The sequence below is a fragment of the Podarcis gaigeae genome (genome assembly GCF_964106915.1).
Source record: "Podarcis gaigeae genome assembly, chromosome: 2".
Classification (NCBI taxonomy): domain Eukaryota; kingdom Metazoa; phylum Chordata; class Lepidosauria; order Squamata; family Lacertidae; genus Podarcis; species Podarcis gaigeae.
The window spans coordinates 97,095,269-97,156,213 of NC_139679.1; the positions used below are offsets into that span (position 1 = coordinate 97,095,269).

The window sequence follows — 60,945 nt, forward strand, 5'->3', positions numbered from 1 at the left end:
ATGGCGGGCCCTCACAGGTTCACTTAAGGTCGGGGCAGCCCGGGGCTCACCCCTTTCGTTCCCCCAGCAGCAGCCGTTTGGAGGTCTTGGGCCCCCCCAATATTTTTTATAAGTCGGTATGGGCCCCCGCCGCCCCCCCATATTTTTTATAAGTCGGCGCCCCTGTATTCTTATATTATCAATTGTGCTTAAAATTGCTGAGCTTTGCATAGATTGTGGCTATTATCAATGTTCTGAATAAAGTTAAAGATTAAGATTTTCAGCAAGTATTAAAAGCTGATTGTTTCAGTGAGTTTATGTAGATTTGCACGAATTGTTTATCCAGAGACCCTTATTTCCTTGCTTTGAAATGACCTCCATGAATGGATTGTTTGTTTATGGCAAAATTATACATACTATATATAGCTATTTTTGTAATGAAAATGATGTCAAAATGCTCCCCTTAAATGGGATAGCCCAGCCAACAAGTTTGACAATTCCTGGCTAGAAATGAACAAAAAAGGATTTCATACTCAAGATACGGTAGTTAAATGTTTCACTCAGACACCTTTAAAGTAAATTTGTATGAACAATTAGGTTACTTTAAAAATCAAGTTTACACGTGGAGACACAGGATTCTACCTTCAACTTTGCAAAATCAAAATTTGAAATAATCTTAAAGGGAAAAAAGGCAAGTGTATGACAGAGAAGGAGTAAAAAAGGTTAAGTAGATTGAGCTGTCTGCCTAGAACACAGGTCGGCAACCTGCAGCCCATGGGCCACAAGCGGCCCACAGGGGTCGTTTAAATGGCCCCCGAGCCACCCCGAACCGAGCTGCCCGCTTGGTGAGTCCCTGCACACTGCGCTAAACCAGTGCAGCACGGAGTTGGGACTCACTTCCATGGCACTGGAAATCGTATCTGCACAGACGCAGATGCCGGAAATCGCGTCTGTACAGACGCGATCCGGCCCACAGGACGATCTCCGTGGGAGTGAACTGTCCCAGGCAAGGTAAACCTTCCTGACCCCTGGCCCAGAAAGTTTAAAATGCACATTACTCAGGTCCAGAAAGGTCAGGGATTGACAAATGTGTAGTGAACAGGGATGAGGTATGTGTTTCAAAACTTAGTTGCATTGTATCATCTCAGAAGCATATCCCGTGTGTGAAAATCCTTGGATATGTCATTTTGATACTTTTCACCACAAAGTAGTTTATTTATAGATGGGTTTTGCACAGTAAACTCAAACTGTGTCCACAGTCAAGCTTTGAAAGACATGTTTGGAAATAATACGGTAATTTTATTATTTATATGCCACCCAACTGACTGGGCAGTTCTGAGAAGCTTCCAGAAAAATATAAAAACACGATAGAACATCAAACATTACAAAACTTCCCTATGCAGGGCTGCCTTCAGATAGTTGTTTATCAGTTTGACATGTGATGGGAGTTCCACAGGGCAGGCGCCACTACCGAGAAGGCCCTCTGCCTGGTTCCCTGTAACCTCACTTCTCACAGTGAGGGAACCACCAGAAGGCCCTCGGAGTTGGACCTTAGGGTCTGGGCTTAACAATGGGAGTGGAGATGCTCCTTCTGTTATACTCCAGAAAGTCTCACAGCTTGGGAGGGGATTTGAACTGCCTCTCCTACACCCAAACCCAACAGCATCACCCTGTTGTGTTCCAGTGTGTGTATGTTTCTGGGTACACTGCACACCTGACTCTTCCATTCATTTGTCCTTTGTGTTTCTCTTGCAACCTGCCTATGGCAGCCTGTGCTTTGGTGGATACTTCGTTACTGTGTCTCTTTGGAGACACAATCTGCATGAGTGTGTTTGCACCTGTGTGCAGGGCTGGATTTAGGTTTGATGAGGCCCTAAGCTACTGAAGGTAATGGGCACTGGTGGAGGAAGAGGGAGTCAGGGGGATCACACTGTCCCTGGCACCACGATCCTGGAGGGGTGCCATCACGGCTGCCCACCAGTGCGCTGGGTGCCACGCCCCTGCAGGTAGCGCACCACACCCCTGTGGGCAGCGTGCCACGCCCCCGGGATGTGCGCCAGCCACGCTCCCGCCTGCTCTCTGCCCCCGGTGGTGGAGCATGAAGTTCCACCACTGGTAATGGGGCCCTTTATTTGTCCAGCTGTCCTTTGTCAACAACAAATTGTCACTGTTTTTGTGTTGAATATATGCTATATGATGATTTATGGACCTAATAGGTATCTAAATCCATTTGCACATAACAAAATATGTACATCATAGGAGCCTATACAACACAAAACACTGTTGCTGTATGTAGGTTTTATTTTATTTGTTTTTTATCTTATATTTTGGAAATGTACATCCAGTGGTTTTTTTCCTTTAATTTTTTTTGGGGGGCCCCCAAGGGTGTGGGGCCCTAAGCTATAGCTTGTTTAGCTTATAGTTAAATCTGGCACTGCCTGTGTGCATATATTTCCATGCTAGAACGTACATTTACTTGGGTTTCTTTGGTAGGACTGCATGGGCTCCTGCTTCCAGACGCGTGTTTACTGTGGAATCAGTGCTCTTCTTGCAAGTTTTATTTCCTCAACATCCCCATGATGACCTTGCCTGCTTCCCCACCCCGCCCATTTGTCCTTCGCACGGCAAATATATAAAGCTGACAAACCTATTGCCCACCCCACCCGCCACGTGTGGCAACTGAACGCAACCCAGCCTGAAGCGCCCCCTTTCCTCGTATCTGTGCACTTTTCTGCGCGAGGGAATCGCCGCGCTACTACTTCTTGAGAGCGTGAAGGGAGGAGGTGCGCGCTTGTTTTGTGTTGTGTGTTTATGAGGCTGCTCCTGCGCGTGCCCTCCCCCTCCCCGTCTCTCTCCCCCGACGGCAGCGTTGCTGGGTAGGTGGGTGAGTGACTCATCCTGCCTTTGAATGGCAGCCCTAAGCTTTATAACGGGCTGGAGCGGCCCCGGCTCCACTCCTGCTCCTCACGGTTGCTGCTGCCCTGAGGGGAGCCCTGAGCGAGGCTTAAGCGCGCGGAGAGCTGCACACGCAGCCCCGGGGAGAGAGAACAGAGGGAGCCATGAGGAGCCTGAGCTGCGTCCCGCTCCTCTTCCTGCTGCTCTCCACGGGGGATTCTGCAGTTATCACTGGGGTGAGAGGGGCAGCCTCTGGGACGAGGGATTTTCGCCACCAAATAGACTTGGCAAAGTGGGGTGGAGTGGGGCTGACACCTTGCACGAGAAAGAAAGGAATGGCGAGATACGAGTTAACCCCGACGGTTGGAGCGTGCAAGACAAGTGCGCGCCTGTGCGCCCTTTCTGCCGTCTGAGCCTGGTGGCTATTTTGGCGGGAAATCGGGGATTGGCTGAAAGCAGCACCACCAGCCGAGACGGGGTGGCGGGTAGGCGAGTGCTTTCGAGTGCGAGAGGCAAGAATGGCTTTTAAATGTGCTGTGGGGGGTTTTCTGTGGAGGAAAGGACCGACCAGGCGCGCTGCTCGGTTCTTTTCCTGCGCGAGGGCATGGTGCGCGCCTGTCAACTCCCCGCGTGCCTCAGGGGCTTTTGGGCAGGCGTTCGCCTGAAACGAGTTGCTGAAGTTTATGGGGTGAGGCGGGCCTGATCCTGAGGCTTTGCGTGCGTGCCTGGTGGTATCCGGCTGTTGTGGGGTGGATGGAGCTTGTCCCCTGGAGTATTATGGCTATTCTGGGGAAAGAGGGTTGGGACGGGAGACAAAGGCGCGCTCATGGCAGTCGCCTCAGAGGGATACTGAGGCAACTTGAGTCGCCTCCCGCACTGACTATCTGCTTTAACTGGGTAATTTAAGGCTGGGGTTGTCCCTGGGCGGGAGTGGGGAGCCAGCTGCCCTTGCGCTCAGGGACAACCTGTACTGTAACTCCAAAAGCTTCTCCCAGCTGCGCTCAGTTTGGAAGGTGAGGCAACTGTGGAGAAGCGTGTTTTTTTCTGAGGTGAAACCACCTCCTGGATTCGATACTCCTGTGCTGAGTTCCTCAGAATCTTCCTTCCTCTGTCACATTTAATTTCTCAAGACAGGGGAGATGTTCGCTCAGCTCCGGAGTCCGGGAGAGATTCTCACCTACGTCCACCCCTCTCCCCGTTTCAAAGAGGCGTTTTAAACGATTCGCAACTCCCTGTTGTCTTGCCAAGAAACTTTTTATGTAATCGATTCTGGGGAAGGACGACAACAAGAGCCTGAGCAACACTTTGAAAGGTTCATTTTCTCTTAAAAGCTCCAGCCAGGTATTTCAGCTTACGGAAAGACTTTGACATCAAAGTGACTTTATAATAGCCACATTTTTCTGTGGCTGGAGGGTGGATAGGCTGCAATACTTTTAGCTTTTTAAGATTTCCCCTACTTCTTCCTTTGCTAAGGACTTGGCTATTCCTTACAAAGTGTCGTTATTGACAGAAGTTCTCTAAACGGATTTTTAAAAACTGCTTTATTTAACAATTGTCTTGACTCTCTAACTGCCCTATTTCCGCTCTGCCTTAGATTGGATCCATTGTGCCTTTGATCTTGAACCTGTTTCGTTGAATCTGTTTTCCTCCTGCAGTTTGATTCGCTGTTAAGGTCCAGGTGACAGAAGGAAAGAGAGGAGCAGGAGGGGCAGGGTGGAAGCTAACAAGTTGCAAGACTTATATGTCATATTGGCAGGGCTGATAGATTTCTAGCACCATGAAGGAAATTAGGCTCTATAACTCAATGCTGCACATATTCCTTCATTCAATACAAAATACTGGACTTTAATAGCTGGTCTCTTCAAAGGCGCTTAATGTGGCATTTTTATTCTCCTCTGTAGTTTGGCACTTGGCTGGAACTTATGGCCAGACTCAGTAAAGGAGTACAGGAACAACCTCATGTCCGGTTCTACTAATACTTTCTGTTTTATTTTACCATTGCATGATACTTTCTTTTTACAGGTGTAAATACAATTTCAAAGAAATTAGCTAAATGACCACCTCTATATATTCAGGCGGGGTATGATCCAGCCTATGCTAGCTTGTGGTAGAAGCAGAGAGCAAATCTTGTGTATGACAGCAGCATGTGCACCAATAATTTGACAAGAAACTGAATTGTATCCTTGAGCAGGGTTCCCCTGACTTCTCCATTTGTATTAATGAAGTAATAAAAGGAACAACTGTAATATAAAGTAATATTTGTGTTTGGGAGAAATCTCTTTTCTTCTCCCTGTTAAATATACACTATCTGCTTAATGCCTGAGGGCAGACAATACACATATGCTGATTTCTGAACATATCATGTTCTTAGTGTTTACTCAATCAACCTGCAGCCTACATGCTGCTTAGATACTTCAGTAATTCAGGGGTATATAAATATCTGAAATAAACAAATTCCAAAGAAAGTCCCTCTTTTAAATCTGTTATTTTTCATAATGGAATGGTTTGAAGCTTACCTTCTTGTCCTTCAACTCGAAGCACCTAGGTAGCATAAGCCCTTCACACACTGGGAGTTATCCTGAGAGGAGGTGTGTAGGGACCAGACCTCTGAGAACATCTTAAGATGTGTGAGGAGGCTCCTCAGTGGCCTTGAGACTGAGGGAGGAGAGAAAGTAAACAGAGCAACCTACCCAGGGCATCCTAGGAAAGGAAGAGACACCTGGAGTCAGGGCTATTCTTCTAGAAAAAGAGATGCCAGAACTCACCATGAATGCCAACCTCCTCTTAAAATGGCAATGGCATCCACCTGAGAGGTGCTGGTACCCAACTGAGAGGTGCCAGAAATGAGTTCTGTCAAGTTCTGGCTGAAAAAAGCCCTGCCTTGACTAAGTAGAAAGGGCAAGATGAAAAAGTGACAAGGTCAAGAAAAGGACTTTTCATCTACTGCTTTTAGCCTTTTCAAATTACCCGCCTGGTCTCTATCTGAAAGCAGAGAATTTCTGTGACAGCAATCTGCAGTGAAGAGCTCTGTCTGGTAGTTTATTTTGTGTGGGTTTTTTTTAAAAAAAAAAATAAAGTAAATGTGCAGCAATTCTTGCACACATAGGGACGTATCTAGGATTTAACTCTGCCCTACAAAATGAACTAGTGAACAGAACTGAAATTTCTACAATGTTAAGAATATATATGAAACATTAAAATAGAATGAAACCAGCTAAAATCCAGTTAATATTTCAGTATTTAGCAATTAATATTTTATACAAATCTTAGGAATTGGTTTTGCATTTCTTTCCCTGTTGACATGTAAACTAACATAACCTTGTGCCTCATCTCAGAATTCAAAATAAAATTGTAGTAATTACTTTGAATATTACCATACAACCAGTTTTTTTTTTAAGTTACCATCTATTATGTAAATATGTGCTCTGATATCAATTTTCTTATTAAAATTACATAATATTTATGCAGTAGAGTATAATTATATTCATAATGAAATGTTCTAAAGTGAGCATTTGTTTCAGTGGACAGTAATGTTTCCCTCAGAGCCATTATCTGTTCATAAACACTTTCCTGTGAATCTGCTTATTTATGATGCCATTGCTCAGCAGAATCTTATAGAGCTTCACAGTCCAAGTATTTGAAATGAAACAAAAGCAAAGTTATTTTTGCAGTGCAGTCCTAACCATGTCTTCTCAGAAACATGACCAACTAAATTCAGTGGGATTTGCTGCCAGGTAAATGGGGTTAGAAATTATAGCCTGAATGTATTCCTTGATTTCACTAAGGCGGGTGTGAGGAACCTTTGGTCCTTCAGATGTAGCTGACCTCCAACTTGCACCATTGCTAACCACTGGACATGTTTGCTGTGGATGATCGGAATTGTAGTTCCTCAGCATTTAAAAAGCCAAAGGTTCTCCACATCTGCACTTAGGGCATTTTCACATACCATTCAAAATCCACTTTGGCATTAAACTGATCTTAGCCCAATCTTAGCTGACTCATCACCTTTGTTTTCAAGTGAAGTTTCTACTATGAAGTGTTATTTTTATTTTAAAATGATAAAAAATATATAGACAGTCTATAATCAGCCTGTCAGCATTATACAGATACAGAGGCAGGTGCCTTGTCTCAGCTGTAGTACTTTCATGCTATTCTCATGACCATGGAGTTCATCAGCACTCCAGATACAGAGCTGGAGGCCGCAGATGCATCAGCTAAGGAGCCAAGTTGAGGGTTCCAAGCTTCCTACTCATTTTCAGAAGGCCATGGCACCTGTCAGAAACCCACAGAAGGAACTCCCATAGCTGTAGGACTCAAGTCAGGAGCCTCACAAGTGCCTTCCCTGAAGAACCTGATACCTATCACTGCACTTAACTGATCTTTCAGTACAGGGAGCACACTTGGAGGGAAGCTGTGGGATGTAGAAGAAGCGCTGGCCCTTTTAAGACTCTGAAGTTCATTCTTATGGTGGTTTTAGGTGACACATGGTATCTGTAGGTGGCCAGCAGTATCATGTTCTCCTTTTCGGTATCGTTGTCATGCCCCAACTTCACGCATCTTTGTATACAGAAACCGGCTGCTCATGCATAACTATGTAGGAGGATCTGTCCAGGGAAAGTGACCTTTGAGGGGAACAAGTTGTCTGTAATCAAACAGCACAGGAGTAGTATACTACAACTCACCTGCCACACATTAGCATGGATTTGTCTAACAGGCATTAAATCACCAGTCCTTAAGCAACATTCATTCTACCAGTCTAGGATTCCTGCTGATTTTAACATAATAAAACAGTACAAAGACTTTTTATTTACAAATTAAAAGGAAACTGACTTGATGGGCAAGGAGTTGTGGCCTGTTCTGGTCATAACAGTATGGAAGAGGCAAGGGTGGGAGACGAACACGCGGGAGTCTTAAGAGCTTGAATGAATCCTCGTTTTGTCTGAAGGTTCTCCTGAGTAAATTTTTATATAAAGTGTTAACCAAATATTTGGGGATAGGATGTTCAATATATTTAACATTTGATGCCTGCCAGTCTTTTATAGCTGACATGACATGGTATTTAGTATAACTATGGTCAGCATGGATGCCTCAGATTGTTCCCTGATAAATTGTGGCCTATGTGTGTCACAAATGAATAAATACTCTAGGAATCTTTTTCAAATTGACTTTTACCAGAAATTATAAGTTAGACAATCAATAACAGAAAAGCTTTAGGCTGCAATCCTATTGTCACTTACATGAGAGTGAAATCCATTAAATTCTATGGTACTTCTGAACAGGAATGACTGGAATAGTGTTGCACATGTTTTCATGGAAGTTGTAATTTATTTTCTTGAATTTCTTGTGGTTTTGTGTAATTTTGTTCTTAGCATTCTTAGATTTTTGTAAACCACTATATACTTGCGTGAGCAAGCTTGATTTATAAGAGCTTCAGTTAATATCCAGAGAAACAAGCTCCAATGACTTGTTCCATTTTTAGCTACAGAGTTATGCCTGCTATAAATAAATCATAACATTAAAAGTATTCTAATAGAAAGAAAAAGGGGCTTCTGCTTTTGTTGGACCAGATTAATATTGTTTTTGTGTTTCAGAAGTGATTGCAGGCATTCTGGTGAAGATAAGACAGATCTTACCTCTGCCTGAACATTGAGACATTGTATTGTTAAATATCACAAATATTTGCTCTGCTATTCTGTGGCATAAGAGCTAATATAGAACCTCTTGCAATGCATGTTTCTTTTGGCAACAAAATAATCATTTAAACCATCATCTCATTCTGTCTGGGACCATTGATGGTATAAAATAATTTAGTGGCCTGGATCCAACTAAATAATCCCTACTGGTTTCAATGGGGCCTTTGTGGCTGACTTTAGCTGCTGGATTCAGACCACAGGTTATCTTTACTTGAACTGAGGATGGTGGTTGGAGGAAGGACAGCATGTGACATTTGATATGTAGGTTCCACCTGTTAAGATTAAAAGATTTCCAATTACTAAATTTAAGGATTTTTAATTTAAAGAAACAAACAAACTTGCTTAGAAGCTGAAGCAAGTTATGGTCCGCTAACTTGCTTCAGCTTCTAATGGGCTATATGACCATGTGAATACCAAACCCCACAATTTCCTTGTGTTAGCAAAGCCTCTTGAAAATACAGGCTTTTAGATGTACAATAAGATAATGGGGTAGTAGTCCAGTTTATTTTTAGTATTTTTTCTTATCTAATACTGTGTGTTTGTTTATTATGTTTAAGGCTTGTGACAGAGATCTACAGTGTGGTGGAGGCATGTGTTGTGCTGTTAGCCTCTGGATTCGGAGCCTGCGGATGTGCACACCAATGGGAACCTTGGGAGAAGACTGTCATCCTTTGAGTCATAAAGTTAGTTTTTTTTTTTTTCTGGTACCTTGTGTGATACTGTAACTGACAGGGTAGAAGGAAATATGAATATATTTTGTTGTGAGTCAAACTGCATAAAATATTATCCATTGCAAAAGTGCAAGAACATATACTTTACAGAGGAAGTTTTCTTTTTATGGAAACAGCATCATAAGAACATACGCAAATAAATATATTACTGTCAGTGTTATTCTGTAAGAGGTCTTAAGGTAAAAAAAATAAAGTCCAATGCTTTTCTTTCACATTACAGAATATAAGCATCTTAAAACTATCCTAATACTCTTGTTTCTTATAAGTGATCATTCAAACCCTGCTGATTTCCAGAGCTATTAATCATTTGAGTAGGCAAATTGTTCAGGTAATCAAAGTACCTCGTTGCTTCATTCCAGAGGTTGGAATCCAACATTGTTTTGAGTAGTCTTCTGATCATGTGCTTTTTTCTCATCTCCTCTGCATCTCTCCTCAACCCTCTAGGGCAGATTTTAAGGGTACACAAGGGCGATTTGGGGTGGGGCATCACACATGTGATGTCAGGCTAAGGTTACCAATGTTTTTCAATGAATCCGAGACACTTATTGTTCGCTACATACATGTGAATGCTGAGAAAGCTGTAAATCTGGGGACTATCCCTGGGAAACAGGGACGTATGGTAACCTTACATCAGGAGTCAGAAGGAGCCTGGGGCAGAGCCGAACATGGCAAACGGCAGGAGAAGAAGGAGCCGGCCACTGGAGCCACACTATGCTGGGCTCCATGCTTCGCCTTCATGCTTTTTGAACACCTCAAAAATATTCAGGGAGGCTGAAAGAGATCAGTCCCAGGAGCTGGCACTGCTGTTCAGGTATTTGGGGCCTGTGTTGTGTAGCCTTTTAAACACTAACATGAGCATCTCAAATTGGGCCCAGAAACAAACTGGCAACCAGTGCAGCTGTTTTAAAAGAGGGGTTATGTGAGATCTAAATGGAACTCCAGCCAGTAATCTGGCTGCTGCATTTTGAACCACCTCTTCTTTTGGAAATTATGCATGGTCTGCCCGCCACCACCACCCCTCACCGCCCCCTTTTGAGAATATAGTCTGAGAATATAGTCCAAAATGTTTTGAAAATATTAAGGTTCATAGCTTATGGTTGTACTCTCTTACCATTGCTAGACTTTATGACAATCTGGGGAACCGGGTTCGCTTCCTCGCTCTTCCACATGCAGTTGCTGGGTGACCTTGGGCCAGTCACACTTCTTTGAAGTCTCTCAGCCCCACGCACCTCACAGAGTTTTTGTTGTGGGGGAGGAAGGGAAAGGAGAATGTTAGCCACTTTGAGACTCCTTCGGGTAGTGATAAAGCGGGATATCAAATCCAAATTCTTCTTCTTCTTTAAGTAGCATTGGCAAGACCCAACAGACAGTTTGACAGTCAGTTGCTTGCTAGTACCCTATGTACAAATCATTGGTTTTTCTTCATATCTTCTGGGCAGACAATGGACAGGATAGTCCATAAAGCTGCAAGAAGGCACTGTCATCCTTTTTCTCCCCTAAATACATTCATTCTCATTCCATGCAATGAGGGGTGGAGCCATTACCTTTCTTCCCATTTCTTTCTTGGTCTGCTGTTAAAGAAGAAGCAGGGAAGAATGTCACTGACTGCATATTCTTGAAAATCTTGGTCTTGTTTTGTATTGTTTCTAGCACTGGTTCTCAAAGTATTTACTGTTCAGTAAAATTAGTCCTTGCAATTTAGCCTTGAAGCCAGGGCTGCCATACGTCATATCCAGAATACTGCAGCCGATGTTCCTCAAAAATAGCTCAAAATCATCCAATTTATTTGCAAAAAAGCTCATAGGGGTTACAGAAGACCATTCAAAGTGTCAAAACACTGACATTCCCCATTTGTCTGCTGGTCAGGTACAAAGCAGACATATTCAATTTCTATTTTCCCCTCACTACCACACCACTGAGTTTAAACTTGATCTGCAAGGACAAGCCTAAATTGAAAGGCAATTTTGTCTTCATACTAGATTAGCCTTGAGTGCCCTTTGTTAAATCACACATGGAGAGCTTGTAAAGTGGACCACCAACTGATATAAGCTGATCAGAGATCAGTAAAGGCATACTGCTTAAATCAGAACACAGATTAAATGTTAGTCTTTCAGATAAGATTGAGCTGCAATTCATTTAGCCCTGCTACCACTTCTATAGATTTTTTTTCTTTCCATTAAGGTGAATAAAATATTATTTGTGCAACATTTTATAAAGAAAAAAAATACACAACATGCAGTGGCATAGTGTGGGTTGTCAGCACCCGGGGCAAGGCAAGTAATTTGCGCCCCCTAACCTGTGGATTTTAGCACTTGAGTGCGAGCGCCCCCCCCCCCCGATGTTGCGGCCCCCCCTGCACCCCCCACGCTACGCCACTGACAACATGCTTTGACAATAATACTGTAATGCAAGAACAAAATGCATTGGTCTTTGAGAAGAAAATCTGACACACACAAAAGGTCTTGTTGACCCCAGTGAATTGTGTTACTCTGATGGGACTAGATACATAATTAATCCCAACCAATTATTTGCAGTAACACTATTAAACAGCATTATTGGCAACAGTTTTGTTTTTAGAGGAAAATTTTGCTGTGGGTGTATGATTTGGAGAAATGCATAATTCCTCCAAGCCCATGGTTTTTAGCAAAAAGTAGGTAAAGCATACTTGTAAACCATGTAGTTAACATGGTACCCTTCAAACATTGTTGGACTGCAATTCCCATCAGCCTCTGACATTGTCAGTGATCAGAGATAATGAGAGTTGTAGCCCACAACATTTTGTGGGCACCACATTGACTACTCCTATCCCTGCCACAGATATCAAACAGACTGCAGAGGTTTATAGCAAAGCAAACAGGAACAGGAGAGTAAGGGAGTTCACACACCTGACTAGGCATAGATTTTGGCATTTACGGTTATATGCTCCTCCAAAACTGTACTGCTTCCCAGCTCAGTTGTACAAGAGGAGAAACAATAATAAGGCATGGGAAGGGGTATGCTGCAGTAAATAGCACCATCCTATTCTTTTGACTTGTCACATGCAAAATATTTTGGCTACTGTATATACAGACAAACTGTATATACAGCATATACAGTACAACTGCCTGCTTCCATTCCCTTCCCAGTCTCATCAATATGGAGCAGATTCTGAGTCAGTCTGAAATAATTTTTGAAGCGTTGGCTCAAGTGTCTTCATATGTATTTGTCCTGCTTACATCATAATAAAATTTGATTTTGACTTGTGTTTCTCATTGGCTGAAAGTGTGGCATTGCACTGAGCTGCACATAATCAGCTCCTAAACTTCTGACTGAAAGGAATCCATTTGGTTCCATTTTGTAAAAGCAAGGTACGTACTCTAAAAGATGAACAGATTTATCTGCCCCATTGAGAAAAAAAATCTGAGGTGCTTAACAGAAACATTGGGCAAAAATAAAATGAAACCTGCCTGTGCAGCTGGTAGGTAAGAATTTTTTGGAGGCTCTGTGCAATTTTACAAGTCTCATGCCCTATTACAAGTCCTATGCTGCTCCTGTTGAACCCATTTCCTTTTTTTACAGGCAAATATTGAGTGCTGTTTCCAGGAAAGCACTAGAAATATTTATTCTCCCACAGGTACGACATAGGTATATGTTGTTGGATGATCCTATTGGAAGGCCCAATCTGAAGCAAGGTAGCATATGTGGGATAGCAAATACCAACACTGCAAAACTTTGGATTAGGTCTTTGCCGAAAGTGATACTCCCATTGGTACACCATAATAATCTATACCAGACTTACTGCTCTTTTGAAATGATGGTTGTGCACACAGAGGATCAGTTTCACATTATATAGTTAAGAATAAATACCAAGAGAGGAAAATAGGTCAGTACACCTGTAAGGAAGATGGGATGTGTTTTTGGGGATCCCTTTGAACTAGTTTAATATACTAGTGTGGAAACTTTAATGTTAATGGCAGGCACCTACTGTTGAGTTGTCTTCTTGCCTTCATTTCTTTAACATTAACTATTTGATTTCAGATTCCATTTTGGGGGAAGAGAATTCATCACAGCTGTCCATGCCTACCTAATTTGGCTTGTGTCTGGATTTCTCCTAGCAAATACAAATGTTTACCAGAGTTCAAAAACGAAGATATATTTTTCTAGCGAAAGCATGGGGAAGGATTCTGTGCCGTTACTGTATTCCATGTATTAAGATCCTTACTTGTTATTGTGATGAAGTCATTTGTCACTGGAAATTTTCCAATATATTTTCTTGCATTGTAACCATTATCATTTTTATGATACCATAGTTCATGGCAACCAAGATGTTTTCAGCTGGACAATTTCAGGGAGTTCTTCATATTCTTAACAGCACAAGCTACCGTAATATGTGCTGAAGTAGACCTGTACAACTTGAGACTTGCCAGTTCAAACATAGCACATCAGTCATGTGTGGCAGACTACCTAAGGCTCAATAAACCTCCTATTTGTGTAGCCTACACAAACAGGTAACAAGAAGAAACTGGCAGGCCCCAATGCATCATTGCTGTGTTGCATTTGGCTTAGATCACAAACTGTGCAGACTTATACTGAAGGAATAGTACAGAATAGCTCCTCTCTCCTAAAACCTGGCCTGCTTAAGGATGATCAGGTTAGCCATCTAGAAAACGGATGCCCATAATTACCAAATCAGTTTACATAAATTTGCTCAAGGTTTTTCTGAATCTACTAAGATTGAATTAAAGTATTTTGCGCTGCAATATAGGGCTAAGAACTAGACGTTATACTATGATAATCCAGGTACACATTTGTTGTAATAATTATACTATTTTAGATTAGAAATAACATTATTTTAAACACTTCCACTGTGTTCTTTACATTATTTAAAAATGACAACCAGCACCAAAGCATTTAAGTAGTAAAAATACTGTTTAAAATTAATACACTCTGAGTATGAGAAGAGAAATAATTCTTTTCGTTTATTTGGCATAAACTAGCAGCTTGTCAGATATTTGAAGTGTACTTTATATATTTTTAAAAAATCGGAAAAGTCTATTTAATTAAAGTACATGACTTGTTATGTAAATATAACAATATCACTATGTATTAATTCTGTATCAGAATAATGGCAGTATATTTATTTATTTAAAATTATATATTTATTTTTGCACTGTGGTCTTTGATTTTTTCCAGTGAGTTATTGTTATCTATCAACACTAAATTGAGAACTTATGTACGAAAGTATGCATCACTCAAGATTTCTGTGAATGTTACCATTAAATTTGACATAAGAACCTCCTATACAATTCAATGCTCAATGAAAAATTATAAAATGCCATAGAAGCTGTCTTCAGTCTTACTTTTTTTTTTTACTTATCCTTGTTAAATATAACACACACAAAAAGGTAACAAAGTAATCCTATGCATGTTTATTATGAAGTAAGCCCCATTTAGTGAATTGAGGCTTATCTTCATGTGCGTAGGACTGCAGTATAGTATTATACATTTCCTATATTCGTAGCGATTCTGTGTGTGGAAAGCTGGTGCAAAGTGTATCTAGACAACTGACATGCATTTATTTGCCCGAGTCCGCAGTGTTAAGTAGCTAAGGCCAATCACATCAAGTACATTCTCTTTAGCTGATGTCAATAAGGACCAGTTTATATCATCAGCATAACCATGAAGGGAAGCAGCATTCCCTGAGCTATACACCATGTTATGCTGTTGGTGGATGGCTGCATATTTAAATGCTTCCTTTAAAAAACAAAACTGGTATGTAGAGTGAGAAACACATGAGAAAAGTCTAGACTGAGCTTTTCCAAGATACTTTTCTTTGTGTACGACTGCATTCGTTGTGAGGAAAGTCCAGAAAAGTTTTAACATTAGATTCTGCTGACTGCATAAACTGACTGAGATGAGTAGGAAATTCATCACAACTTGGCTCTGATTTCTCGTCCCAGTATATTTGAAGGCAGAAGAAGCACACCATGTCATGCATCTTAGGTGTATTTCTAATAAAAGAATATTTGAAAATCCTTGGGTATCAGAAGTCAGCTTTAGACCAAGTATAGTAGAAAGACTGATGGTTCCAGAAGCAGTGCAGGATAACCAACCATAGTTGTGTTGGGTGGCGACTTATAATCTTGCACTCCATGGCTTTTTCTTCCATTAGGAAACACTCCCAAAGTCATTTTGCTATAGCACATCAAGATTAATTGTTCATGTTCCCATGTATTGTCTATATGAGTCACTCTGGAAATGTGTTCCCCAAATATACCCATTTAGTAGATCCTTATTTAGTTCTCTGCTTAACTTCCCCCTCCCCTCGCCAAAATGTGTAAATTTATGTAATGCAGTGAGGTCTTTCTTCGGCTTCTGAGATGTATGTTGTTTTCAGTATTATGTGAAGAAACCCAGAAGCACCAGTCTACAATAAACCTTCTAAAGTGGAACAGCAATAAATTTGTTTTTGATTCATGGAGCTATGAGAAGAATTTAGCTATGTGCATTATTTCACGTAGGTCAAATTTTGTCAGAACTAAAGCTGCCTTTCATTAACCAGCAAGCTATTTTTCACACAGCCATTGGCACTTGACTATCAGGTCTTCATTGACCCACAGAACTCATCAACTGAAAGTATCAAAAAGAATGTATTGACCTTGCTGCCAGAACTCCCTGCTAATTAGGAACAAATGAGAAAACAGCACCACAAAATGAGGCCATTTCATGTGTGGCTCCTCAGCTGTGGAAAACACATTTGCAGATTCACAATTAAAAACATACATTTGCTGCACACACGTATGTAAGTTCATGTAAAACATAAACCCAGACAACATTAAAAAAAAAAATGAAACAAACTTTACAGCAGTACTGTATATACTTATAGCGAGCCAGATCTAGAAGAATGGAGAACTCCCAATCTTCATTAAATTCTATAGTTGGGGCCAACATAACATCAAAGCTGCAATCCTAATCTTTGCTCTCCTAGAACTTTAGGAAACCTCGATCTGCTCTGTCTAGAAATCTGCTCAAAGATGCATCAGTGTGGCAACCGCCACGGGGAATCACCACTAATTAGAATTCTTCCATGACATCTTTACACCTCCATTACCTTCACAAGGGAGTATTAGCTTTTGTCCCTTTTGAGCAATGCCCAGTATTCGCAGAAGATACACAATAGCTAGGCTTTTAACTCTGCCCCTAGCTCAAGGTAAATCCTTCAAACAATGGGTGGCAGTGAGATTTGCTAATGAATCAACCACAGTCCATAATGTGGGCATATATTCATTATACAGTGGTACCTCGGGTTAAGAACTTAATTCGTTCTGGAGGTCCGTTCTTAACCTAAAACTGTTCTTAACCTGAGGTACCACTTTAGTTAATGGGGCCTCCTGCTGCCACCGTGCCGCCACCGCGCGATTTCTGTTCTCATCCTGAAGCAAAGTTCTTAACCCAAGGTACTATTTCTGGGTTAGCGGAGTCTGTAACCTGAAGCGTCTGTAACCTGAAGCATCTGTAACCCGAGGTACCACCGTATAGGATGCTTGGAAAGAACATGAACTGCATTTTCCCATTTTAAAGCCATGATGTTTCGTTTCATACTATAATACCACTCTGAAACGTTTTCCTTTTCTCCTTGCAGCTAAATAGTTGACGTAGCGGTCCTCAAGCATTTTGTTGCCTGGTGACCCATTTGGAAATCCAAGAAACTGCTGTGGGCCCCACAAAAACCAATTTCACAGTCAAACCCCACTTCCAAAAACAGGCAGAACATCTCCCCCAAAACCAAAGCAGACAAAAAAGTAGGCACTTTTTCCCACCCCAAAACCCAAGCGAACTCTGTAACTGAACCACCCCCCGAAGAGCCCCAAACCCTCATATGGGAGAGGTGGATCAGGTAGGGCCCTTGGCAAGGAGCCAAAGGGGTAACTGAGGACACTGTAGAACCCATGGGCACCATGTTGAGAACCCCAAAGTCAAATGAGAATTGGGTTAGTGTTTATTTTAAAGTTCCATCTTTTGCAACTTTGATGGCTGAATAATGTACTGCATTTGTTACCCTTTCCTTGTTTATTTCCTATCACATACATGAGCTTTAAAATGGGGCTTCGACAGAATGAAGCTGCATATAGGAAGCGGCCCCGTTAATTCATTTTAAATCTTGCACCTGCCATGACAAATGCTCAATTGACATACCTTTCTAGCTTACCAATGTTTTCACCGGAGTGTGTCCTTACAGAAGCAGCAGGTATATAACAATCAGGTTTGGCTATTCTATCATCCTCTCAGCTTGGCTAGAAAGACAAAATTCTTCATTGTAGGATACATCCCCAGTGTGCCTCATCAAGGGACGTCTGACTAATTAGCCATCTCAGCATAGTAAGACATAGTGATGTGCATATTGTTCCAAATAGGACCACATTCAAATGCTTGTAGTTCGCTTTATTGCACACACACATATGCACATTTTTAAATATGTGCATGCTGCACAGGTGAGTGCTTTGGGGCAAAACCCCAGAAGTAACAGCTAAGAATACCTTCACTTAAACCATCTTTTAAAGAAGACGTCTCTAGTATAAAGTAAGCGGCCTTGACAAAAAGGAACATGTTTCCCAGGAGGAGTTGTTAGTATCACAAAAATTGGCAGGACAATGAAACGGACATGAGAAGATTTTATATTCTATATTCTGATTCTTATGAACTACAGAGGCCAGCAGTTAGTGGTGTCTGTTTTTGAGAAGTTATTTTGTTTGTAATAAATAATAATAATAATAATAATAATAATAATAATAATAATAATACCCTACCTATCTGGCTGGGTTGACAAGAAGCAAAGGTTCAACTTCAACCTGTGAAAGCACACACAGGGACTATATTTTGTATGGATGTATGCAAGTGATCTATTTAGGAGGTGTGACAGGACGTTCTTTATGGAGCAATTTAGATTTCATGGATGTATTGGCAGAAACATTCTTTTAATGGAAGCAAGTACTTCATTATTCTGCATTTTGAGAGCCAGTGTGGTGTAGTGGTTAAGAGCGGTAGTCACGTAATCTGGTGAACTGGGTTCGTGTCTCCGCTCCTCCACATGCAGCTGCTGGGTGACCTTGGGCCAGTCACACTTCTCTGAAGTCTCTCAGCCCCACTCACCTCACAGTGGGAGGAAGGGAAAGGAGATTGTTAGCCGCTTTGAGACTCCTGAAGGGGAGTGAAAGGCGAGATATCAAATCCAAACTCTTCTTCTTCTTCTTCTTCATTCCTTTTTTTTCTATTTTAACAATGCCCACCTACTCACAGTCTGAGAGGAAATAAGGGAAACAAACCTGATTTACCTGGAGGCCCCTTGGCCAACCTGCCCTAATTAAAAGTGCTGTCAGATAGCAGGTGATGGAAAACCTGAGCCAAAGACCCTCAATAGCTGCTGCCTATAGACAATACTGGATTTGTTGGCATAGGTTGCAATCTATAACAGAGGTGCAGATAAGGGGGCACCAGAAAGTGGAGGCAACATCATCTGCCAAGAAGACCATGTTTACAAGGAAGAAGTGCTGGCACATCTTTCCTCGTGCCTGTTTAAAAATGATTCCCCCCCCAAAAAAAACCCAACTAATTGCTTACAAGGGGGCTATAAGAACGGCAAGCACCACACCCAGCTTGGAAACTATTGTAGTAGACTGCAAGACCTAATACCAGCAAACTGTTCCTTTGATTTACTTGTGCCAGTGGTACTGCTCAGCAACTTCCTTCCCATCATCCTTCTTCTAGAGCTTGGGTGACAGGCAGGAACAAACTCAACATTTTGATGGAGCGAAGTAATACTCTACTAAATCACTCCACTTTCTCTGACTGTCACAAAGAATCATGCCTCCAAGCCTCAAATCTTTCTTTTTCTAGCTAGGAAGGATCATGATTTCCACCCTTTCTCTCACAAATGATAAGCTTTTGCTAAAGTGACAAACCCTCTTCTCTGTGGCCGCTGCTAATATTGTCCAAGGAAGAGGTACCCTTTCCCAAAAATTAGAAGTTCAGCATCAAATGTAGTGCACACAGTTGCAAGGGGGGGGGGAGGAAACAAAATTGCAACTCCCACAGATGGATGGCACAACCAAATCCCAAATATTGAAGGTCATAACTAAACAAAAGACAGTTTTATTTGTATCGGCTAAGGACCGCTATACCTCAAGGGCTGCCTCTCCCCATATGAACCGTCCCGGACCCTGCAATTGTCATGAGCCTTCTTTGTGCCCCTTCCACGAGAAGTCTGGAGGCAACACAGGAACAGGCCTTTTCTGCAGCAGCTACCCATTTGTGGAATCCTCTCCCCAGGGGCACTCACCTGGCACCTTCCTTACATATCTTTAAAAAGGTAAAGGGACCCCTGACCATTAAGTCCAGTCACAAACGACTCTGGGGTTGCGGCGCTCATCTCGCTTTATTGGCCAAGGGAGCCGGCATACAGCTTCCGGGTCATGTGGCCAGCATGACTAAGCCGCTTCTGGCGAACCAGAGCAGCACACGGAAATGCCGTTTACCTTCCCGCCGGAGTGGTACCTATTTATCTACTTGCACTTTGACGTGCTTTCAAACTGCTAGGTTGGCAGAAGCTGGGATTGAACAATGGGAGTTCACCCTGTCACGGGGATTCGAGCCGTTGACCTTCCGATTGGCAAGCCCTAGGCTCTGTGGTTTAACCCACAGCGCCACCCACGTCCCTGTATTTTTCAGATGAAAGGCAGTGTAGGAATTTAATAAATAATAATATCCCACCTTTTAACCATTTCATGAGGCAGTAGATTTCCCACAAGGCTGTAAAACAGTTCAATAGCACACCTGTATAATAGTACTGTAGATACGAACATATAGACAACCCAATACATCAAAACGGATTGCTAGAACAATAAATCTCAGTTTCACTCCTTCTCTTTCTCTCTCTCTCTCCTGTCAGCTCCTTCTGGATGTCTATGTTCCTCTTTATCTTCTGGGTGTATACACTAGTGGCCAAAATTGTGGAAACCTTTTGGGAAAAGTGTATTTCCGAGGTTTGATGGCTCATAACACCACCTTTTTTTGGAGTAATACCATAAGATTATATATCAATGGAAAGATAATTCAGTGAAGAATGTATTGCAATGATGTTTGTTCAATTATCTGTATTCTATCAAGAGTTATAGCCAAATAACCAGAAAAAGAAAACACAACTTGATTAGGTTGATATGCAGCTTTCCACAATTTTGGCCACTAGTGTACTTTACTTCCCCTCTCTCCCCACACGGTCAGATGACTAGGGCCCCACAAGCTGCCTAGAAATCCACACCTCCCAAAGTTCCCCTTTCCCACAACTGTCAAAATCTGACCAAAGCATCTTTCCCTCTCGGATGGGTTGCCCTGAAGAGAGTGAACTTTCCACACCTTCATGTCAAGTTCTCTCTCTGCAATTAATATGATGGCTGCTGAGATAGCATTCAGTTCTTCTTTGCTCGGCTTCTTATTGAACTACATTAAAATGTTAACTTCTGCTATACCACTAAAGCTCATTCGTTTTTTAAAAAACGAATCTGATGGTGCACACTGTTCCTGTATTTCCAAGAAGTAAGCTCAGCAAAAGTAGTTACAGTAGTTAACAGTTAGCTTAGTGATATTTTTAGAAACTGTTTACCACATAATCTGCAGTTTTTTTAATAAAAAAAACGTAGAACATTAATAATTTAAAAATGATATCTGGTATTACCGTGCAAGGCAGATAAGCAATTATGTGCAGGAACTGCTTTGTCTATTAAAATTAGTGATACACAAATTATCTAGAGACATTAACAGATGAGGAGCCCTTTAGAAATAGACATTTGTTTTAACAGATGTGGGGGAGGGGAAGAGTAGTTCTATTTAGGCCTATAAATTAGCATGAACTTAGAATTATTACTATTCTTATTCTTATTATTATTACTATTTAGAAATGTGCAGTCCTTTTTAGGATGCATAGAACTGGGATAAGGACCCCCTGAAATTAAGTCCAGTCACAAACGACTCATCTCGCTTTATTGGCCAAGGGAGCTGTTTTTCCGGGTCACGTGGCCAGAATGACTAAGCCGCTTCTGGTGAAACCAAAGCAGCACATGGAAACGTTGTTTACCTTCCTGCCAGAGTGGTACCTATTTATCTACTTGCTCTTTGAGGTGCTTTCAAACTGCTAAGTTGGCAGGAGCCGGGACTGAGCAATGGGAGCTCACCCCGTCGCAGGGATTCGAACCACCAACCTTCCGATCGGCTCAGTGGTTTAGACCACAGCGCTACCCGCGAAACCAGGGTCTAAGAACAAATCACAGTGCAAAGTCGAGGGTAGGGGATCTGCTTCTGCCGCCTTATTAAAAAAACCTGCCCATTTCCCAGGTTTTTCTTCCCACTGGAAACAATGGACAGAGAAATTTACACATACAGGAAAATGCTCAAATCGCCCCCCACACACACACATACACACACTTGGGGATGCTGAGGATCCAGAAGGGCTTTGGAGCCAAACTGCTGTGCAGAATGGCCCTGAAATTTTCCCTCACTGGACATACTAGTGCCACAATGCCAACCTCAGTTAAGTCAGAGATTCAGTTGAGCTGGAACATCTGAGAGGGAGGCAGCACACCAGATCTCCCTCTTCCATGTTGTCTCCCAAATCAGAGGAATTGATCCAACCTGTCCTATAGTCCTGGGACAACCCGGCCAGGAACCACAGAAATGCACCCATATATAATTATTATTTTCTTCCTGTAGCATAGGCTGTAGGCAAGCCATGCCAAAACAAGAGTAGAAAGCAAAGCATAAACATTTGATGTACGAGAATTGAACAGTGTTTTTATTAAAACAGTCAAGATGTACAAGTATTGTCCAGTATTTGTAGATAACATTTTAAAAAGCCAATAAAGTATGAAAGTCAGTGTGATTTTAAAAACCTGATATTGACAGTTTTTTTAAAGTTGATATGTAATCAATTTGCTTTTTAAAATTATCATTTCCTCTCCCCCCCGCCCCACCAAAGGGGTTCTGAAATACTATGAAAGGAACAGTGCAACAAGAAAATGTAAGTTAGTCTACGTCAAAGCAAGTGAACCTAATTCTCTTCAGGTCAATAGGAAACGACCCAATAACTTGAGTAAGGTTAAGATGTAGGTTAGGGTAGCATCTCACGTTTCTCTATTTCAGGCAAAGTTAGAAATTCACTGCTTTAAGTACTGAAATAAAAATTAATCCAAAAGCTCCCCAGCAAGAAACGACTTCTAAACACAGTACAGTTTCTCCTTCTTGGTCACCCTTTAAAAACAAACACTGTAATACAATATTTTGAGGTCATCAAAAATAACACTTTAGTATAAAATTTCATCTTGGCCTTTTATCAAATCTTACATGAATAAAATCGCTTAGCCTTTATCAAAACCAGTAGGGTCTTAAAAAAAACAACACAAAATTATGGCCTTTTTATCCATGTCAGAATCATTTGTAGAAATGTTAGAAGCAGCCAAGAAAGTTGGAGCCCTGTGTTACTTCCCAGATTTCCTCCCCTCCCCTTCCCCCCCCCAAATCCCCCTAACACATAAATAAATAAATATCTTAAAACCTAAGGGTGTGGGGGAAAGTCAAGGTGTCTCCTTAGATAACAATTTCTCAAGTGCATATACCAAAAAAAAAAAAAAAAAAGCGCATAGAGAGTACTATTTTCAATTGGAAAGATAAAACTACATCCCAAAATTCTTCAGATCACACAGAATGGTGCCTTGAGTATTTTGTATGCTTTGGCAGCAGAGGAAATGAGCTCTGAAACAGACTCTGAGCTCCTTGTTGAAAATGAAGCACAGGATGGGGTTGACCCCTGCCTGGGCAAAGGTCATCCAGACAGAAGTGGTCAAGTAGACTTGGGGGATGGCGCTAGCCTTGATGAAGACCCGCAGGTAACAGGCCACAATGTAGGGCGACCAGAGAAGCAGGAAGAGAAGGGTGATCATGTAGAACATCTTGCAGATCCTCTTCTCTGTTTTGAACTCCTCCAAGACCAGCAGCCTCTTGATCTGGCTGTGGGTGGTGTTCTGCCGGATGCCCACCAAAGTGGGAGGAGTGGGACCCCGGCCAAAGCCAGCGGTCCAGTTTGCGGCCGCCTGGCCGGTGGCCCCGGGTCCGTGGAAAGTCCAGTTCTGGCTAATGGCCGGCACCAACTGAGCGGGCTTCATCTTGCGGTGGCTGTGGATGAAGAAGAGGAGCTTGACGTACACCAGGTGGGTGGCGGCGACGACGGTGGCGAGCATGAGCATGAAGCCCAGCGTGTCGTTGGCCTTGACGTAGCGGTGCTCGAAGATGCACTGCTCTTCTTCGCGGATGAACTTGTAGGTGCCCACGTCGAAGACGGGCGGGAAGGCCATGGCCATGGAGAGGGTCCACACCATGCACACCACCGCCAGGCAGGTCCAGCCCGTCATGCGCTTGGCGTAGAAGCGGTGGTGCGCAATGGCCATGTAGCGCGTCACGCCCACGCAGAAGAGCAGGAAGGCGGCGTGGAAGCAGAAGAGCACGGCCAGGAAGGCCAGCACCTTGCAGCTGAGCGCGCCGTGCGGCCAGGCGCCCGCGCCGCTGTGCACCGACAGCATGACGAAGGGGAAGCAGGCCAGCGAGCGCAGCCCGTCGGCCAGGCACAGGTCCAGCAGCAGGTAGTAGGGCGCGCGGTGCAGGGGCCGCTCCTTGAGGATGAGCCACGCGAAGAGCCCGTTGCCCGCCAGGCTGAGGCACAGGATCAAGCCCAGCGTGGTCAGCTTGAGGCCCGAGGCGCTGAGTAGGCCGCCGGGGCCGGGCAAGTGCGGGCTGCTGCTGCTGCTGCTTGCAAACTCGCTGGCGTTCGCCATGGAGCGAGGCTGAGGATCGCCCACCTCCCCGCCGACCCTGAGGCACAAACGCTGCGGAGGGAGCGAGCAGACGGGGCTTCTCCTCAACAGCAGCTAGCGGCGCCGCCGCCTCGCCCCGCCGGGCTCTCCCGCCTCCGAGACCAGCTGCCTTCTTCGCCTACCGCCGCCCGATCTGCTCCTCTCCGCGAGGGCGGCATCGTCCTCCTCCTCCCCGCTCGCTCCCCTGCGCCTCGCTCCCCAGCAGCGGCCACCTCGAGCTGTGCGGGCGCCGCCGGGCGCAGCCCATTCCCGCGCGCCGCTGCACTCAGCTCCGCCGAGCCGACGCCGCCTCCGTCTCCGCCAGCATCGCGATCGGCTCCTGGCTCGTTAGGGGGCGGCCATCGCCGTCGCCATCCAACTTTAAAAGGCTCCCGGGAGGGATGCAGCAGGCGACCCCGGCAGGAAGCAGCAGCAGGAGGAAAGGCTGGCACCGACGAGGGTCCCCTTTCCCCGGCCTGGGGCGCGCTGCCGCCGCCCTGCCAGCATCGCGCCTTTTGTTGCCCGCCGCCCTCCTCCTATTGTCTGCTTCCTCGTCTCTCGCTCGCTCGCTCTCTACCGACTCCTACCGCACGGCTTTCGCAGCGGAGGCCGGGCTTCCCTCGGCCACTTTCTCCTCCGCGCCATCACCGCCGCCGCCGTCTTCTCAGCCAGCGGCAGCGCCGAGGGGAAGGGCGAGCGCGCCGCCACGACGCGCGCAGGGGGCCGCGGCTCGCGATCGAGAGCCGGTATTGGCTGGGGCCGCGCTTCCGGCGGGGAGGCTGCTGCTGCTGCCGGAGATCAGGTTCAGGGGTGGGGTGGGGTAGTAGGGGGGCAGGCTGAGCCTGCGCAAAGAGGAAGGCAGAGAGATGGAGGGGCGGGGAAGGAGAGGTGGAGGGGAGCGCGGAGGCAGAGGCAAGCCGCCGGCGATGGCAGCTGCTGCTCTTCTGCCTCTCCCTCTAAGGACCAGCGAAAGCGCTCAGAGGCATCGGCGCCTGCTTGCCGGCGGGGCGAGAGGGCGGGTTCTCAGCAGCAGATGGGGGAACAATGGCCATTCAGCAATCCTGTTGTTGCTGCTGCTGCAACAGTCATCCGCCGTCCGTGAGCATCCTGACAGATCCGGAGCGAATTGGCCCAGATGACTGGAAACACCGCTAGGCGAGCCACAACACCTGCGGTAGAGAAGCACGCAAAATTAAAATTAAAAGACACCTGAGTTCTAGACTGGCTGTCTGACCACTGAACACCAGGGCTGGGCCCCACGATGATAGGAAGTTCTCGCCCATCAGAATTCATAAAATCATAGAATTTTAAGAGTTGGAAGCGACCCTTGGGATCCTATAGTCCAACCCCTTACAATGCAGGAATATGCAACTATCCTATACGGGGATCGAACCTGCAATCTTGGCGTTACCTAGAACCCTTGGGAGGGGTTGGCTGTGTACCCACTGTGCGTTTAAAGCGTGTTTCCCTGCCCACAAGAATCCTGGGGACTACAATTCCCAGCACTCTTAAACTACAGTTCCCATGATTCTTTTCTTAAGGAGAGGGGAGGAGACGTTTTAAATGTGTCCTAAAAGGATGGTGTGTATGCAGTGGCTTTGGCGTGAACAAATACTTCATGGGCCCCATTTCCCACATTCTCTGCCGAAATATCTCTTACCTTCATCTCAACATTCCTCCCTATTGCCAGCAATCAAAATGTACAAAAGAGATTTCTTCTTTGTATAGTTTCATTTTGGATTCAATGTAATTTTTGTTGTAATTTTGCATTGAAAATAAAATTTATTTTAAAAAAATCTACGAAAGAGAATGGCCTAAACATGCACACTCTACCTGGTTGGCAAATTTAGCACCTGGGTATGTGTTCCATCCATCATGATGTCAAAAACAGCCCTGTGAAGGCAGGCTCCAACATCAGAAGTCGGAAACTCCCCTGGAGGTAGGTAGAGAAGGCAAACACCCAGGGAAGCAAGAACAGCTGGCTGCCTGTCTCTGTTTGTCACTCCTTGTTTATCTTGTCTCTCTCTTTTCAAGGTTTAATCATCCCTGTTTCTCTCCCTCTCAACCCCTAGGCATAATTAGCCCCTCTAGAAGAGATGATAAGCTGAGATAAACGGGTTGTTTGGGATCCCTTCCAGCCTTCTCTGCCTCTTTAGAGAAGGGCAGAGGCTTCAGAAATCTCAGCAGCCAGAGCCCGGATATCCATGTACGCAGCAGCTTTTGACATGATGAGCCTGACATTCAGCCAGGATCTCAAATTCCTGATGGTCACCGTAAATCCCTGCTTTAGCGTGTGAAAACGGAATTGCCGGAGCCCCATATTCTCATGCCTTGGCTTGCTCCTCTTGGCCCCTGTTTAAAAGGCAGGATTCATGACCCATGTTCTCAGGGACAGAGGTAAAAATGTTTCCTTTTGCAGCTAAAAGAGGGGGAAATGACCCCTCACCTAATGCTCACTAATCCCCAGATTAATGCCTTGGCATTTTGACCAGTCCGCAGTCAGCGCAATTGAAGGCAGTGGCACACAGCTGGCGGCAGATTATAGGCCTCTCAGCATAATATGGAATGGGGCTATATGCAAAGTAATTTACAGGGCCAGATTTTAACAGTTGCAGGTTATTTCTGTAGGACTGCACATTTATTTCACTAAAGAAGAGCTGGCTGGTTTTGATCGTTGACAGGCATTTACCAGTATGACCATATTGCACATATATTCAGTGAGCTACAGTGTTGGTTTTCAGGTACAATGGAAAGCACTGGTTTTTACCTCCATGAGAGAGCACACGATGCTCTGGGACACGAAAGGTCCAAGGCTCAGAAAGATTCCTCAGATAGCAGTTGCCAGCCAGTGTACACAATACCGATGCACTTTGAGCAGTAGTCGCTTGCTTCCTATGTTCCAGAATGGTCTGGGATTAAGGTAGCCAAAGAGCCACCTGCTGTTGTGCTGAGTGGTGTTAAGAATGATTTTGGAGACCCTCCGATGACCATTTCAGCTGCTTGACAGATTCAAACCATTATACAGTGGCTGATGTTTTAATGCAGCCTTTCTCAACCTGTGGGTCCCCAGATGTTGTTGAACTACAACTCCCATCACCCCTAGCTAGCAAGGCCAGAGCTCAGGAGTGATGGGATTTGTAGTCCAACAACATCTGGGGACCCACAGGTTGAGAACCACTGTTTTAATGGGATCTTGTTAAGGCTCCTTGGTTGCCATCAGTGATGTACTTTGGTCATCTGAGACTGTCTGCTTACAGGGGGCAGGGTCTTTAGATCATCAGTCTTGCCCAACCTGGTTCCCTCAAGATATTTTGGACTGCAGCTCCCATGCTGGCCAGGGCTGATGGGAGTTGTCCAAAACAGCTGGAAGTCACCAGTTTAGTGAAGCCTGCTTTAAATGGCAATGTACATTACTTTTAAAATGTGGTAAGCCAGCCCTGCTACTAATTCTGCTGGCTCTCTTTGGACCTCTGCCCAATAATTCAGCCCTGACAGCACTAGATACCGTTAGGCACAAAAATGGCAAACAAATAACAAACAAGTTTTGTGGGACTTCCTTCCAGCTGAGGTCAGACAGCTCCCTGCTGAACGTCCAGTACCTATTGAAGATTTTTATTGCAGCAGGCATTTTGATTGAAATTTGATTTTATATTTCTAACTGGTTTATTTTTATATTGTATCTTTGTAAGCCGCTTAGAGACTTTTGTAGTGAAGGGTTATGAGATATATAATATTTTCTGTGTGTGTGTTTTCTCCAAATCAGAGTCTATTATTTCTCCAAACCAGCTTATGAAACGGGTATTTGGGAGAGGACTTATTGAATAGTAAATGAACAGTTCATATTTACTCAGTCCGGAACATGAGATAAAACAATTTTAAATAGATAAAAATTATTGTTATGAAAATAAAAAGGTACTAAAAGCTGTGCACAATTCAGTAGATCATTCTGCCTGTTCCTCAGTTCCAACACTGTTTTTTGTATGCCAGAAGGCCAAAGTCTCCTTCACTTTACACCACTGCAAATGTGATATGACGCCATGAAACGGTTATATTTTACATAACTGACTCAGACTGCAGCCTGAAGACTCATCCAGGGCAATTTAGGCTAATTTGTCATGTATCCTAAATAGGTTTCATTGACCCGTGGCTTTGTTCCCTTTGCAGCTTTTGACATTGCCCTGGTAGCAAAATAAGAGATAATTGAATTTGGGGGTTTTGCTTACCACTAGCACATACAAGCTGGTCTGACTTGCTAGGTTTCTCATCTGCATGCAGTACATTGCCAATGGGTGGTTAGTGTTTGTGCAGCTTTTGATACATTTCACACATTTTTATAGAGAGTACATGGACACCATCCCTCTAGGCTGAATAATTATTCACCCAAAGGCTCCCTCTGAAGTCAGCAGCAATATATTTGAGAAGGTAGCTAACAGCAGTGATATAAACAGTGTAGGAGAAACTATTGTGGTCCCATTGGATGGTGTGTTGTTAAGGCTGTAACTGGGAGGCCTGAGTTTGTTACCGGAAAAATCCGAGGGCTCCCTTGGACAAAAAGTAAAGACACCAACCAGAGTAAATAGGAGCAAATCAGCAGCCTGTAGGCTTGGCCTTTATTGAACTGTTGCAACAGGGTGTTCCCCTCACTTGCAGGAGAGAGGAAAGACACAGAAAAATGGTGTGCTTGACTTTATAAAAACTTTTGAAATTCCCATCCTATAGGTCAAGCCCACCCCCAGAAACATCATGCATACATTACAGAAAGGAGGGATTGAGGGAGGAGTTGTGGTGGTAACCTGAGTGTCCTGTCACCTGGCTGGTTCCCTTCTCCCCCCATGAGTCATTTTCTGAAGACAAAAGGTAGTCTCAGTTTCCTGCCCCCTGAGGGAAGATCTGATCATTGTCCTTTGTTCCAGTCCATGCTGAATCCACTCCCATATGGTTCTTTGTGATCTTGATTGTCTTCTGTCTAGGACCATCAGGGTTGGCATAGCAACTGGGCAGGGCTCCTGTGGATGTGCTGGGATGATGAAAGGATTATGGTGCCCTATATCAAACCTTCCCCATTTTGTAGTCTTTCCTTCATGGAGTAAAATAAAAGTGGAACAGTACAAATCTGATGTATGGTTGATTTTTCTATCAACCATACGTGGCGTATGTAGTGTGTGAGTGTGAGTGTGTGTGAAGTTTGTACAAACTGAATGATTGGGGTGGGGGGTTCCTGCTACAAGTTCAAACTGCATGCAGTCAAGAAAGCCCCGGTTTGCCAGCAGTAAAGCACCATTGCTTAGCCTTAAGTTCCCTATCTGGAAAACAGAGACAGCAACTTCCCAGCTAAGGAATTTTGATGGCAAAGCAATGCTGCAGATCCTTTGAACAAGGTCTGTGCAAGCAGTGTTATTCCTATTGCCTGTTAAGAAATCCAAATGTGTCACAAAGTGAGACCATGCTGTTTGCCAAGACGACTCAGATATTGGGCCCAGAATTAAATATATGTATCAAAATGCAAAATAGCCTGGCACTCACACTGACTGAACTACAGTTCCACAGAGGAGCCTTTAAGTGCTGGGTTGTGTTACTGATGTGATGGATGGAGCTAGGAAGGCTGAGAGAATTAGGTATGCTATGGGCTAGGATGCTATCTATTTATTTGGAATACTTGCACCTCACTTTATAGTCCCAAGAGGGTCTCAAATCAACTTCTCTCTCTCTCTCTCTCTCTCTCTGTGTGTGTGTGTGTGTGTGTGTGTGTGTGTCTGGTATCGGAAACAAACATGTGACAGGATTATCCAAGTGGCATTTGCTGTCTATATTGTTGGTCTTCATTTATGTTGACTTGCCTCCACCTTCTAAGCAGCGGAACCCAAGGAAAGGGGGCTGAGAAGCTAGAATTCACGCAGCCCACAATGGAGGCAAGTCTTTCCTTGCTGGTGGTTGCCAGGCAACAGCTCCCACAAAGGTTGTCTGAGGGAAAAGCAGCTAAGGTGGTGGTTCTGGTTCAGCATATGATGGAAACAAACCACGAGGAAACTACAAATGCCCTATCATGAGCCACACTTTTGTCAGCTGTGGTGACTTTGCAAGAAGGCTGCTCAGATGTCAGTTTGGGAATTGTTAAAGCACTGCACTCAGTAGGAGTGGACATAGGGGGCACAATTCAAATAATGAGTCCTGTCAGCTGGAACCCTGCACAAGGGCTTTCATTTGTGCAACAGTGCTTCCCACCCCCCAAATGGCTCAGAGAGCCAGTGTGGTGTAGTGGTTAAGAGCGGTAGTCTCGTAATCTGGGGAACCGGGTTCGCGTCTCCGCTCCTCCACATGCAGCTGCTGGGTGACCTTGGGCTAGTCACACTTCTTTGAAGTCTCTCAGCCCCACTCACCTCACAGAGTGTTTGTTGTGGGGGAGGAAGGGAAAGGAGAATGTTATCCGCTTTGAGACTTCTTAAAGGGAGTGAAAGGTGGGATATCAAATCCAAACTCTTCTTCTTCTTCTTCTTCTTCTTCTTCTTCTTCTTCTTCTTCTTCTTCTTCTTCTTCAGGGGGCCCAGGAGATCTCCCAGAATAGCATTTGGGGGGAGGGAGGACCATCATTGCCCTGATGGAATGATCACCTTAGCACAATGTCCGATTCCTGCCAGTGGCAAAACATGCCACATGCCACAAGATTAGTAGATACCAAGAGGTCAATTCACAGTTAGCCAAGGCAAAGATCCATGAACAAATAGGCAACTGTTTTGGAGGACCATTCTAGGTTTGAAAAGACATAATTCAGGGTTCAGGTCTGAGAAAGTCAAGCATGGGTAGGTAATACGACCAGGGCCACAAGTGTTCTGAAATCCAAAAAGCAAGCCATGTCAGGATAATGAAACCAGGTGGTTCTTCAGTCAGTTATGCTGAGGAGCTAGTTGCAAATGAGAGCCACTTTCAGGACTTGTGCTCTAAAAGGATGGTCCTTGTTTGTCACCCGAATTCCACTGCTTGACATCACTTCAATACCAGGAAAACCAAGCCAGTTGCTCTGTGTGCAGATGTAATTCTGCAATAACTTTTTGTGAGCTCTTTACCCAGTGGAGGCTGGTGTGCTTTCGAACTGCTAGGTCGGCAGGAGCTGGGACTGAGCAACGGGAGTTCACCCCATCATGTGGATCCAAACTGGTGACCCTCCAATCCCCAAGCCCAACTAGCCTAGGGGATGGCCCCGGCTGCCTGGTTCCTGCTCAAGTCTCTGTGTTGCCCTTGAAGAACACAGCAGGGGCAAGGATGGGGGCAAAGCTAGAATGTGTCGATTCTGCTTGCCATTGGCTCTGGCTCCACCTACTGTTGGCCTCCTTGCCTTCTGCCCTTCCATTCTCAATGGGCCCCAGTTACTACTGTATTTCTCTCTATGCCAGTGGGTAGCTGTTTTATGAACTGGTGACTGATATATGACCTATAGCTGCTCAATCTAGTGAGCACCCCTGTCAAAGGATTCCATTTCGTCCGGGATCCTGTTTTCCTAATGGGTGGCTTTGTTCCCAGTTAGGCTCTTAAAATAGTTGCTGAGTAAGTTCCACTCTGCCCGCAAACCTTCTCTGCTACAAGAACATCTCCTCTTCTTTTTCTCCATCTGACTGTGAGTCAGGCAGGGTTGGCATCTCTATTCTTCTCCATAATTGAGTGGGAGATTATTTTGACTGGAAACAACCAGACGTGAGTAGCACGCCTATGAATACCTCTCCATCGATTCCATTTGCTTAGAGGTTTTTTTATTTACCCATGTAGGATCCTAAAGAGACTGGCTCAAAGGAGTTGGGGGCGGAGAGAGAATAAGCCGATACTCAGTTTCATCCCTGCCTTTTGTAAGTTGTATGCCTGTGTGCCACAGGCAACATACCGCTCTTTGGAGACCCAGCTTTTGTGGAACAGCTCCCCTGTGACAACGGGACACAGCCAGAGCCGGAGCCATGGGGGAGGATGTATCATCCAGTAAGCATGCATTCACATTGTTCAATATGAGTCTTTGATTGCTGCCGCTGCCAAATGCTGTGCAGGCTGAAATGTGTTGGATGGAGGTTTGCTTTCCAGACATTTGGTGTAGAGGGTTGGGTGCAACCCAGCCAGTAGGCTCTTTGATCCCACAGTGGTTTCCTCCATCAGCAGAATCAGGAGGGAAAGTAGTTTTTCAAAGATTCCTCGTGCCCCTCTACAGATCCCCATGCATGCACACCCAAAATGTGCTAGAGAGAGCTGGAGGATAATTTTGGAATAGCAGGGGAAGTGGTGTGGGGCAGAGGCTGCAGGAGAAATGAGGGAATCAGAAAAGAATATCCTGCCCTCTTCTCTTGTTTTGCTGACCAAAATCTCTGTGGAGTTAAAAAGACTTCCATCAGCATGAGGGAATACAATTCAATGCTTTTAGCTACTAATTTAATTTATTTATTTTTTAAAAAATGACATGCTTTCTTTATGAAAATATAAACTCAGAATTTCGTATAGCAAAAAATTCCTATCAAAACACATGAATTGCAAAAATACATTAAAACTACTAAAATCCATTAAATGCCATAAAACTGAGAGTAGGATAAAACAATTCTGGCATAAAACCAGGACAAATATTGATGTTTCCCAGATTACTGCAAAATAACAAATCTAGTGTTCTGAACTACACTGCACTTTAAAACAAAACAAAACCCTACAAAAATTCTGTGTTTTGCATAAAAGCAATAAAAATAAAACAACGAACAACATTCAGTAAAGATTCCTAAGAACAAAGAGGAAAATGAGGCACATTCAAAACACTACCTTACATCACAAATTAAACTGAGTGATGTACAAAACAAGAATTAAGAATCAGAGTTCAGGAAAGCTTGGGTAGACTTAACTAACATCTTTTTTTTTTAAGGGGGCACTTAATGGTCATTATTGCCTCCACCTCACTAATTACTCAAGGGAGGGCATTCCAAAGGGTAAGAGCTGTCACAGTGAATGCCCTCTTCCACTCTGACATAAAGTGAAGATCCACTGGACATGAAATGGCCAGCCAGATATCTTCAGAAAATCTTGAAGGTCAGCTTGGTCTGTACTGGGGAGGCGGTCTGCTAGGTATGCTGGTCCCAAGTTGTTTGGGGCTTCAAATAGGACAAAACGTGGACACTAATAGGCAGCTAGTGTTGATCTTTCAAACTGGTGTACCAGACCATGGCTGTAGGACAGATGGAAGAGGTCTCATGTTGATGCCAACTGAGCATGGGCTAGATCACTTGATTGTACCTACCATGTGGTAGTGAGGACAGTAAAGAAAACATACCCTGCTGCCTCCATTGCATCCTCTCGCTGCCAGCTAGGGAAGTTCTTCTGCATGGTTCAGAGGTTGCCCAATAATAGCAGGTGACCCTCTGTTACTCCCAAAGAACCTCTGTAGTCTTTTGGCAAAGTACTTAGAGGATCAAGTCATTTGCTAATGGACCAAATTTGACAAGGTGAGGGGTATTAAATTCCACTGGGACAAAATCATGGCCTACACTCAGGTATAGCTGGTGGGGGGCACTGGGTTGCCACACCACGGGGAGCGGCACTTAACTGCAGGGCCTGCAGCACGCCCAAGTCATGAGTCTCTCCTGGTAGTGACGCGGTGGCTTGGGGACCTGCAGATACTGATCCTGCAGTATTAAACGCTTCTGGGAGATTTGAGAGAACCAGCAGGGCCACACTCCCATCCCTCTCATAAGAACTTGCTTGATCAGGCTGATGGCCCATCTAGTCCAGAGTCCTGGTCTCACTGTAGCCAACCAGGTGCCTGTGGGAAGCCTGCAAACTGGACATGAGTGCAACAGCCCTCCCATCTCCTGTGGGTTTTCAGCAACTGGTATTCAGAAGTATTACCGCCCCCAACTGTGGAGAAAGAGCATAGCCATCGATAGGTTTCTCCTCCATGAATCTGTCTAATCCTCTTTCAAAGCCATCTGAGTTGGTGTCCTCCACTGCCCCGTGAGAGTGAGTGCTCCATAGTTTAACTATGTGCTGCATGAATAAGTGCTTTCTTTTATATCTCCCAAAGAAGGTCATCCACCAGGGCAACCAAGGCCAATTGTCACGGTCCGGTCTATGGGCGATCAAAGCCCCTGCTGAGGACATCGGGACCGGGGGCAAGATGGCGGGGTGGGAGCAGGAGCAAGAGTCCAGAAGCCAGGAGTCAGGAAGTCAAGAGTCTGAGGGTCAGAGAGCCAGGAGTCAAGAAATCTGGGGTCCAAGGGTCAGGAAGCAAGGAGTCACGAAGTCAAGGGTTTGGGGATCAAGAAGCTGGAAGCCACACGCAGGAAGCGTATTGCTGTGGCAAAGAGCTGAAGGAAAATGCTGACCTTATATCCCTTCCTGGCTCTTGCCACCAGGTGCTGTGAGTTACCAATCGGCCTCACCTGTGCTGCCACGCCTTGCCTCTTCAGAACAAACTTAGGAATGCCCCAGTCCTGCAAAGCCCTACTGGTGACAGGGCCTGGCTCCTGCACGCACTCCTGACACCTATTGTTTTTTTTTCTTTCACAGTTGCTGCTTCTTTTAATTCCAAGAGAGATCAGAGGAATGGGCCATGCCAGAAGGAAAATCAGCTTTTCCCAAAGCTCCTGTGCTAAGCCTTCCACCATCTAGTGGCTTCCACATGTTTTCCATCTAAGCTCCCATCAGTCCCAGTTTGGGTCCACTGCAGCTAGACTGTAGCCAACTGGGAGAGTAGAGCCATCTGCTTGTCTTCTGCCCCTCCATCCCCTCCATTCTTGAAGGCCTCTGGCGAGGGAGAGGTGGAAGCGCCACAACTAAGGCAAAAAAAGGTGAGCGTTCCCTTTCACAAGTTATCGTAGTCGTCGTCTTCCTCGTGCTTCCTCTTCAAAGTGTTCACCTCGCCAGAGCTGCCCTGCGACGACACCATGTTGGTGGTGATGAGGATGTTTTTGGACCCGATCAGGGAGGGGTTGATCAGCACATTCTGGACCGTGGGGGTAGTTGGAGTCGCTGATTTTACGGAGGTCTGGAAGGTTGGGATCTGCACCGTGAATCTCTGACCGGTCAGAGGCATGGGAGTGCCAACTTTCGTTGAAACGGACACCGTCTGTGCCGAAGGAGTTCCTAACATCGGTGTGCTGGGCCTGCTGGTGACGGCGCCGACGCTCAGTCGTGGCACCGTGATCCGTGCCGCAGAGGAAGTCAGCTTCTTCTGAAAAGACTTCAGCCTGTAATTTGGCGCTGTGAGGCAGTATCTATCCGGCGGCAACCTCAGGCCCGAGTACGGCTTTATCAGAGGCAACGGCGTTTGGTTCTTCTGTCTCGCAATATCTAGCAAAAAATCTCTGGGTGGCGGCGAAGTGAATGACTGGTCCGTCCTGCACTGGATAGCCAGCCTCACATCGTCTGCGTCGACGCTCGACTTTGCGTGACTGGAATAAATTTTGGCATCTTCCAAGATGGTTGTTACATATCTATATGCAAACTCCAACATCTGATTTATAACCCGTGGCTCATATTCCGTGATCCCCATGTCTTTCAGGATCTGGGCCATCACCTGAGCGTCTTTGGGCGCGCTCTTGGGCGACGCCATCTTCACCGCCTCCATCGCCGCCATCGCTCCCAGGCGGTGGGGCTCCTGACACCTATTGTGTCCCTAGAGGAGTCCTGAACCCAACTGGAATAGGTCAAGATAGTCAGTTTCTCCCAAGAAGGTCTACAGCTGAACCACCACTGCATGATAACGCAGACTGGCCAGGAGCCTGAGAAGTGTCCCCTCATCTCCATCGCTCTATTTCTTTTACAGTCCACTAGTACTGAAAATGGCAAATGTTAATCGTATCATGGCTCGCAAACGAATGTTATGCCTTACCTCTATATCCCTCTGAAACACTTTAGCTTGGCAAGTGGCTATCTCGACATGAGGCAGAAGTTCAGTGTCATTTTTTGTGAGAAAGTGTAGGCAGCTCGACTCTGAAACCAGCCTGCGTTCCTGTCATCACACAGTGGGTGTTTTGTCAGTGTGAATTAAGGCAATCGTTTTTGAAGCTACACTTCATTCATATGCTTAAGTTGCAGAAGGTATGTCAGGTGGGCTCAGGGAAGTCAGCGAGACCCTAGGTGTTGCAATGTGGAAGAGAGAAAGAGAGGAGCGGCATGATATAAAAAGAAAAAAGAAAATTAAACCACACTCGAGTGTCCCTCAGCTATGTTCTGCGTTGGGAACCAATGCATAAGGTTATGGTTGGAGAAATTTGGAAAGTGTTTGGCCCAGCCGGGGCTCCCAAACAGAATGCCAGCTGGCTTTAAGTGAAAAATTAGGCCTTTATTAGTACAAATGTACATAGGATCAGCCCCTAAAAAGTCAGAGGGAGGCTTTTATACATGCCCAATTACTAGGTGATGACCACTTTACCAGACAATTAGAGCAGTGTTTCCCAACCTTGGGCCTCCAGCTGTTTTTGGACTACAACTCCCATCATCCCTAGCTAGCAAGACCAGTGGTCAGGGATGGTGGGAATTGTAGTTCAAAAACAGCTGGAGGCCCAAGGTTGGGAAAACTGAATTAGAGCAATCCTTCCCATCACAAGTACACACAACACACTGTTGTTGCTCTTTGGCTTTTCAGACTAGCCCACCCCAACCTTCTTATTGAATACATCATTCTGTGTCTTTTGTCTTTGTCTTCTGAGTAATTGCTCTGTGTATTAGTGGTCTGTCAATGTCTGCTTTCGGTTATCTGTGCTGCTATTTTTGTTTTCTTCTGTGTTCTAGGACTTAGGGTAGATCTAGACACAGGGAAAACATACACTATGACTAAGTCAGAAATTAGATCGTTACAATGAAAGAAAGAAAAAATCTCCATTGAAAACTGCTTTAAAAAATTTCCTGCTCTCTGGTGCCATCTGGTGTTGCATGTTTATAGCGCATTCAAATTGCTTTTTTGTTACTAATGTAGCTGAGTCCTTAGTGTCATTACTATGCTTGGCCGATCTCCTAGTGTTTCGTTCTCCATACATCCCATTCCTTTCAGTTGTACTAGGAACTGCAAGAGAACACAGGCTTGCACACCCACTTCAAAACAGCTTGTTTGTTTTGGTAGGAAAGCTCGTGCACAGATTTCAAACTGCAAAGCTCTAACTGCACAAAATGGATTCAGGGATATAATTAAAATGGGGAGATTCTTCTACGTTACCGTTTTCCTGTTTCAACCTTGCTGCAATTCTTACTGCCACAATTTAAGGAACTTCACTGGGACACAGGAGACAGATCTCTGGAAATTTACTAAAGTATATGCTGTCCTTTAAATAAGAAAAGAAGGTTTTTCAAGTGAAATAAATAAATTAAGGTCTTATGTATATAATAAAGGTTCATAAATGTACCAAGCAAACACATACATAGATATATAGGCCACATGCCTGAAGCTGCACAGGAGAGCAGCCATGGAGCCATTTTGACTCCCAGGCTGACCAGGTGTTTTCTCTGCAAGGTCAAATGGAGGAGCCTCCCCATTGTCTTCTCCTTCACAAATCCTGTCTTAAGGGTATGTCTGTGTATGAATAGGGTGAGCCTGTGACTTGGCACAGGAACTAAGTACATATCATTACAAAAGACTGGCCAGGCTCCCCAGGGTATCAATCCAGTAAACATTAACAGGTACCGGTAACTTGCCAGACAGGAGGTAAACCACCCACTCAGATTATGAGGTAAACAACCCACTCAGATTTCTGCTTTAGCCGGCTCTTTCTGTGATGTAGGTATGATGTATCTGGGGTGGTGGTCTTGAGCTACACCCCTTCTGTGATGTAGGTATGATGTTTCTGGGGGTGGTCTTGGACTCCAAGGTGGGCAATTTAAAATGTCTATATAAGGACGGGCACACCTTGGTTCTGGGTCCTCCTCCTCCTGCGTGTGAAGGGGGCACCCTGTTGCAACAGTTCAATAAAGCCACTTCCGGGCCTGCCCCAGGAGGTGGGGTTGCGGGCTTCACGCCCCACCCACGCGAGCGGGGGCTGGCCCCAGCCCCCGCGAGAGTAGGGGAATCCCCGTCGGGCCCGCCCCCCCAGCCAGCCAATCAGCTGGTCGGCGGGGGGGGCGTGGCTTGCCCTATTTATGGCCGGCGCGGAGGGGGCTCGCCCTCTTTTCGCCGGCTCGCCCCCCACGTTTTGGAGGTTTGTATACTTTGTGGCAGGTTTTCTGTGCTGGTTTACTTACTTGGTTTCTCTAGTTTATTTTACAGGCTTGGGTTGCGGTTTCTCCTGGTTGCTTCAATTGCGCTACTCAGAACTCCGTCCAGCTGTCCCTGCCGGAGGGATCGTCGGCTGCTCACGTCCTACCGCTTTATTGCTGTTTAGGCAGGGTTACCGGGCTTATCTAGCGTTGCGAGCGCCTCTTCATTCAGCTTCCCGATTTCTTCTGTAGGATTATTCTGAGCTTCCACCGCTTGGCATCCACTGGTACCTGCGGGACCCCGGCAGCCGCCAGCCAGCTGGTTATTTTGCGCACCCTCCCTCCTGCATCTTCCTCCTTCTCTCCGGCTCCCGCGGAGAGCCAAGGGAACAAAAAAAAAAAAAAAAAAATCGCTCGGAGTCTGCGCTCCGCTCCAGCGGCACATCGCCAGGGTTATTGGGGGGGCTTATTCTCATAGGTCTCCTGCCTCATTCATCGTCTTCGGAAGCCCATCGCAGCAGCGTGTGCTGCCCAGCTCGCGTGCATTACAGCTTGGGCGACTTGCAGCGAATCAGAAGCCGGCAGGGGTAAAGTACTGAGATCGGGTGGAGCGGGATCACACCTTTCCCGCTTGCTTGGGGACCAGTTTGGGCTTCTATCGCAAAGGGGGAGCTATAGCAAAGGGGGGGGTATAGAGGAGCCACTTAAAGGTTTAGCTTTAATCTTTATTCAGTACGGTCGATTAATTAGAGTTTAAGTTAGCGGGTGCCTTTGACTTCCAGTCCTAGGGGCGCGTGGGGGTCCCGGTTTGCGCCTGGGTTTCCCTCCCTGCTGCTGCACCTCCCGCTGTTGGGTCTCCCTGTTGCTGCGTCTCCTCGTTGTTACGTTTGTTGCTTTGCAGTGCCTTTCAGAAGCCTTCTGCTAGTATTTGCACATTGAGTTGCCTTTGTGGGGAGAGCTGTGGCTTTGGGGGGCTTGTTGATTTTCACCGCTAAAGGCCACCACCAGGAGACCGTGCTGCGTTGCTAGGCAACGGGAAAGCTTTCGGCCGCCATTTTGGTTTGATCACATGGCCTTAAGGCGGCAGCCATTTTAGGAGAGGCAAGCCACGGCTGAGGAACCGCACTGCGTTGCTAAGCTGCGTTGCTAAGCAACGGTAAAGCTTTCGGCCGCCATTTTGGTTGACCACGTGGCCTTGAGGCGGCAGCCATTTTAGGAGAGGCAAGCCGCGTGTGAGCTAAGCCTTCCGTGGGTCCTTATTTTGGCTCTTTGATTAGAATAAACATAGCAACAGAGCCCGGAGCTTAGGTAGCCCTACCGCCAGCTCCTTTATTTAAGGCGCAATTTATTTCTGGCAGAACAGCAACTTGCATTCAGTCGGTTGATTAGGCGCTGCATAAGGCAATTCAGTCGTCACTCCTTTGCTGCCTTATCACTTTGACTGTTTTATTACTTCATTTAACTTTGCTGGTATTACTGTTATTGCCTTAAATTGCCGTGATTGGCCTTATTTTACTTCAAATAAGGTTAATTTGTTTTAATATTAAGTAGAGCCATTTTCCTTGGTAATTTTACTTTACTTCTCTATACTTGGATTTATTTCTTGGGATTTGACCTAACCTTGATTGCTTCCACGTTGCTGATATTACTTTATTTAAGGTGCTTGCCTTGGGTAAGCGTAATTAATTCAAGTGCTTCATTTGGCAATAAATCAATAGTCTGCCTCCACTCATTTAGGTAGTAATTTAAATAATTCAGAGCTAAGTTTAAGGTTATCTAGGCCTGATCTGCTTTGCAAACTGCTGTAAGGGTATAACTCAATTTCCCTACCTTCCTCCCTTGAGTGCTAATTGGTTAATTGGTTAAATAAAATAATATAAATAATATAAAATAAAAATAAGAAACCACTAATTTTATATCAGTTAGAGCAATACCAGCGCTGACAGTACTGAGCTAATACCATTTTACTTGAAGCAAACACAACCGCTTGGGCTGTCATTTGGTTTTTTCTCTTGTGCTAAGTCCGTCCAGTGCAGCCAATACTGAACTATAGTACAGGCCCCTGCTTGTTTGTTTGCTCACGCATAACTAATAAGCTTCTTGCTCCTGATTGGGTAACCCAGGGCGTTGAGTGAAGATATGTCGGCACAGGGTAATCAGGTAAATGACGTTGTACCTGGGGGGAACCAGGGGGAGTCTCAACCATTTATTATTCCTAGTAACCCTCAGGCTTTGGCCCAGTTTTTCACTGCCTTTCAGGAGTTTTACAATCTAAGGTCTGCAGGCCAAGCGGCACCCGCGCCAGGGGCAGCAACTCCAACGGCAATCACGACAGCGCCTTCAGCGGGAATCGGGTCGCCAATGACAACGGCAGCAGGACCTTCAGCGCCATCTGCGCCAATAGCATTTTCCCAGGATTACATTGAAGATTCTCAACTCAAGGAGGTAGTACTTCCCGGTACTTCTGCATCCACAGTGGCTGTGTTGACTGCGGCAAAAAAGGCTGCAGGTCGGCTTAAGAAAAACACCGGCTCTCAAAAGTCGGCCTCCTCAGGCAAGTCGAGGGGAGGCCAGAGGGGAGCCGGGAAGGGCAAGGCTAGCGCCCAGGGCTCCAAGGCTACTAACCCTAAAAAGGACCCAGGTGTGCCTAGTCTCTTTCAGATTCCTCCCCTGCAGTCGGCGCCGGTCGAGGTCGTGTCAGAATCAACTTCAGATGAAGAAGAGCACGATCGGCAGGCGGTACAGGCAAACAACGCTCCGGGACAGGCCCCCCCTGAGGTCCCTTCGGGAAAGAGGAAAGAAAAAAGGAAGCACACGGCCAAGAAGAGCAAGAAGAGCAGGCGGTCGGAATCCGAGGACGACTCAGGTACTTCTTCCTCATCCGATTCTGATAGCGATGCGCCTAGGGAGGAGTATTGGGGCCACGGGGAGGATTCCGTGGGTCTTCCCGCATGGGCACATGAACGGAGGGCCAACTCCTATCGTAAGACCTTCAATGGGACCCTGGAATGGAAGGATGGCTCCCTGGTGCCCGATGTAAAAACCTCCACTCACTTGTCCACAGATTTCATTGTGGGCAACCACTTATCCCAAAGGAAAAGAGATAAAATCCTCAATGGGGATTATATTGACATATTCAGATTGTTGCCCCCTGCAAAACTAACAGGTAAAGGTGAAAAGAGGCGCAGTTACGGGAAGCGCAGGTACAGAACGCCAAGGGTCGAGCGTACCTTCGACAATTGGCTCAATGGGTTCCAGGTGTTCATAGGTGTGGTCAGCGCCGCTTATCCTAAACGGGCGATGCATTTGATTGCATACTTGGCCCATGTGAGGAGGGCGCGGGAATTAGCCGGTGATATTGCTGCCCTGAATTATGACGAAGATTTTCGTAGAAATGCTTCCTTGCTATCCTCCACTCGCTGGGACCTGAGGGACCAAAATATTTGGTCGGATCATGTGGGCCCCTTTGTGGAAAAGAAGTACCAGGATCCATCTAAATCTTGGAGGACCGTCGCCAAGCAGAAGCGTCTATGTTGGGAATTTAATAAAGGGGTTTGTGCGAGACCGGCCTGTAAGTACAGTCACGAATGTGAAAGATGTTCGGGTAATCACCCATCTACTGCCTGCATTAAAGGGAGGCAGCCCTTTCGGGGTGGAAGGGGCTCTTTCAATCAGGGTCCCAGAGGTGGCCAGGGAGCCTCTTTCGGATCTCAAGGGAACAGGCAGTAACCTTAATTTGGCATTGGCCTATTCCCCCATCAAGCTGGCCCCGTTAAAAAACCTTTTAGACAGCTACCCCAACAGGACAGCAGCAGGGTACCTATGGGAGGGCTTTAGTACTGGTTTCAGAATCCCGGTTGCGTTTCCACCCAACTCGGGCGATCCCCCTAATCAGAAGTCAGTCAGGGAGATGCCGGAGGTTGCCCGTAAGAAAATTAACAAAGAAATCAAAGCAGGTAGGGTAGCCGGCCCCTTTTTAGCCCCTCCAATCATTGGCCTTCATGTATCCCCTTTAGGCATAGTCCCCAAGAAAGCGCCGGGCGAGTTTCGCATGATTCACAACCTTTCCTACCCAAAGGGAGGGTCTGTCAATGATGCGATACCGCAGGAGCTTTGTACAGTGAGATACGCCACCTTTGACCAAGCGGTCAAAGTCATTCGCAAATTTGGAAGGGGCGCTTGGCTGGCAAAATGTGACATTGAGTCGGCCTTTCGGCTCCTGCCAGTGCACCCGGAAGATTTCCGGTGGCTCGGATTCAAATTTGAGGGGGCTTATTTTGTGGACAAAGCTATGCCCATGGGTTGCTCAGTGGCCTGCGCAGCCTTTGAGGCATTCAGTACCTTCCTGGACTGGGCCCTTCGCTTTAGAACTGGCACGGAAGGTGTGTCGCACTACCTGGATGATTTTATCCTCGTAGCTGATAGCAGACATAGGTGTGCAGAGCTTCTCAAAGCTTTCATATCATTAGCAGGGGAGCTAGGAGTTCCCCTAGCCGACGACAAAACAGAGGGCCCAGCAACAACCATGGTCTACTTAGGCATCGAGTTGGACACTGTAGCGCAGACCTCAAAACTCCCCAGAGAGAAACTGGTGGCACTTGGTGACCTTATTCGGCAACTCCTCCCCCTTAAAAAAGTTACACTTAGGCAGATACAATCACTTCTTGGTCATTTAAATTTCGCCTGCCGGGTAGTTTCCCCTGGCCGTCCTTTCTGTAGCCGCCTCGCGAAGCTGTCGGCAGGCCTGCGTTCCCCTCATCATAGGATTCGGCTTTCTAAGGAAGTAAAATCTGATCTACAAATTTGGTTGAAGTTCCTCGAGAACTACAACGGTATTTCCCTATGGCAAGAGAACTTGTCACTGCAGGTGGACTTTCAAGTGCATTCGGACGCGTCAGGCTCCCTCGGGTTTGGCGTTTACTTTAAAGGGCAATGGTGTGCCCAGCGTTGGCCTGAAGCATGGAGGGGAGGGCCCATTACCAGGGATCTAACCTTCCTAGAATTCTTCCCAATTGTAGTGGCAGTCCACTTATGGTCAGAGGTTTTCAGCAACCATAGGGTTTGCTTCCACACCGACAACCAGGCGGTAGTAGCAGTCCTCACTAGGCAGGCCGCGCATTCCTCAAGAGTTGGTGCCCTTCTGCGTTCCTTTGTTCTCCGCTGTTTAGAACTTAATATCCACTTTTCCGCCAAATTTGTGCCTGGTGTTAACAATGATATCGCGGATGCCCTATCTCGTTTTCAGATGGACCGCTTCCGCTCGTTAGCACCGGATGCTCAGTTACTACCTCAGCCCTTCCCGGAGCAGCTGTGGAGACTTGGGGACCAGAGTCCTGGGAACCAGAAGTGATTCAGGGAGTATTAGCTTCATTGGCGCCCTCCACGTTGAGATCTTATAAGAAGGCGTGGTCGGATTTCTTAAAGTTCCGGGCAAAATCCAGCGCCGCCAGGAGCAACGCCCCTCCCGTTAGGTCTGAGGTCTTGTCCTATTTAGTGCACTTAAAACGCCTGGGACGTGCCCCAAAAACCCTCAACCTACAGGCCGCAGCAATTTCTTTCTTTTGCAAAGCGTTATTTTCGTCAGATCCATGTGCTGAATTTGTCATACGAAAGTCTCTAGAAGGTTGGCGTAGACTGCAGCCCCCAGCCCGGGACTTGAGGAGGCCTATTTCTTTTGACATACTTTTCCAAATCCATAAAAGGTTGAGAACGGTCTGTTGGTCAAAGTATGAGGCACGCCTGTTTTCAGCAGCATACTCCATCGCCTTTTTCGGGGCGATGCGTGTGGGTGAGGTGGTTTTTGAGGATGGTCAGCTTGGCTCCTCCCGGGGCTTACTGTTGAGTGACATCACACTTTCACGCGAAGATTTGATTGTACGGATTCGCAGTTCCAAGACAGACCAGTTCGGGAGGGGGGCTCTGGTCCGGCTTCTGGCAACAGGGGAACTAGGCCCGTGTCCGGTTAAGGACACCAGACGCTTCTTGTCTATGAGACCTAACATGGCGGGGCCTCTTTTGATCCATGCGGACGGTGTACCCCTGACGCGGCACCAGTTCACCAGGGTCATGCGCTTAACTCTTAAAGCATGTGGCTTCCCACCGGCAGATTTCGCGGCGCACTCCTTTAGGATTGGAGCGGCCACCACGGCAATGCACCTGGGCCTTACGGCCGAGAGGATTAAGGATCTAGGCCGCTGGAAATCGGACGCATACAAACGCTATCTAAGAAAGAATTTATAATTTCCCAGTTGGGGGTTCACTGACCATGGCCCATTCTTTTGATTTCTTGCAGGAAATATGGGAGTGCGCGTCTGGTTAATCGGGCACAGCATCGTGCATTGGGCCAGGGTCCGCGCCATCAATTCCGGTCTTGGGCCGCGACTGGGCTTGCCTGATGGCATCACAATATCTTGGATCTCGCGGAGGGGAATGCGTTGGGCTGAGATGTTGCCCGCATTTAAGACCAGAGTCGCGAGAGAGGGCCCCCCGGATGCTTTATTGATACAGTTGGGTGAAAACGACCTGGCCTATAGAAAGGCGGTCGATTTGCAGTGGCACATATTCGGTGACCTGGAGGAGCTTAAGTCCACTTACCCAAACCTCACAATCATTTGGGCCTCCTTGATGGAGAGGCGGGTTTGGAGGGATTGCAGGTGCCCGATGGCCATAAATAGGGCGAGGAAAGCCGTGGATCGGGCGGTGGTGCGTAGAGTGGCAGCCCTGGGGGGAAAGGTCATACGACACCCGGGCATTCGTTTCAATGGTGAGGCCCTCTACCGGTTTGATGGCGTGCATCTGTCTGATGCAGGAAATGATATATGGCTGGAGGATATAGCTATGGGGATAAGGGATTGGTTCAGGCGTGAGAGGATTGGCGGCGAGCGTTTGCTCGTGTGGCGGTAGGCATTGGTATGAAGGGGTTAAGACGATGTGTGGGGGGGGAGGAACGCCATCACCTCCCCCCAGCGAGCGAAGGGTGGTCCGTTAAAGGACCCCGGGGGGCGTGGCCCTGTCCGAAGCCTATGGAGGTGTGGGCCAAAGGCACGCCCCAGAGCGGTGACCCGGGGGAGCTCCTAGTCGACGTGCCTCGCGGGAGTCTCCCCCGATATAAGGTTAACCCTTCCCCGTGTCTCCAGCAAATGGGCTGGAGCCGGATAGCCGTTAGGACCAATGCCTATGCCAATGCCTCTCATTCCTGAATTCAATAAAGTTGTGGCCTAATTCGCCCAATTAACCTTACATACGGTGTCCTGTGTCTTTATTTATCCTGGTGGGGGCGGGAACTCGCCACGCAAAGCCACTTCCGGGCCTGCCCCAGGAGGTGGGGTTGCGGGCTTCACGCCCCACCCACGCGAGCGGGGGCTGGCCCCAGCCCCCGCGAGAGTAGGGGAATCCCCGTCGGGCCCGCCCCCCCAGCCAGCCAATCAGCTGGTCGGCGGGGGGGCGTGGCTTGCCCTATTTATGGCCGGCGCGGAGGGGGCTCGCCCTCTTTTCGCCGGCTCGCCCCCCACGTTTTCCCACCCTCCCTCCCTTTAAGTAGGTTTAGGTTTAGGCACGCCTTTGACATTGCTATGGACTTCGGTCTGTCGCCGCAAGGGGCATGGTAGGAATTTTTCCCAATTGGCAATTTCGGGCCTTTTGGTTTTTCGCCTACCTCGTAGCAACTTGTCACAACTTCTCGGCATTGGCGGTAGGCATTGGTATGAAGGGGTTAAGACGATGTGTGGGGGGGGAGGAACGCCATCACCTCCCCCCAGCGAGCGAAGGGTGGTCCGTTAAAGGACCCCGGGGGGCGTGGCCCTGTCCGAAGCCTATGGAGGTGTGGGCCAAAGGCACGCCCCAGAGCGGTGACCCGGGGGAGCTCCTAGTTGACGTGCCTCGCGGGAGTCTCCCCCGATATAAGGTTAACCCTTCCCCGTGTCTCCAGCAAATGGGCTGGAGCCGGATAGCCGTTAGGACCAATGCCTATGCCAATGCCTCTCATTCCTGAATTCAATAAAGTTGTGGCCTAATTCGCCCAATTAACCTTACATACGGTGTCCTGTGTCTTTATTTATCCTGGTGGGGGCGGGAACTCGCCACGCAAAGATCAGGCTTACAAGCTGCTTTGCTTCTCAATATTCTCTGGTTGGCCTCTGTTTTTGCCTCCGGCCGATGGAGAACCAACAAAGGACTCTATAAGGGCTCTTGTGTCCCCCATAAGGGAATAAGGGCAGATTTGTGTTTATTACACAAGAAAGCAATGACTTTAAGCCTTGGTTTCAGATTCCACCATTATCCTAAGAGAGAGTTAGAAATGAATTATCTAGCATGCCCTTCATCATTGTGGATCCATAAATATCACAACACAAACCCATCATCTGAAACAACAACAACGTTGCAGGTTCATAGGGGGAAAGGTGCCCCTTTAGCAGTGGCATCCTGAGCAAATCAGATCCAGGAGGGCTTGCAGTGTTCCTAGGACCTAGCATTTGTCCTAGATGACCAAGGACCTAGCATTTGTCCTAGATGACCAATGGAGATGACTTTATATTATTACATTTCTCTTCTGGCCTCCTTTAATCCTCACAACAACCCTGTGTGGTAGGTTGGTCTGAAAGACAGACAACCCCAAGGTCACCTAGTGAGGTTGAGTGGGGATTTGAACCCTCTAGCCCAGGATTCCCAAACCTTTTGGGCCTTGGGACACATTTAGAAATCTAAGAAACGGTTGTGGGTGACCTTGAGCCAGTCACTGCCTCTCAGCCTAACCTACCTCACAGGGTTGTTGTGGGGATTAAATGAGGAAAGGGGAAACGCTGTGGCCCCTGAAGCTCCTTGGATAAAAAGTGGGGAGTAAGTGCAATGAATAAAATTAGGGTTGCCATATTTCAAAAAAGTAAAGTTCCTTTCACTTGCAAAGTTGCTTTTTTTAGAAAACCTCCCCCCCCAAACCAACACACATATAGCTATAGCTATAGATTGATGTATAGATATAAAATAGGTCTAAATGGTGATGGCCCCCACCAGCTGTTGCCATTGGCTGCTAATGACCTATGATGTCATAAAGGAATGGAAGTTCAGTGGATATGAAGGGAAATGCTTTTTTTCCAGTGGAAAAAACCAGGTCCATGGTTGAGATATCCCACTCACTCTCTGTTTGCCTTCCAAGAATATCTGAGAACTGCTAGGTTTTCCAGACACCATCTGTAGAAGGTAATCTAAGCCTGCTTTAATCTTTTGTAAATTTGTATTGTCTGCTCAAAGCTTTGTTATCATTGTTAGTTGATATGTTACTGTCCCTTTAAGTAAAAGTCCAGTAGAACCCTGGGGGAGAGGAAGGAAATGCAGGCTTCTGGGAATGCTGAGTCATGTTTTAGGCCTCTCTCAAGCTGCAGGAATAATTCTGCATGAAAATAAAGTTAAGTTTTTCTTCCTTGGTTGGGGTGTAAAAAAGAAAGCAATGAAGAGAACTGTAGAGTTTCAGCAAGGTGAGGACAATTTATTTATTTTGTTCATTTGAAAACCTTTCCAACCTACTTAATATTTAGAAACCTCTAAGAAGTATGCAGACAAGCAACATAAAAATAGAATAAAACTGCATCATGAAAACAGAGTTATAAAAACCAGGAAAGCAGAATTTTTAAAACTGATAAAAATTATCTTATTTATCTTAAGAATTCATAAATTAATAATCAGATGATACCTTGCACCTGCAGGAGTGAATAAAATCTATCCTAATGCAAGTTGCCATTGCACCGTTATGTCTCTGCTGTTGTTTAAAACAGGTAACCGAATTGATGAGCAGCACAGTCTGAAACAAACAGCATTTTTGGTAGTACATTCATTTTCACTACTGAGATTCTACTCATCAGGTATAAGTTCATTCTTCTCCATCTCTGTAAGTCTACTATAACCACATTTCATATTTTCAGTCATTTTGACATAACATTGCATTTTTATTCACCAACTAAACCCCCAACTATTTAACCTTTTCGACTTTCAACCCTGTCAGACAGATCCTGTAATGTACCTTTAGATTTTTGATCCATGTTTTTTACTAAAACGAAATGGATCAGCATATTCAATTTCATCCACGTGGGTCTGCCACCACTCTAGCAAGCAACTTACCCCACAAAGGGGCGTTTGTGAGCAAGCGTAGTTTTTCTTCCTTTCCCTCTCTGGTCCCCTTCCTATTTTACTTTTGTTCTCACCCAACAGAACACAATGGGCAATGGTTGTGACAGTATCAAACTGAACATTTCCATGATTTTGTACACAGTGGAAACCTCTTTTCCTTGGATAAGCTGTCTGTCATTCAGTGGAGTGAGTTAGACCCCGCCCCTGAGTTCTTTGATGAGCCACACTGAAATAACTGCTTCACCTTTTTCTCCCATGCAGACCACATGAATGCTACCATGTGATGGAAGCAAGTTGGCAGGTGGAAGGAGGTGATCATCTGGCATCAGGATACTGTGGAGCAGATGAGAAGGCAAGTTTGCTTGCAAAAGCCAGTGGATTTGCAGAGTGGGTGGCGAGTTTGTGGCCTGAAGGTGGCTGATATCCATGGCAGAAGCTGGCTGATGTCCAATGACAGACCAAGCAGATACAGACAAGTAGCCGGAAGGTGGCTGATGTTTGGTAGCAGAAGCTGGCAGATGTAGGTGGATGGATGCTGGTGGAATTCACATTCGGAAGTTGATGGACCAGGTGGCTTTGGTAGCACTTTTTGTATAGCACTGCAGTAGCACCATATTTAACTTTGCTGTTTAATGTTGTTTGGAGGGGTGGAGCGCTCCCAAACATTTAGTCCCCATTGAAAACAATTGTTTTACCTAAACCAGGTAGAGATCCTAAGGAAGTGGAATCTTACAGATGGATCACCCTGTTCAACCAACTTTTTTTACATCAGTCATGGCTTCCAGCAGGGTGATCCATACAATTGTCAATTCAGACCAAACCAGATTTATCCCAGGGAGACACAATGCAGATCACACATGCAGTAATTAAGAAGAAGAATCCCAGCCCTCTGGCATTGGTGTCACTGGACATTTACAAGGCCTTTGACTTTTTAGAATGGGGGTACTTTTTAAAAGTCTTAGAACACTATCAGATGGGCAAAACATTCATGACTACTATCAGAGTCCTCTGTGCCTCTTACCAGGCCACTGTTAGCACAAATGCTGTGCATTTGAACTCTGTTCATATTGGCAAGGGAGCAAAGCAAGGTTGTCACCTGTCCACGTTGCTCTTTGCTGTTTCTCTGGAACCATTAGCAGTTTCATTACTCATGTATCAAGGGTTACCAGGGAAAGGTTGAATAGCATTTATTAAATTTTTATGCTGATGACATGATGTATATGTTACCTAACCCTCAGGAAGCCCTACCAATATTCAAATTAGCATTAGGAAAATCAAAAATAAAATACTGGGTCTTAGAACTAATCTTAAGAAGTTGCTGATAACTTGTTATAACATAGGTCTGATGGAAGAAATCACGCTTAAACAAATGACTCGCGCTAAGTTGTATTATCGTAGGATTCAATAAGAAATGGGTTGACGTGGAAGGTGAAATGATACCAGACACAAAAATATGGGTGCTTCCTTTTATTAGGCTCTCCAAAACTACTTTAGATACAATGCATAGCCTATACACATTGAATATGCTACAGGTATGGAAAAAGTATGGAAAAGGTGGCAACGCTGTCAGTCTCCTTTATGCTTGCCTCTAATGCCACAGTTTTCACCCTCAAGTCCAGGATTCAGCCTTGTGTAGTACAATCCTTTCATGGGGGACGGGGAAACCCCATTTACATTCCGTAAAATAAATACAGGAGATCCAGGCCTATCCTGGCTACAAGAAAGAGGTATTTACAGAAATTGCACAAATTTTTAAGTCTGAAATTCAGGCAACCCCACAACTTGCATTAAAAAATGTGTGGGACAACAATCTGAAACAGTTTTCTTCAATACAGTTATTAACTTCGTGGCTGGCAGCTGCAATACTACCTTATAGCACAAAAATGGAAGACTTAACATGAATTGCCGCCTGCATTATGGTGCAAAATTATTTGGTCTCTTGCTGAAAAAGTTAACTTTCAACATTTGCTGTAATCAGAGGCAAAGAACCTGTGGAACATGTACATGCGATTTGGTCGGACTTTATATCTTACAAGATATCTTATATCTGACAACTTACAAGACTTCTTACCTGCACCTAAAAAAGAAATATGTATTTTCTGATTAGCATATATGTATAAATTGAATTATGGTTGTACTTACCCATTTTATGTATGCATTTCTACAGCAACTTTCTGGGTTGGACTTAATTGTTCTTTGTTCTTCTGTAAAGAAAAAGAAAATGTTAGTTTTGTGAAATGCAATAATAAAAAATAAAAAAAGAAGCAGGTAGATGTTGCATGGCTGAAGTTGGGTGATTTTTGTAGATGTAAGCCAGCGGAAGTTCACCCCTGAAGCTGTGAAGAGTGACTGATGGACTGGGTGTTTGCTGTTGCATGTTACTCTGCTGATGTCACCTTGAAGCTTTAAAAGGGGATTAAACAAATTCATGGTGTATATAGCTATCAGTGGCTACTACTACTCACAGAATCAAAGGTATTACGCCTTTGCATTGGGGAACAGCGTTGAGAGGGTGGTATTGTGATCACATCCTGCTTGTGAGCTTTCCAGAGGCATCTGATTGATCAATGAGAACAGGGTGTTCTTAAGACAATTTCTTACAGAAAGCGTAAATAAATGGTGGGTTGATGGCTCTTCCTTACCATGTCTCCAGAGTTGGATAGAATAACTAGGAACTCCACCCTGCTCATGTTGCTCACCAACCCTGCCTACAGCTCCACCTCCCGGTGGGAAAAAAACCAGTCCGGAACCCCCTACATATTGCCAACCTTCCCCAACCCATTAGACCCGGGGGTGGGGTGGACAACAACTAATTGTGATGTCACATGACTGGCATACAGGTTGCCCTGTCCAAATCCCACATCAGAAATTGAAAGGGAGCATGTGGAAAGTGTTGCAAAGCATGCCCCGCACTGATCCTTTCAACACTCTGCTGTTCCTTGGCATGTCCAATTTAACCAAATGCCTTGGTTAAAAGAAAAAAAAAAGGACATCCGACCATCTGAACACCTGCTGAAAACCTCTCTGTCCTGCTAGGCCTATCCTTCCTCAATGGTTTGCTGATGTCTGTTTTTAACCTTTTTGCTTTTAACTTGCTTATGTTTCTACTATATGGTTTTATTGTTGTAAACTGCTTATACAAACGAAGGACACATGCAAAGCAGTATGCAAATACTTTTATAAATAACTAAATCTGAACAATCAAATAGCCTTAGTAGCAGTTCGCACACCGTCCCCCTCCTAGGGCAGCCCACTCTCTTCTCTGTCTCTCACACAAAGGGTCTCACTCTGAGGCTTGGGAGCTACGTAAACTCTTTACACACACACACGCACACGACTTTCCAAACCACCCAAGGTCTCACCTTGAGTTGCATGAATTGTTCCCGTCCTCCACAGTAGCAACAAAGTAAAGGCAGATACGGAAGAAAAAGGGAGTGACCTGCTGTTTGGGTGGATAGAAAAGTGCTTTATACAGTGGTACCTCTGGTTACAAACTTAATTCGTTCCAGAGGTCTGTTCTTAACCTGAAACCGTTCTTAACCTGAGGTACCACTTTAGCTAATGGGGCCTCCCGCCGCCGCTGTGGCGCCACACAATTTCCATTCTCATCCTGGGGCAAAGTTATTAACCTGAGGTACTACCGTACTTCTGGGTTAGCAGAGTCTGTAACCCGAAGCGTTTGTAACCCGAAGTACCACTGTATTAAAATAATGGTTCAGTTGTTTGAGAGCCCTACTTATTTATTTTTCTCAAAACGTTTCTGTATGGCCTTTTATTCTACCTGCACATGCATTTATTAGAAAAGAGATGGAAAATAGATCTGCAAGCATTATAATGCTTTTATATAAAACCTGTTGTAGAGCCATACTTGAAAGTTTGTGAAGTTCTGATCACTACCACTTGAAAAAGATGTAGAGATGGAAAAGGTGCATAAAAGAGCAACCAGAATTACAGTGCTGGAACAACTCCCCTAGGAGGAAAGGTTACAACACTTGGGACATTGTAGTTTAGAAAAAATGTGTTTAACGATTTAAAAAGTTATGCAGGCGGAGAAAGTCGGCAGGAAGTTCTGTTTCTCCCCCTCTCATAATCCTAGAACCTGGGGTTATCCAATGAAGCTGAATGCTGGGAGATTCAGGATGGACAGAAGGAAGTATTTATTCACACAGTGTGTAGTTTAACTATGGAATTCCTTACCAGAGAATGTGGCGATTGCAATTTGCCATCAACCTGGATGGCTCTGAAAGGGAATCAGATAAATTCATGGAAGATAAGGCTACTGTCCGTATGACAAACAACTTGTGGGCCCTGTGTGATTTGAGTAATAAGAAAACGCTTCCAAGGACATTTCCCTGGTGTACTTTAATATCGCTGAATCACATGGGTACTGCTTCATACGAGTGAGTTTTCATGTGAATCAGGAACCCACCTGGTTTGACTTTTAAGCAGCAGCATACAAGTTGCCCATGCATGAATTGCGTCTCTACGGTTATGCCAGCTTTGGTTTGGATTTCATAAGACTTTACTCTTCATCCGATTTCTTAAAGGATTACCCAAATCTCTCTAGAATCCCGTTTTGTTTTTTTCATCCCAGCTACCTGATTCCTACAACTATTTCCTTATATATTTGAGCAGGGAGGGACTGGGAACCTGCCTTAACTGCCTTAAACCACAGCACGGACTACTACAGCAACAAGCTAATGAGCTTGTGGAGATACAATGACTGAATAAGCTCCTTAGTCCATTTATAAGTAGCTTGCAGCATTTAGAAGCTCTGTTACTTCTTTGCTCTAAATCTATTATTCCTCTCGAGTTAAAAAAAAAAATCCCCTTCTGTGAGAGGCAAGCATTTTGTGGCTTGCGGTTAATTGCTGTTGGCATCTGTCTGTCTCGAGATAATGGAGTGTGCCTCTGGGGGTGAAGTCAAACTGCTGTGTTGTCAGCAGTGACCTTGCAAGGGTGAAAGCCTTGGCAGTCAGTGTGTATAGAGGTCCTGGGCTGTCCAGAAGACAGGACCTTCCTCTTGACCTTGCTGATGTGCTCCAAAGGAAAGCAGAGCAATATGTTTGGCACCAGCTTGGCTGCAGGATTTGCTGGAAGGAGATGTACAAGGCGCCATCCAGCCGTCTTAGGAACTCCTCTGGATTTGTGTAGGGTTTAGTCCTCGGCTTTTTATTTTCCTGAAGATACCCCACAAGGCAGCAGAGGTTTAGGATCAGCTTTCCTTCTAAATGGGCTACCTACCTGGGTTGCCAAGCCCCATCTGCCGCTCACCTCCCTCTACAGCACACGCAGAAACCGCCTTCTTGACCATTGGACCAACTATTGGTCTCATCTGGGTGATCCACCAGAGTCTGTCTTCACATGCAGAGGAGAGGCTGTCCCTAACTCACCAAGGGTTTGAAACTCATTGGTTACCCTTGCCTGTTTAGCAGGCCAATTGAAGCAGTTTCCTGCTGTCACATGCTGACAGCTTCTAGGAGCCACCGGGGAGAGCTGGGTAGTGGGCAAACTACCCCAGAAGGAGCATGAACTGTCCCCCACCAAAGGTACTATCCCTCCCCTGACACCCCAGCAATTAATTAGGTGCCCAATATAGTTACATGGCGCTGTGGTCTAAACCACTGAGCCTCTTGGGCTTGCCAATCAGAAGGTCGGTGGTTCAAATTCCCGAGAGGGGGTGAGCTCCCGTTGCTCGGTCCCAGCTCCTGCCAACCTAGCAGTTCGAAAGCAAGCCAAAAAGTGCAAGTAGATAAATAGGTACCATTCTGGCAGGAAGCTAAACGGCGTTTCCGTGCACTGCTCTGGTTTCGCCAGAAGTGGCTTAGTCATGTTGGCCACATGACTCAGAAAAACTGCAGACGAACGCCGGCTCCCTTGGTCTGTAATGCGAGATGAGCGTTGCAACCCCAGAGTCGTCTGCAACTGGACTTAACTGTCAGGGGTCCTTTACCTTTACCATTTTTAATATAGTTACAGGAGTCATGAAAGTTGGATTCTAACAACATCCAAAGGGACATGGGTTAGCTCCCCTAGACATACAGCTAAAATAAAAGATACTGTATTATGTGGAGAGTTTTCAGGTAGTGAAATGACAGTCCACAATATTGGATTTAGATGTGTATAAACTTTATTTTGCATGTCTCTACAGAAGGGAGTGCAGCTCTCAAGTGGAAGAAGGTTCCCCATGTACCCTGGGGTTAGATGGAGGTGTTGTGTAGCCTGGAATAAGGGAGCTTTTTATGTTCCCAATGCTGTTAATTGTCCCCTTTGAATGTCAGGGGTGAAGGGTGGGCACCTCAGTGCAGCACAAATAGTCAAGGGCCTCAACTACATGAGGTTAATTAGCACTGAGGGCCAATCGGTTGCTAGGCAACCATTTGATATAACTGTATTGCATGGCTGGCAATAGGGCTTGTAATTATGCAAATAGGTGTGAGAAGAGGAGGGAGTAGATTGATTGTTGCCAGTGTCACAAAGGTAAGTCTGCCTCCCCAGGTATTTTCTAAATTTCTCTTGGGAATATGGTCATAAGCAGGAGTAATGAAGAAACACTTGAAGAATTGGGATCGGATTTTCTAAATAAATAAAAAGGCAAGCCAAACCCAATTACCTCTCTACCTCTCTTTTAAATCAGAACCAGTGAAGGCAGTGAAGGTCCTGTGTGAGTGTCTGGAGGCGGTTGGAGGATGGATGGCGGCTAACAGATTGAGGTTGAATCCTGACAAGACAGAAGTACTGTTTTTGGGGGACAGGAAGCGGGCAGGTGTGGAAGATTCCCTGGTCCTGAATGGGGTAACTGTGCCCCTGAAGGACTAGGTGCACAGCCTGGGAGTCATTTTGGACTCACAGCTGTCCATGGAGGCGCAGGTCAAATCTGTGTCCAGGGCAGCTGTTTACCAGCTCCATCTGGTACGTAGGCTGAGACCCTATCTGCCTGCGGTCTGTCTCGCCAGAGTGGTGCATGCTCTGGTTATCTCCCGCTTGAACTACTGCAATGCGCTCTACGTGGGGCTACCTTTGAAGGTGACCCGGAAACTACAACTAATCCAGAATGCGGCAGCTAGACTGGTGAATGGGAGCGGCTGCCGAGACCATATAACACCGGTCTTGAAAGACCTACATTGGCTCCCAGTACGTTTCCGAGCACAATTCAAAGTGTTGATGCTGACCTTTAAAGCCCTAAACGGCCTTGGTCCAGTATATCTGAAGGAGCGTCTCCACCCCCATCGTTATACCCGGACACTGAGGTCTAGCACCGAGGGCCTTCTGGCGGTTCCCTCACTGCGAGAGGCCAAGTTACAGGGAACCAGGCAGAGGGCCTTCTCGGTAGTTGCGCCCTCCCTGTGGAACGCCCTCCCACCAGATGTCAAAGAGAACAACAACTACCAGACTTTTAGAAGACATCTGAAGGCAGCCCTGTTTAGGGAAGCTTTTAATGTTTGATGTATTGCAGTATTTTAATATTTTTTTGAAGCCTCCCAGAGTGGCTGGGGAAGCCCAGCCAGATGGGCAGGGTATAAATAATAAATAATAATAATAATAATAATAATAATAATAATAATAATAATTGGAGCAGAATGTGGACAGAAAGACTAGTTCACAAACACTGATTATAATAAATATTTATCCCCTTTGAATTTTTGCATAAGGTTTAACATTGCTCATATACTATAGAACTTATGGGAGAATACAGTTTGCACACTTGAGATAGGCATCCATCGAAATAAAGTACTGGTTCTTTTGAGCCTGCTGATTTTTTTGGGAATGAGGTTTCGTAAAGTAAATGCCAGTGCCAGAGGTAGTTTACTATTCTGAAATCTGATTTATCTACAATGGTGCTGCATATGGTTGCTTCAATAAGTATGCAGCCTTGATGGAAGCACAAGCAAACCAGGAAAGTTGTTTGGTTCCATTCATAAAAAAACATTGAAGCTCCCTCTAATGGCCAGATTATAAAATCAATTTATACAGTATAGTGTTCTGAATTTGCTTTGCTTAGTGGCTCACCAAGGGAGATCTTGTGCCTAGGTTTGTTCCTAGATTAAGCTTTGGGTTAGGCATACCAGAGCAGTTCATGCTGGACAGTGTTGTGGTGCCATGGATTGGAGTGGCCTGAACATTATTTGGGGCCCAGAGCTGCTGAAATCTTAAGGGGGTTTTTTTTATATACACGCTGCATCTAAATCCATTTCTGTCTTATTCTGGATGCCATGTAGAGTAAATACTATTCATGTTGAAACAGAAATAAGCCTCAGTGTTCAAACTCCCGAGTATGATTGCAGCCCAAGTAATTGATTTCATTGAGCATAAGCATTCCTAATGTGTGTAGGATGGATCTTAAATAAGAAAGCAGAAACTATTCAGTAAGGAACTAGGAACCAGAAATAAGGTATTAAGAACTAGGATCTACCGAAAGAGCCTTATCCCTGACTAGCTGAAGCAGAAAATGGAGAAATAGCTTGACTTGGTTAAAAAAACCAAAGAGTTATCTGAGCTCCTAAACTTTATCTTTCTCCACAATGCCATAATAGATATGCCTCAGTTTTATACCAGTTTGGTTTCTAATCTAACCTCTTTCTCAGACTAAACACCTTTAGTCTACTAAAATGGACACACATTTTAGAATTGAGTGAATATGGTAATAAAAATAAAGGAAGAAACCCAGAGGTTAGATGCTTAATAGGTCATATTTAACAGGGGGGAAATGTATCTTGCAGCTCACTTCAGATACAGCGTAGTTATCTATTTACCTCTGAATACCTGATGTCTAGGTCCAGTACACAGCCTGGAATAGACTTTTTTTTGGAACTAAATGGATTTTGCAAGTGGCCATGTGGGTTACTCATTAATATCTAAATCAAAGTCTCCAAAGTTCTAAGCCAGGGTTCTGAAATATTAAGCTTCGTGGGAAGGGGATCTAAGTCAATTCACTGTTATAGGCATTTGGTTGCCATTGAAAAAGTCGCTATGGATTTGGAAGCCTCACTGTACAGTACTGCTAAATAATTGCTTTGAGGTACATAAAACTCCATTACATAGTTATTGGAGCTAGAAAGGGCTTCAGATTGGTTCGCTCTTGAGAGTCCAATGCACCCTGCACATTACATAACTCTGTTCACCTTTTGTAATAATAGGTTGGGGATATTAGCAGGGCTAAGGTTATGTAAGAGACGTTATTATTAATGAACTCCTACAATTAGAATGCACAAAGAACCTATTTCATAGCACAGCAAGCACCCTACAGTAAAACTCATTCTGTTTCCATGACAACTAGTACTGGAAAAACTCAGGTATGTAATTTTTCCTAGATGGGAAGGCCCTCACCAAAACAAACACTCTGGCATGCATACACACATGCTCACGCACACACACATACAATACATACGTACGTACACACTCATGTACTTTTTCGTCTTCATCATAATAATGGCTGTCATCTTCAGCATAAGGTATATTGGTTTGCAATATCACTCTTATGCTCTTCTTTTGTTCTGGCTTTGCTTTTGACTGATTGCTTGCTTCCACAAGTCCATATGTACGAATGTATTTGTTGTGACGTGGGGTTTGTGATTTCAGCTCTCTTAACATAATATGCTGGAGACAGTTCTCTAGTAACACTTCTTTATTAAAGCAACAAGACTGAAGACTGAGGAGGGGAGAGGTACATTTATAGGGACAGGGAATTAACTAGAAAGGATACATTTTGGAGGGAACAATATCAGGCAATCACAGTCCTGCCTTTTGGAGGCAACCAATAAGACAGAGGATCCAAATACAGCAGCTTAAATGAACCAATAGTAGCTGTACCCTCTGGAACCAAAAGGCAGTTACTTTACCCTAATGCAAATGCAGACAATAATAATGCAGATATAAAATCCTTTGACTCAATACACAACACCCTTTCCACTACACTGCCGGTGCAGTCAATGAGCCATGCACCGTTTCTAGCAGTAATTAATGTTTCAGGTTCCTGCCCTCCCGAAAACATGGAAAATGTTGTATTGGGTCAGCTGTATCCGTTGATGCCATATGGGCAGGGCTTTGTAGCAGAGGTCCCCAGTCTCAACAGAATGAACAGAAAGGCCCCCGAAACAGCAGGGCTGGGTTACCATACAGTGGTACCTCAGGTTAAGTATTTAATTCGTTCCAGAGGTCCATTCTTAACCTGAAACTGTTCTTAACCTGAAGCACCACTTTAGCTAATGAGGCCTCCTGTTGCTGCCACGCCGCCAGAGCACGATTTCTGTTCTCATCCTGAAGCAAAGTTCTGAACCTGAAGCACTATTTCTGGGTTTAGCGGAGTCTGTAACCTGAAGCGTATGTAACCTGAAGCGTATGTAACCTGAGGTACCACTGTATTCTGAAGTAAGTGTAATAATATGTTCTATCATCTAAAGCAGAGCTTTCCAAACTGTGTGTTGTGACACATTAGTGTGTCAGCTGCAGTGTGTAGGTGCCTCGTGTGAAAGAGGTTAGTTTAACTTCTGGTTTGCTAGTAAAACTGAATTACTGTGTCATAAAATGATGCGTGTTTAAAAAGTGTGTCGCTGGCATGAAAAGATTGGAAAGCTCTGGTCTAAGGATTGTGCAGGGTTGTAAGGCCATTCAGTCCAGAGTAAAAAAAAAAAAAGGTGTAACTTCACCCACTGACTGTATTGGTTAAACAAGTCTTCCTCCCTCAACAGCTAATATCTCCCACAAGGTAGCCATGGAGCTCTCCATGCAGAAAGAAGCGCTGTTGGTGAATACCCTGTGATCCACTTCAGCCATTGCTAATGATAGCCAAACAACCAGTACTGTATGTCCCAGACGGCTATTCATTTTGACCTTTCTCAGAGGGTACATATACAATGATGGCATCAAGTGTTCTGTACATTGAAAGTACAACAGACATCACAAATGACAGTATTTCTTATTACAACTAATTCCGGCCAGTCCAACCTCATGGCAAAAGAAAATGCCACAAATAGGACCACTATCCAAAACAAGCTTATAATCTCCCCTATGCACTACGGTCTAGTGTAGGTTAATAGGAGAGAATAGATCACAGAATAGTACCCTAAAAGAGCCACATATTGGAGGGGAAGGCTAAAACAACAACAACAAGCAGACCACTTTGAGACAGCCCTTCTTTTCTTTTTTTGCCATTCAAGTCAATTCTTTCCTTTTGCTCTTTCTGGGAATACAAAACCAATCTAGTTATTTTGACAGAGCACAATATAAAAATTATACCTTTGCATGCCAGACAGCTATCATTGTCAAAGAACAAGAGTCTCACAGGCAGCACAGCAAAATGCAGAAATCAAGATTGTTCCTTGTGACCACAATCTTCTGCCTTCTATTTGAAAATGACTAATTTTTTTAAAAAACAGGCATGCGTAATGCCACTGCTGCTCAATACTTTATTCAATTGGGAAGCAATTAAAATTCTCCATTTAAATGATGAGATTATTATTTTGTTTGTTTCCTCTTTCGTAAAATGCTTTGTCTCTTTTATACGCAGTTTGTGACCTTTTGCATCGATTCCCAGATATTGCATAAGGAAACATAGTTTTGTTGATGACTATTTGGAGAAGCAGTGTGCAGAAAATCGTTCAGACCACTCAATATCCTTTCAGCATCTTACATTATTCTTTGTTCCATTACCCAAGAGAGTTTCAGGCACATTGTGGCCTCACTGAAATGTGCATTCTCAGGTGCACAAGAGTTAGAACATGTGGGATCCTGTTGGCAGTACACATGTAAGGCCAAAATCCACAAACTATGTGCAAAGTATTTTCATGGATAAAGCTAAAGGGATTATTCAATCAGGTGTAGTAAAAGTGAACTCTTACACCTGGAGGAAAGAGAGGCATGCCTCTTCCTACATGCTAGAGCAGCAAATTCAGCTTTTGACTGGCCCAACATCACAGCCAGGCAGCCAACAGAGAGGGCCCTGCCACTGAAAGAAGGAATGAGCTCAGTCTGGATTTGCCTTCATAGCTGTCTCGAACCTGCCTCCACCCCATTCCAATCAGCAGTGTCCACCTTAATGAATAGATGTGAGTAGCTATCTTCAAGACACTATCTGAAGGCACTCAAACAGCAGCAAAGCTGGTAACACAGAAGTCACTAATAGAACAAACACAAAAAAGATAAGGCTGAACATTTTGTCTGGAAAACTGAGACACATCATTGCTAGGTACTGTACCGTTAATGAAGTTAAAAGCTCTAGATAAATACTATATGCAGTTATTAGTGACTATTCATACATTAAGTAGGTACTAGAGATTGCTGCAAAATCTGAAGAACATACAGTATGCACAAACTCTGATATTACAATGGCCCTATGCCAAAAGTAATAATCACATTTATGAATCTACTCTTCCTCTGTGGAACACACTAGCATTTCAGCCATGATAGTCCTGAGAGGTTAGGCTGAGCGACAGTAACAAGCCCATACTTCAAAGTGAACTCTGGTGATTGCTTCACACTGGCTCTGTGTGATTATGTCAGTATATACCTGATGGTCAGGGA

At 45.2% G+C, this 60,945-nt stretch overlaps 1 protein-coding gene, 2 long non-coding RNA genes and 1 pseudogene across 7 annotated transcripts; 1 reads left to right on the plus strand and 3 right to left on the minus strand.

Moving 5' to 3' along the window:
• Positions 1 to 22,097: 22,097 nt before the first annotated feature.
• Positions 22,098 to 24,926, minus strand: GPR27 (G protein-coupled receptor 27). Its single transcript, XM_083724965.1, has one exon. It carries the CDS (start codon positions 24,148 to 24,150, stop codon positions 22,996 to 22,998), a length of 1,155 nt encoding a protein of 384 aa, XP_083581091.1. The 5' UTR covers positions 24,151 to 24,926; the 3' UTR covers positions 22,098 to 22,995.
• Positions 24,927 to 34,668: 9,742 nt separating this feature from the next.
• Positions 34,669 to 35,788, minus strand: LOC310838579 (transcription initiation factor TFIID subunit 9 pseudogene; annotated as a pseudogene). The gene has a single exon. The product of its transcript is annotated as a transcription initiation factor TFIID subunit 9 pseudogene (transcript).
• A 1,171-nt stretch (positions 35,789 to 36,959) lies between these two features.
• LOC310838160 lies at positions 36,960 to 51,218 on the minus strand. Of its 3 annotated transcripts, none has more exons than XR_014560743.1 (4): positions 51,126 to 51,218; positions 50,569 to 50,630; positions 47,993 to 48,100; positions 36,960 to 37,439 (listed from the first exon to the last, which is right to left on the minus strand). It is a non-coding gene; the product is annotated as an uncharacterized lncRNA (long non-coding RNA). The 3 variants fall into 3 exon arrangements; XR_014560744.1 differs by lacking the exon at positions 51,126 to 51,218 and adding an exon at positions 50,892 to 51,113; XR_014560745.1 differs by lacking the exon at positions 51,126 to 51,218 and having other exon boundaries at positions 36,960 to 37,183; positions 37,334 to 37,439; positions 50,569 to 50,632.
• LOC310838163 lies at positions 47,518 to 50,690 on the plus strand. 2 transcript variants are annotated; one of them, XR_014560749.1, is made up of 3 exons: positions 47,525 to 47,777; positions 48,075 to 48,161; positions 48,688 to 50,690. It is a non-coding gene; the product is annotated as an uncharacterized lncRNA (long non-coding RNA). The 2 variants fall into 2 exon arrangements; XR_014560748.1 differs by lacking the exon at positions 48,075 to 48,161 and having other exon boundaries at positions 47,518 to 47,777.
• Positions 51,219 to 60,945: the final 9,727 nt, after the last annotated feature.

What these genes read in the sequence shown, in the direction of transcription:
- GPR27 (XM_083724965.1), bottom strand. Translation starts at nt 24,150, where the DNA reads ATGGCGAACGCCAGCGAGTTTGCAAGCAGCAGCAGCAGCAGCCCGCAC.